The following is a 72,089-nucleotide window of genomic DNA, read 5'->3' as shown; positions in this document are numbered from 1 at the left end:
TGTCCCCAAAACACTGAGAAAACTCAGGGGGGAACGTTCCTTTTCTGTCGCGGGTCCTAAGCTATGGAATGATCTGCCGTTGCATCTTAGACAAATTGAATCTTTTATGGTTTTTAAGTCATCACTTAAAACACACCTTTTTACGCTTGCCTTCAACTCAGTTTGATTTGTTGACTAATATTCTTGTTTATTTAAACTGACACTTATTTCATCTGTGATGTAACCTATTCTTGTTAGGCGGTGTACAGCACTTTGGCCGACCTTGTTGTTTTTAAAGTGCTTTATAAATAAAGTTTGATTGATTGATTGATTGATTGATTATCTATTTAGACTTCTTCCACGATCATGTAAATCATGTCCGGTCAGTCCTTCAACGTCTCATACAGTATCGACTATATGCAAAGCTTGAGAAGTGTGAGTTTCACCAGACCAAGATGTCATTCCTGGGCTACATCATCAGTCCGGGGGGAGCCACCATGGATGACTCCAAGGTACGCGCTGTTGTTAACTGGCCCCAAGGGGCATTGGCGCAGTACTCTCACAAAGACAGGGCAACCTCCTTAAATGTATCCCTGTGCGTTCTTTTCTCACAAACTCACCCCCACTGAACAGAACTATGATGTCGGCAATCGAGAGTTACTCGCCATGAAGGCCACCTTTGAGGAATGGCACCATTGATTGGAGGGAGCAAAACATCCATTCACTGTTCTCACGGATCAACGCAACCTGGAGTACCTTCCATCAGCCAATCAACTCAACCACAGGCAGGCCAGAAGGGCTCTGTTTTTCACTTGATTCAATTTTTCACCATCCGGGCTCCCAGAACATCTGGTTATCATCCGCAATCCAACGGCCAGGCGGAAAGGTTAAACCAAGAACTTATTTGCCACCTCAGATCATACTGCCAACAGAACCAGACAGATTGGAACTATTTTTTTTTTTCTTCCTCCTCTTGGCTCTTGACGAAGGCGGTCGCATCTGCTCTCCCTCCCTTATCTCTCCCCGTTTGCTTCTCTTGTCTGTCTTGTGAATACTATTCAGAGACTCTCCTCGCCTTGCTCTTGAAAATAAAAAGGAATATGGATTTGATCAAGTGGTCTCTGAATGCAATTGACACGATCTTCTCGACGAGAAGTGTGGGTTCTGGGGAACCTACTTGCTGGGACGTTTGCTGCTGGATACACGATGGACGGTTGGGAGAAGTGGCGCATTGTGTGCCTGGCCGCACTGTCTCTGGAGGACGTTGAAGATATCTACCTATTCGGAACTTTGATAACAGGGATTCTGCTGATTGGATTAGGTGGGATACTTGGATATCGAAAAATCTTAAAAGCAGTCAGTCTCAACCCCAAGAGACTGGCTGGCTGGGAAATAGTGGTGACGAGAGCTGTCAGTAATCAGACTGTAGTTCTGGACCGCAAATTGGATAACATCTTGGTGAGACTAGCAGCTATGCAACGTGATTTGGACAGACCTGGAGACCAGTGATGGACATTAAATATCTGTGAAATTGGCAGATATTGACCGAAACCTGGAAAATATGATTTTCTTTTCGGCTGCCCCTTTTCTTTCCAGCTACTGCATTTCAAGGCCGTGGCTGGAGACATAACTAACTCCCCGAAGACCAAGATAACGAGACGCTCTGGAATCTTACCCCCCCCCCCCTTCAAGGACACCTGGCGCAGAATATTACGGGATGTTACAGGCTTACAAACTGATACGCACGCACTCACGCACACACATAACACCTACAGATAGACACTCTACCTTCCCCATATCCAACGCCTTCGTGTGCTTATTCCCTTCAGTGTGGGTAGGCGGAATCGGGACCAGCGCTCTCTAGCTGCAGGGACTGGAGCTGTTTGCCTACATTGGACATTTCCTATCCCCTGTACCCTAATCGTTGCAATGTTTATGTCTTGTGTTTACATGTTTTTATGTGCTTGATGCTGAGGTATTTTTGTACCCCTGATCGCACACTGCCCTTTTCGAAGGACAGTCTGGGAGGGGATTTTTTACCCTCGTTATCCTAATGTATCTATTTCTTATCTTCTATGATGGCGCCGGTTAGGTGGCTGCCGTCGCGACCCTGTGGTCGCACAAAATCATTTCACTGCATATTGTACTCTGTATGATTGTGTATGTGACAAATAAAATTTGAATTTGGATTTGAATTTGGAGCCGTTAACTTCTTTGGGCTGAATACAATCAGAACTCTCTTTGTAAGCCCTCGACCAATCTCACCCCATTCCAATGCATACTGGGATTTCAGCCACCGCTCTTCCCCTGGTCTGGCGAGCCCTCTGAACTCCCGGCTGTTGACTCCTGGCTCCGCCTGAGTAAGGAGACTTGGGAACAGGCTCATGTACACCTCCAGAGAGCCGTTCATCGCACCAGGGAGCAGGCTGACCGCAATCGACGTCCCAACCCAGCCTACCGCCCTGGTCACTGGGTATGACCGTCTACCCGAGATATTCGCCTCCGGCTCCCATGCAAAAAGCTCAGTCCCAGGTACGTGGGTCCATTCAAAATAAATTAAAGAAATAACCCTGGTTTCATTTAAATTGGCTTTGCCTAAAAAATTACCGTATCTCACCCACGTTTCATGTCTCTCTGCTCAAGCCCGCTGGTGGACCGCAAGGAGTGGAGGACCAGGAGGTGGCTGGTGACCAGAGACCCCTCCAGTCATCATAGACGTTGAGAAGGCCTACCGAGTCCACGAAATCCTGGATTCACGGTCTTCAGTATCTGGTGGACTGGGAGGGGTATGGACTGGAGGAACGTCTGGTACCAGTCTGGTAAATGACTTCCATAACTCCCATCCGAACCGACCTGCCTCCTCGGGTCAGGAGCCGCTCGCAGATCAAAGACCGCTTTTGTCTGTTGACATTTCCTTTCTCATGCTGTCATGCTCTTCACCACGCTGGTTTGTTTTCCAATGCTGTCATCTCTCCTCACACGCCCCCGGACCGCCCCGCTGGCACACCGGTTTCTCATCCGGCGCTGATTTCTTCCAGATTATAAGGAGGCGCAGCGCGCGAGCTTGCCGCTGAATTATTGTGTGTTTCTGCCGCAGTTTTCTCGCAATTGGTCCATGCTACCGACCTCGCTTTGTTTCTCGTTTTTTGCCTCTCATCTCACGTTTTGGATTTATTACTGCACTCAGATTTAACGGAACTTTTTAAACGTTTGCTTTCGTTTTTTCGACTACGGCTCTGCTTCGTGTTTGTTTTGGCTCGTCGCCCCCCGCTGATGGATTACACGCCTTTGGACTTCTGCTTTCGTCCCTCGACTACGACCCTGCTTCGCCCCTGTTTTGGCTCGACGCCCCCCCCACTGACGGATCGCACGGTTTTGAACTCTCCCTTTCGTCCTTCAACTTCGACACTGCTTCTCATCTCTTCTCATCGCACAGCTCGCCCAATGCCTCACATAACGACCTGCTTCTCTGCACCTGGATCCATCACTCCGCCTGCTCGTTTCGTCCTCCGTGACACTCTCTCACGGAGGACGTGTGTGTAAAGCACCCCCTTTCTATGAGGCGCCGTATAGGGCACACACACACACACATACATACTCTCCGCACACACAGACATACATACTCTCCGCGCACACACACATACATACTCTCCGCGCACACACACATACATACTCTCCGCGCAAACACACATACATACTTTCCGCTCACACACATACATACTTTCCACACACGCACACACACACACACACACACACACACACAAAGACGTACTTTGTCATTACATATCACTGGAGTGTGAAAAAATTTAACTCAAAAATTTTTTTATATTTTTATTATAATTATTATCGAGAGACATTATATAAATAGGACACAATAATTTACATTTTAATTTAATTAAGAAACCATTCGTATTATATAGGCTAATAATCTGTAAAAATAAATAAATAAATAGATCTGTGTACATCATGTAACTTAATCGAATAATTTATTCTTAAGTTATAAATGTTTCAATTCGTTATATATTTTTTAATGGTATCCATTTTTTTTTCAAGAAATGTTCTATATTTAATGCCCATAGCGTGAAATTTCCACAGCAGCAGCAACAGGTATCCGAGGTGTTTGTGTTACCATGGTAACGCAAGGAGGAAGTGACGTTGCATGGTGTTCTATATGGTGGAATTTTGTAGAGTGAAGTTCCCTTATCAGACATTTCCTGCGCAGGGAGAAGGGTGTAGGGTGTAGGGAGTAGTAATTTCAATGTATATGAACTTTATTTTCCCTGATTAGTAGCGTTTCTTAAATAGACCGTTAATGGACAGTTTGGAGGACAACAAGTGATTTATTTATCACCACAAAAGTGGGTGATATGGAGGGTCAGAGCAATGTTTGAATTTCTGATTCAGAGTTCGTGGGATTCCCTTGAGTTAGTTATTGTTCATATTAGCGAAGGCAAGGAAACACATTTTACAAAACAGTAATTGTTTCTGTTGTAGGATCCGACATATTAGCCACAGATTCCGTGCTTCAATTTTCTTTTTGCAAATCATCACCTGCGTTTTCTGCCGCTGCAATATTCAGACATTATCTGGACAGTTCTGAATACGCCATGTGATTGAGCAGTGATGATCATTATACTGTCCTACTCCGTCTTCTAAACTGTCCAACAGCGGGCTGTTTACAAACAAGTACTACCATTCAGGGAGAATAAAGCGAGAAGTCCGTCTACACTGAAATGACTTCCTTTTAAACTGAAATGCCTTCCAGTTACACTAAAATGCCTTCCGGATTACACTGAGAGTCTCATATGTAAATGTGCGTTAAGAGTTTGTATGTGTGTGCATGCGCGCAAAGTTCAGTATGTATGTGTGTGCGTGCACGGAAAGTATGTATGTGTGTGTGCGTGCGCAGAAAGTATGTATGTGTGTGTGCGTGCGCAGAAAGTATGTATGTGTGTGTGCGTGCGCAGAAAGTATGTATGTGTGTGTGCGTGCGCGGAAAGTATGTGTGTGTGCGTGCGCGGAAAGTATGTATGCGTGTGTGTGCGCGGAGAATATGTATGTGTGTGTGTGTGTGCACACATTTCATATGTAGTTGTTTGAGCAGTTAGTAGTATATATGTATGTGTGAGTGTTTCATATATGTGTATGCAAGTGTTTATGTGTGTGCATGAGTGAAGTTTGATTTATACGGCGCCTCGTACCTCTCTGCTTCACACACACACACACACACACACACACACACACTGTGCTCTTCACAGAATCACTGCTCCGTCGCGATTCTTTTTAAAGGTAAAGTGCAGGGTCATTTGTTTGTTTGTTTTACTTTGCAGCAGTAATTCTGTTAGTGTGTCGCTCAATCAAGTGTCATTAGCGATGTTTCCTGCTTATTTTTCTGACGAAACAGTCTTTCCTTTAGTGTGTGTGTGTGTGTTTGTGTGAAATTCAAATAAGAGAGGAGAAAGAGGTACTGTGTAAGATGAGGAGGGGGAGACAGGAGGGGCTGCGAGTAAGACTCTTCTCTTACTTTAGCTTCACACACATACACAAACACACACACACACACAGAGCGCATGCGCACATAAACAGAAACACTTATTCATCTGGATTTATTTGTACTTTTTTTTACTTTAAAGGTAAAGTGCAGATGAATTTGTTTTATTTTTACTTTATGTTTTGTATTAATAATTTTTATGTATTGATTTTTTGGGGCTGTGAAATTAATAATTTAAGTTTCTATTATTTGTTATGGGAAAATAAAAAAAAAATTTATGAGTGTTTTTGGAGTACGAGCCTGCTTCCGGAACGAATTATGGTCGTAATCCAAGGTTTCACTGTACACACCAATACACAACAACTTATAATGATTGTGTAGTACATTATGTGGCCACTAGATGGAGACCAAAACCATGGTTTAATTTCCTCATAAACTTGTATTTAAAACTACAAACAAAAGACACCCTGTGCCTACCTGACTTGTAGGGTCTCCTAATAGACATATGTTAATAGTATATGATGCAAAATTTTGTTGGGGTAACCCTGGGCTCTATATCTAGAAGAAAAAAAATATTAGATGTACATTTAAATAATAATTTTCATTTATTCACATAAATGATGACAAGTGATTTGCACATATCTGGTGTGGAAAAAAGTCAAAAACAGGCAACCTCCCTACAGTAGTCCTGTTGTTTTTGTGTTTGAATCCCCCAAACAATAAGTCCCATTTGTACTGCAAACAAGTTGCTTTATGCAAGTTCACATGGTTTACAGCATTAAGCAACAAGAATTCTATAAGAATAATACCTTTCTTACTGAACCACCTATAATCATTTGCTCATTTGCAATCGTGTCCGACTATACTGTATGCATGCCAATATACACCAACAGATACTAATTATGTAGTATATTATTCGGCCACTAGATGGCTATCAAAACCATGGTATCATAACAAATCAACAAACAATGCCGCTGCACTGAAAGTGTCTGGACCCCAGGGTTGTGTAGCGTGTGCGCACAATCATCAAAGAGGTCTAGACCTGATTCTGGGATGCTGACTCGAGGATCTGTGAGCCTGGAGTAGCATGGATGTCCAAACTATAAAATCTGACAAATGTGTGCAGAGAGGACCAACCTGCCGCATCACACACTTGTTGCAAGGGAACACCTCTTGCCAAAGCCACTGACGATGCAACCCCCCTAGTTGAATGGGCCCTAACTCCTAGAGGTGAAGTGTGACCACGCACCTCATAGGCTAGGGCAATAGCATCCCTCACCCAATGTGACATAGTTTGTCTAGTGACAGCCGCCCCCCCGGTTACGGCCCCTATAACATATAAAAAGCTGCTTTGATTTGCGCCACTGACTAGTGCGATGGACGTAAATCTGTAGAGCACGTACTGGACACAGTAAGTGAAGTCTTTCCTGCTCCGAAGCATTAAATGGTGGAGAACAGAAGGCTTTGAGAACAACTGGGTGCATGGTTGAGAATGGAACTTTTCGGAAGATAATTCGGGTGAGGATGCAGAATAGCTTTGACCAGCCCAGGGGCAAAGTCTAGGCAGGATGACGAGACTGACAGAGACTGCAAATCCCCAATTTTTTTCAGAGAAGTAATGGCTATTAGAAAGACCATCTTAAGGGTCAGAAACCTACAGGCACTGACTCTAGAGGTTCGAAAGGGTTCTCAGCCAAACCTCTAGGTCTGCTAGGTCCCATGAAGGGACTATCATTCTGGTTGGCGGCCTTAACCGTTTAGCTCCACGAATAAAGCGGACAACTAACGGGTGCTTTCCCACAAAAAAAAAACATCAATCAGAACATATTTAGCCGAAACAGCAGCCACATACGTTCTTAGAGTGCCAGGACATATGTCTGAGGACAGTTTCTCCTGCAGAAACTCCAGCACTGAAACTATTTGGCAGTGGACCAGGTCTACACCAATTTTCAAAACCATTCCATTTGAGGGCATAAGTTCTTAAAGTAGAGGGAGCCCTAGCACAAAGAATAGTTTTTATTACATTGGCTGGAAGACCAGCATCTCTTAATTTAAGATTCAAGATTCAAATAACTTTATTAATCCCAGAGGGAATTTGCTTATGCTCGGTTACAGGTGCTCACAGTTGTTGTTTAAGAAAAGGTAATAAAGGTCATAAATAATAATAATAATAATAATAATAATCTTTAAAAAAGTTCCTAAAACAGTAAGTACCAACAGAATATGACTTAAGACCACTTGTAAGTATTGCACAGTAATTTAGTATACAGTATGTATGTAATATTGTATTATTATATGTAATCTTGTATTACATATTTTATTGGGAAGTAGTATTGCAGTTATCATATTATTAATATGGGTAAGTATTAATGTCCTGTTGTGTAACAGTTAGTGAAAAATCCACATACATGTGTGTATGACTTTTATGGCCGTTGGGAGAAAGGATCTCCTGTGGCGCTCTGTGGAACACTTGATAGTAATTGGCCTCCCTCAGATTCCTCCTGACCGGAATTGCTCATGGTAAGCCATCGGGGAGAGATATTAGATCTGAGAACCATACTCTGGTCAGCCTAAGGGGTGCTATCAATAAGAGGCGAAGTCCCTGTTGACGGACCTTCGCTAGGACTCCGGGGAGCACAGCTATCGGAGAAAATGCGTAAAGACACGTGTGGGCCATGGCGTTCAGACCTAGGGGAGCTGAGGAATCAGAGAGTAGTGAAGCGGACATTGTGTCGTGTCCTGCGAAGCAAAGAGGTCCACCTCTGCTACCTTAAATCTCTCCCAGATTTGACTGACCACTGGTCAGTGGAGTTCCATTCCCCATGTGTAACAATTTGTCTGGATGGCAAGTCTGCTCCCACATTCATATGCCATATGCCGGAATGTAAATCGCTCTAAGGGACAAGAACTTTTCAATTCAATTCAATTCAATTCAATTTTATTTGTATAGCGCTTTTAACGATTTACATCATCACAAAGCAGCTTTACACAATCAAACGAATTAAGTTTGTATGAAATGTGAATGTGTATGAATCAAAATTATATGATTGTCCCTGATGAGCAAGCCTAGGACGACGGCGACAGTGGCAAGGAAAAACTCCCTGAGATGGTAATAGGAAGAAACCTTGAGAGGAACCAGACTCAACAGGGAACCCATCCTCATCTGGGTGAAAACAGATAGCAGGGATTGATGTGCATAATAATATGCGAGGCTGGAAGTTCAGTATAAGAGGAGATGTGTAAGATTAAAGTCCAGTTTGTTCCTGGAGGCTCAGGTAGACTGTGAGAAATTCCAGTCCTGAACTATTGAGCGACTGAAGTCACAGGTCCTCAGAGAACAGCTGTTTGCATCAGTCGAGGACAGGACCACCTTCATGGAAAAGTGGAACCAACCCCAGTCACCAGACGCATTCCAGGCAGACCACATGGGGGCATCCATGTGATGAGATCTCCAACCAGAAGCAGGACTCCAGAATGAGTTAGAGAGGTCCAGCGGGCAGAGGGGGTCTGGATCACTGGCAGCTCAGGAGCAACATGTATAGCTCAACAGAGAGATAGGTAAAGGAAAAAGGAGAGAGGGAGAGAGAGAGAGGAGAGAGCAGAAAAGGAGTGCAAGCAGAGACTCCGGCAGGACTAACTATGACAGCATAACTAAAAAGGGAGAGCCAGAAGGAAACACAAACATGAGGGCTTCCAGAGATGTAAGGCAACCAATCATCTCACCGTCAACAAACCTGAGTGATCAATGAGAGTGGGGAAGACAGCATCCAAACATACCAGTTCACCTAATACTCTACGTCCATGAGTCCCCCAGATCTGCTCCTTTACGTAAGGCAAATCTATTTATAAAAATGCTTGGCTAAATAAATAGGTTTTTAGCCTGGACTTAAACACTGAGACTGTGTCTGAGTCCCGAACACTATTTGGAAGACTATTTCATAACTTTGGGGCTTTGTAAGAAAAAGCTCATTAGTTTTTCTGCATCATTTGGTGACAATATATTTCTTATCTTGGCAATATTTCTGAGGTGAAAGAATGCTATCCTGGTAATATTATCTACATGTGCTTCAAATGAAAGGCTTGAATCTATAATCACACCGAGGTCTTTTACTGTTGCACTTGATGGAACAGAAGGGCCATTTAAAATCACAGTGTGATCAAAAAGCTTACTTCTAGCTGCTTGTGGTCCTATGACTAAAACTTCTGTTTTATCAGGATTAAGCAGAAGGAAATTAAATAACATCCAATCTCTTATGTCCTGCACACATTGCTCAACTTCAGTAAACTGGTTTTTCTCATCTGGTTTTGCTGAAACGTATACTTGTGTGTCATCAGCATAACAATGAAAACTAATACCATGTTTACGAATTATGTTGCCTAGAGGAAGCATGTAAAGGGAAAAAAGCAGTGGGCCTAAAACAGAACCCTGTGGAACACCAAACTCAACTTGAGAACATGAGGAATGGTCACCATCTAAATCTACAAACTGATAACGATCAGTCAAATAGGATCTGAGCCATAAGAGGGCCGTTTCCTCAATTCCTACTACATTTTCTAATCTGTGAAGGAGAATACTGTGATCAATAGTGTCAAAAGCTGCACTGAGGTCGAGTAACACAAGTATAGTGACACAACCCTGATCAGAGGCCACTAGGAGGTCATTTACTACTATAACGAGTGCTGTCTCTGTGCTGTGATGAGGTCTAAATCCTGACTGATACAGTTCATGTATGCTATTCCTATGTAGATATGAACATAGCTGTTGTGATACTACCTTTTCCAGAATTTTAGAGATAAACGGGAGGTTTGATATCGGCCTGTAATTGGAAAGCTGACAGGGGTCAAGGTCATTTTTTCTTGATTAGTGGTTTAATAACTGCTAATTTAAGGGATTTAAGAACATACCCACTGATGAGTAAACAGTTAATTACTTTTAACAGGGGTTCTGTTATTGCTGGAACTATCTGCTTGAGAAAATGTGTCGGTATAGGATCTAATTCACAGGTTGACGATTTTGAAGAGGAGATGAGTGAAATTAGTTCACTCGCTTCAAGGGGAGTAAAGTATTCTAGGTTCTGATGTGATGTGATTAATTTATTATCTGTATTACTTGAATTGTCTGGTTTTAAAGCCTAAATTTTTTGCCTAATATTTATGATTTTGTTATTGAAAAAGTAATGAAATCCTCACTACTGTATGTTGTTGTTGTGGAGATTTCTGCAGTGGTCTTGTTTTTAGTTAATTTAGCTATGGTATTAAATAAAAATCTAGGATTATTTTTGTTATTTTCTATAAGAGTGGAGAGATACATTGACCTAGCAGCACTGAGAGCTCTTCTATAGTTCAGGATGCTCTCCTTCCATGCTATTTGGAAAACTAACAATTTAGTTTGACGCCATTTGCGTTCTAATTTCCGAGCGGTTTGTTTTAGAGTGCGTGTGTGATCGTTATACCAGGGAGCGAGTTTCTTATCTCTAATCATTTTTCTTTTAACTGGAGCTACATTATCTAAGCTATGAAGAAGTGTTGACTCTAGATATTCAGTCGCTTGATCAAGTTCTGTGGAATCAAATGGCGATCCAATCAAAGTTGATAACTCTGGAAGATTATCGATAAAGCTCTGTGTGGTATTTGATGTGAATGTTTGTTTAAGGCGGTAGCGCGGTGCTGTTCGTACATTATTACTATGAGACACTTTAATCGAGACAAGACATTGATCTGATATAACTTTAGACTCTGGAATTGTAATTATGTTTCTTATATTTAATTCGAAGGATAATATTAAGTCCAAAGTGTGGCCTGCTTTATGAGTGGGTCCTACTACACACTGATTTACTCCTACTGAGTCCTGTATGGACATAAATGCTGTTCTCAGAGGGTCTTCTGGATTCTCAAAATGAATATTAAAATTTCCAGCAATTAACGCTTTGTCTACGGAAACGACAAGGTTTGAAAGGAAATCTGCAAATTCACAGAGAAATTCAGAGTACGGCCCTGGAGGTCTGTAAATGATGATTAGCAGAATTGTCTGAGCTGACTTTGTTATTATAGAGAATTTCAAATGCATTAAATTTAAATCTGTGTTTTTGTATGATAGCCAGATTATCGTTGTAAATAACTGTGACGCCTCCTCCTCTACCAGTTAACCGAGGCTGGTGTATGTAGCTGTATCCAGGAGGACTAGCTTCATTTAGAGCTACATACTCGTCCTGTTTAATCCAGGTTTCAGTTAAACATAATATATCAAACTCCCGGTCTGTGATAGTTTCGTTAATAATAACTGCTTTAGATGCGAGAGATCTAATATTTAACAGTCCTAGCTTCAGATCAGAGGTTCCGGCTGCGCATTCAGTGTGATCTGAGTTTGTAATATCTATGTTAATTAAATTATTAAAACAGACTTTCTGAGTCTTTCTAAATTTGTTTTTAGCTCGGGGAACAGACACAGTCTCAATACAGTGAACCCTGGGTGATGACTCTATGGAGCAAGCAGACGGTTGGTTTAGCCTGTCTGTCTGCTCCCTGGCCTGGGCTCTGGATTGTGACCGATTAACTAGGCCTCTTCTGAGACTATGAGCTATACTACAGGAAATGAGAGCAGCACCTTCCCGAGTGGGATGGACACCGTCCCGCCCTAACAGGCCAGTTTTGCCCTCAAAGGTCTTCCAATAATCTATGAAGCCCACGTTGTTTTCGGAGCACCACCTGGACATCCAGCGGTTCAGCGACCATAACCTGGTCGCTGAACCGCTGTAAGTTATGTCACCACGTCTCATTGGGATGGGACCAGAGCATATTACGTCATCGGACATCGCCTTCGCTAATTTAAACACCTCTATAAAGTTATTCTTACTAATCTCTGACTGACGAACGCGTATATCATTAGCTCCAGCATGTACCACTATCTTGGAGAACCTGTGCTGTCCTAGAGCCCTAAGATTACCTGCTATGTCCGGTGCTCTCGCTCCCGGGATACACCTAACCACTGCCGCTGGTGCCCCTAAAGGCCTAGCTAATTTCACGTGTCTCAGTATAGAGTCTTCTATAACCAGAGCTCTTTCAGGTTTCTCAGCGGGTGCATCACTAAGGAGAGCAAACATGTTGGACACGTGAAGCGCAGAAGAGGTGTGCTCCGGTGGGCTAGCCTTAGCGTTAGCTTTGGCTGAACGAAAATGCCGCCGAGTCGTCACCCACTCGCCCCGCTGTGAAGGCTCTAATGCCGGAGTCGGGGGCTGGTTATCTCCGCCTGTGGCACCCAGACTGTCCGCTACGGGAATAACACTGCTCTTACACTCTCCAACCCTCTCTAAAGTCTGGATGCGCTCCTCTAACGCTGAGTGCTCACTAACACACACCTATCACAAATAAAATTACCACTAACGACGGAGGAAGAATGTCTAAACATCCTGCACTCTACACACTGAACGAGCTGAATATTAGACATGATATCGTACCTGAGTAGTTATTTAGCAATGGATTCCGCTTGTTGTTTTCAGATGATACGCGTGTTCTCCGAAAAAGCGCAAAAAAAAAAAAAAACAGAAAAAGGCAAAAATCCAGTAGTATTAAAGCCTGAAAATTAGTTAATGTTATTATTTAGAATAAACAAGAAAAGGTAATGTAATTTAAACCCTGATACAAACAAACGAGGAACTTTCGCAGGAACAATACGAAAAACAGGAAGCTACCATGTGCCCTTTGGCACATGTCAGCTATTCCTGTGCCCAAAGCAGAATCTGCTGCGCTAGCTTGTTCAAGTAGCGCGAACGCAATCCGCCCTGGCAATTTTTGTAAGATGTTACATCCCAGGACGTATTTCTTATGTTTAAGACCCAGTTTACATCTGTGATCTATATGGTCCTGATTTATTTATTTTGCTTGTTCATTCTGTGCAATGTGATTGTACTTTGTTTCTTTTGGTTCTGCATTCTTTTGTTTTGTTTTGTTCTCTCTCTCTCTCATTCCTTCAACCAGGTATAGACATCAGCTGTGCCTAATTAGGAGAGGCCTGATTGGAAGAGACCTGATTGGTGTGGAACAAAAGTTATCAAGTGCATACCACCCAGAGTCGCAGGGGACCCTTCATAGGGGTTCCATCATACCCTTAAGTCAATGATGCGTGCCTACTGTGTAGAGAGTGGTAAGGACTAGGCAGAAGGATTACCTTTTGTTGTTGTTCGCTGTAAGAGAAACCAAGTAGGAATCCCTGGGCTTCAGCCCAGCTGAGTTTGTGTTTGGTCACACGGTGCGAGGGCCATTGAAACTACTAAGTGAACACCCCACCTATGTCTACTTTTAATTATGTGAGTTCCTTTCGTGAGAAGCTTCACAAGGCTTGGGATGTTGCTAAGGCCCATCTTGCTGGAGCCCAGTCCAAGATCAAAACCCACTATGACCAGAAGAGTGTGGTACGCCATTTTCAACCAGGTGACTCTGTGCTGGTACTACTCCCTGTTCCTGACTCAGCCTTGCAGACGAAATTCTCTGGTCCATATGTGATTGACAAAAGACTGAGTGAAACAAACTATGTTCTCCGTACCCCTGATCGACGTCGTAAAAGTAGGATGTGTCACGTAAATATGCTAAAGGCTTATGTATCTAGAGATGAGGCAAAGCCAGTTGTTCCTGTTAACCCAGTGTCAGTGGATGCTGTCGTTAACTGCCCATATACTTCAGGGGCTGATGACTTAGTGGACAGAAATGCTCAAGTCTCTTGTGGCAGGTTGTCAAATTGTGATTTCTTATCCAATTTGAAGTTGTACCTCTCCTATTTGCCTAATGATCAGCGTGGTAGTATTGTTGCATCCATACCGTGTAAACCCGCACAAACGAAACCTAATGAAAAATAAAGTTGATTATTTGTTGCAACATGGATTTGCTGTGCCCAGTCAAAGTCCATAGAGTCCAAAGTCCAAAGTCCAAATCAGATATCTCTTTGCGATTCTGTACGGACTACCGTAAAGTGAACAATGTGACAAAACCAGACTCCTTTCCGCTTCCTAGAATGGAAGATTGTGTAGACAGGGTAGGTTCTTCACATTATGTCACCAAGTTAGACCTCTTAAAAGGTTACTGGCAAGTGCCTTTAACACCCCGTGCCAGCGAGATATCTGCAATCGTTAACCCTGGCAACTTTCTTAACTACACTGTCATGGCCTTCAGGATGCGAAATGCTTCTGCCACCTTTCAAAGTTTAATGCAGATAGTCTTGTCAGGAGTACAAAACTGTGAAGTTTACCTAGATGACATTGTAATCCATTTAATGACATGGGAGGATCATCTAGGAAACCTAGAAGCAGTGTTAAAGCGACTGAATGAAGCTTCTTTAACATTAAACCTTGCTAAGTGTAAGTTTGCAAGGGCAGTTGTCACATACCTTGGCAAATTAGTTGGGCAGGGCCAGGTAAAGCCAGTTGAAGCCAAAGTTTCTGCTATTATTGAGTTTCCCTTCCCCACAAACAAACGTGAATTACGTCGTTTTCTTGGGATGGCTGGGTACTACCGAGGGTTTTGCAAAAACTTTGCGTCAGTAGTTTCCCCTCTATCAGACCTTTTGAGTTCAGAACATAAGTTTGTGTGGAGCCCTGAGTGTAACTCTGCCTATCAGGTAGCCAAGGATCTTTTGTGTAATGCACCAGTCCTGTCTGCCCCTACCTTTAGCCTCCCCTTTAAGCTACAGGTAGATGCTAGTGCTCATGGAGCTGGTGCAGTGCTCCTACAGGATGATAGCTTTGGTATTGAGCACCCAATATGCTATTTCTCTAAGAAGTTCTTAAAATGCCAGAAACACTACAGTATCATCAAGAAAGAGGTCCTTGCATTATTGCTGGCTCTGCAGCATTTTGAGGTCTACCTAGGCTCTGGCAGTAGTAATCCAATAGTGGTTTACACCAATCTAAACCTTTGGTCTTTCTTTCACGTATCTAATTCCAACCAGAGGTTAATGAGGTGGTTCCTCATTGTTCAAGAATCTAATCTGGACATACAGTATAAAAAGGGGTTAGAAAATGTAGTAGCAAATGCACTTTCTCGAGCTCATGTTAATGAAAACTAGTGCGAATTGAGTGTAACATGAAAAAAAATTTGAATTTTTTTTTTACAAGGTGGTATACCTTGTAATTAAGGGTGGGTGTGTTACGTCCAAGGACGTATTTCTTATGTTTAAGACCCAGTTTACATCTGTGATCTATATGGTCCTGATTTATTTATTTTGCTTGTTCATTCTGTGCAATGTGATTGTACTTTGTTTTTTTGTGGTTCTGCATTGTTTTGTTTTGTTTTCTCTCTCTCTCTCTTTCTCTCTTATTTCTACAACCAGGTATCGACATCAGCTGTGCCTAATTAGGAGAGGCCTGATTGGAAGAGACCTGATTGGTTGATGAGATGGGAGCTGGTGTATAAAGCTGAGGTGGAAAGCAGGACGCAGTGAGAATCATTCCTTCTGCCCTAGCATGTGGTTGTTCAGTGTGTTTGTAGACTGTTGTGAGTCTAAATCCTTGACCTTGTGTTGTTAAGTGCTTATTCTGGAGTTTGATTTGGTTACTTTTACTTTATCGCCCACGTTAGACAAATTTGATAGTTGTAGAAAGGATCTTATTTTAATTAAACTGAAAGAATTGTATCTTGCTTTAAAGCGTCAGGAGTCTGACACTCAGCTTCTTCATTTAAAAGCTCTTGAAATACAGGCGGACAGAGATATTTAACTTCGCAAGTTAGATCTTGAAGCACAAGCCTTGCAAAATAAACCAGAGCTGGTGTATAAAGCTGAGGTGGAAAGCAGGAAGCAGTGAGAATCATTCCTCCTGCCCCAGCATGTGGTTGTTCAGCCTGTGTTATTAGCATGACCAGCAGCTCCCTCCATAAATTTTCTGTAGGATTAAGGTTTTGAGACTGGCTAGGCCATTTCATGACCTTAATATGCTTCTTCTTTAGTCACTCCTTTGTTGCCTTTGCAGTTTTGGATCATTGTCATTGTGGAAGACCCATCTGCAACCCGTCTTCAGGATGTTTTCATCCAAGATTTTACAATACATGGCCCTGTCCATTGCCCCCTTAGTGCGGCAAAGTCGGCCTGTACCCTTTAGCAGAAAAACAGTCCCAAAGCATGATGTTTCACCTCCATGCTTGAATGTAGGGATGGTGTCCTTAGCGTCATGGTCAGCATTTTTTATCCTCCAAATACAGTGTCAAGTTGATGCCAAAGTGCAATTTTGGTCTCATCTGAACACACAACTTTCTCAGAATCCTTCTATGTTCACAAAGTTGTGAAGAAGTTTAGAGCAGGAAAAGGTAGGGCACAACTGCAAAACTTTCAATACATAGCCATTCACCAAAACTGACAGGTTGGGCAAGGACTGCATCATTTAGAAAAGCAGCCAAATGGCCTACAGTAACTCAGATGCAGAGATCTTCAGTTTAGGTGGGAGTTCCACATGATTAGTACTAGACTCTGCAGACATTTTAGCCAGTTTTAAAAAAAAAAAAAATGCTGTAAAGTAACAATGCTTTTAAAAATAGAAATGTTCATTGTTATTTTTATCAATTAACAAAATGGAAAGTTAATGAACAGAAGAGAAAATTAAAATAAACAAATATTTGATATGACCAACCTTTGCCTGCAAACTAGAACTACCATAAATTCTTCTAGGTACACTTGTGCATAGTTGATAATGGACATTGCCATGTAGGTCATTTCAAACATCTTGAAGATTAACTGTTAGATCGTTTGTGGATGTAGGCTGTCTCAAAACCCCTCAAACTGGGGTCATTGCCCAGCATAAATCAGACAACTCCCTGATGACAGTCCCTGTTTCTGTCAGCACTGAGGACACGATTAATTCCTAACAATTTTCTAACTTCATTTGCAGAATTTGCAAACTTGCAAGAAATCTGCCGCAACAACTTATACAGTAAGTAGTGTTAGGAAAGGGCTAACCATAATGAAGTTGGATAAAAGATTCTGGCTTGTGTTGTTCCTTGTTGCCACTGGAGCCAATACAATTTTGTGTATGAATACACAAATTTGTGGTCTTCCACTGGACAAGACACAAGTGTCAAACAGCAGTCACAGATGACCATGCATTTGCAAAGTTATTATTTCACTGCAGAGTTACCCTACTTCAGTTAACAGATCTAATTTATAAAGATGTCATGCAGTAGTACTAGCTTATGGCTAGTATGACTACTTCTCTAAAGGCCAGATTTGTGGAGTAGATGATTAATTGTTGTCCTGTGGAGGAAGCAAATCAGTTCATGCAAAAAATTACAGTAAAGACTATATACACTATATAGACTATATACATGCTATAATAACACAACAGATATGTTTTGAACTGATGGGACTGTTTAAATCAAAATAGAAGACATTCTTGTGGAGCACATATATTATATTAGGGAATGATTTGGAAAACAATAGGAAAAAAGATTTCACGGGCAAAATCATTAGTGTTTCTTCCAGTTTCTCCCAACCCTAAAAAAATGTGCCACACGGTTGACGGGTATCTCTAAATTTCTCTACAATAAAGGAGCAAGTTCAATTCAATTTATTTATATAGCTCTTTTAACAATGGTCATTGTCTCAAAGCAGCAGTGTGTGTACATGTACAGTACAGTATACATGTGTGTGTATGTGCTGGGGTGGTTGTGAGTATGCATGATACTTTGTGGTATACTGGCATCCCATACAGGATGTATTTCTACCTTATGCCCAGTGTTTCCAGGATGGTGATGTGTGGTGTACTGGCTTACCATCCAAAGTATATGCCTACCCTAGGTATAAAAATTAGTTCTAAAGATAACATAAATTTAGCCTATTCCAAGCTGAATCAGGAATTATTTAATATTGTGTTATGGCAAAAGGTAAAGTCTTTTTAACTTTTTAAACCATCTTCTCAAATGACATTTAACTTTAGTTCCAACCACATATTTCCTTTGCTGATTAGGTAAGCAGCCCATAGTTTTAGGAAGGGGCTAACCATAATGAATTTAAATAAAAGATTCTGGCTTGTGTTGTTCCTAGGAGGCACTGGAGCTAATACAATATGAATACACAAATGTGTGGTCTTCCACTGGACAAGAGACGAGTGTCAAACAGCAGTCACAGATGACGATACAATTGCAAAGTTATTATTTCATTACAGAATTACCCTACCTTGGTTTACAGATTTAATTTAACTAAACATCAGATAAATATTAAGTTGTTCAGGTTATCACATTGATAAATAGAAATATGGGCAATGGATGGATTTTACACACTTACCATTGTTGGCATCTCTTACAATTGTTGTCTAATGTACCATGTTCCTCTCAGTTTAAAAACCTGCTATTTTGAACAGTACACTCTCTTTTAGTGCTCATGTAAATAAAATGTCCCGCATAGACTTTATCTGCGCATAATCTGTGCTATATTGCCAGGCTATGCTTTTCTTTTTCTCTTTCAGGAAAAAACTGAATTTGTCAGCCAGGGTAATTCTGCCTTCTAAATTATCAGACTACATTACAGTACACACATGGTCACACTGTTATATAGCAAACAGTACATGCGGATATTGCATATAAGTAATCCACACGGCCTGAGACCAAGCATGGGAGACGATTACCACAATTCCACAGTGGGAGAAAGAGAAGAACCATTGAAACTCCATGATACTTGGTACTTGTATATCAAGACTCGCTCGGTTATCAAGCCAAAATGAAATAAATATTTTTGTATGTCTTGCGGAACATCAAATCGGGTTACTCGCAATCCAGGTTACTTGCAATCCGAAGTTTCACTGTATGTGCAAACGTACTTGGCAATAAAGCTATTTCTAATTCTGCTTTGTGACAATGACAATTGTTAAGCTTCTTTGTCTTTCAGCTGTTCCCTTTCAGGGGTCGCCACAGTGAATCATCTGCCTCCATCTAACTTTATCCTCTGCATCCTCTTCTCTCACACCAACTAACTTCATGTCTTCTCTCACTGCATCCATAAATCTCCTCTTTGGTCTTCCTCTAGACCTCCTGCCTGGCAGTTCAAACCTCAGCATCCTTCTACCAATATATTCACCATCTCTCCTCTGAACATGTCCAAACCACCTCAATCTGGCCTCTCTGACTTTATCTCCAAAACACCTAACATGGGTTGTCCCTCTGATGAACCTATCTATCCTTGTCACTCCCAAGGAGAACCTCAACATCTTCAGCTCTGCTACCTCCAACTCTGTTTCCTTCTTTTCTTTAGTGCCATGGTCTCTAAGCTGTAGAGCATCGGGACAACTGTTAAAAGCGGTATACAAATAAAATGTATCTATTTTTTTTTCTAATTCTAATTCTGAGTCAGGTACTGGGAAGTGGTGAAGAGATGCTGGATGACAGGTCAGCTACTGCAGAAGTGGTAAGGAATATGGCTAGAAAGGTGTTTGTGATGACATCTGGCAAGAAAAAGTAAGACAAAGAAACCTTGTTAGTGGAATGAGAAAGTATAAACTGTAAAAGCATCAAAATAAAGAGGCTTGAAAAAAATAATTAGGATAGTAAAAGACATAAAGATAGTAGACAGAAGAATAAGGAGATGTGATAAATGGTAAAGAGGAAAGTGGCAAAAGGCAAGGAAAAGGCATATAGTGAGTTGTATGAAAAGCTAAACTCAAAGGAAGAAGAAAGGGATTTACAGTATATCAACTGGCCAGACAGAACGGGGAAGGGTGTATTACTGGTTAGGGTGATAAATGATGCAGATGGAAATGTACTGATAGTTGAAGAAGGGTGTCAAAAATGTGGAGAGAGGATTTGGCGTAGCTGATGAAAGGAGAAAATGAGAGAGGTCAAGGTAGTGAGTAAGGTAGTACAGGGAATTAGTAAGGATGTGAGGACAGCTATGAAGAGAATAAAAAGAATAAAGAGTGGAAAGCCAGCTAGTTTAGAGGACACTCCAGTGGCAGTGGAGCTGCTTACTAGATTATTTAATAAGATCTTAGAAAGTGAGAGGATGCCTGATGAGTGGAGAAGAACACAACTCAAATGGTTTCAGAGGCAAGAAATGTACAAAGACGGTGTTTCAGCAGTAAGGTGTGCCATAGGTACGACAGATTGGTTTAAGGTGGAGGTGGGACTGCACAAGGGATCAGCTCCTAGACCCTTTCTATATGCAGTGGTGATGGACAGGTTAACGGATGAGGTTAGTCCCAATGGACTATGATGTATGCTGAAGAGATTAAGAGGTTAAGATAAGAGCAGGTTAAGATAAGTGTAAAGAGGGGGGAGAATGCACTGTATGTAAATGAGAGAGGGTGGGGAAGGTAGAGGAGGTTAAATATTTAGGGTCAGCTGTCTGAAGCAGCGATGGTATGGGTGGAAGAGAAGCAGCAGTGATCTGTGACAGAAAGGTATCAGCAAAAATGAAAGGGAAGATTTACAGGATGGTAGTAAGACCAGCAATGTTGTACGGTTTGTTGATGTTGCTGAAAAAAGACAGAAAGCAGAGCTGAAGGTGACAGAGTTGAAGATGCAGCAATTTGCTTTTGGAGTGACAAAAATGGACAGGATTAGGAATTAATATATTATCATGCACGTACATGCACGTACTGTGGGACGGTTTGGGGACAAAGTTAGAGAGGCTAGATTAAGATGGTTTGTACATGTGCAGAGAAGGAATGAGGGGTATATCGGGAAGAGAATGTTAAAGATGGAGCTGCCAGACAGGAGGAAAAGAGGAAGGCCCAAGAGAAGGTTTATGAATGGGAGGCCATGCAAGAGGTTGGAGTGAAAAACGAAGTTGTGGTAGACAGAGTTAGATGAAGAGTGCGGATGGAGAAGTACAACATTAATTGTATCGAATATTCCAGATATTAGTTTCTATCTGTTTTATAAAAGTTGATCAAGGTTTATCAGTTGAGTTAACAACCCTTTCTTCTGTTATATAAAAACTAGTAAATAATAGTACTGTATGATATTTTACTATGACATGCAGTGGTTCAAAAATAAAGGAAAAAAGAAAATACTTTTGTACAGAATGTGCTTACAAATTAGTACATGTACTTACAAATTATTACAAGTACAGTAACAAATTACATTTTCTTTATTTACTGTTCATCTGAGATGAAAGAAATTTATTCTTGCTGGTAATATGTCGCCAAAAGGCAAGGAGAATTAAGTGGATAGTTCTGTAAATCTCTGTCTTCAGAATATCCTCTCTTCCACTTCAGAATAGCCTCAGCTATAGCCAACTCTTCAGTTTAAAATCCCAAGTAGTATAAAGTACTACCCTTGCCTGCACTTTTGCCTGTAGTTGGCTTTGTAATTCACTTTTGCCATCAACAAAGTGATGAGATGAGTCATGAACTGTTAGTACATAAGCAGAAGCTTGCACTCAATAACAAGTAGTATTGAAGGATTGAAACACAACTCAAATGGTTCAAAGGCAGTTTCAGAATGACTTACAACCAATTAATTAGGGGTCAAAGTGTTGTTAACATAATGTTAACAGATTTCTTGCTAAAAGTGCTACCATGATTGGTTTTAAATGTGGGGTTCTGGTAGGCAGCTGCTCACATTTCTTTACAGTACAACCCACTGAATCTTTTAGTAGTATACAGAATTGGACCATAACAGCTTACTTTTACCCATGTGTCCATTTCTGACATGTTATTGTAATGTGGGCATGAACCTTTCTTATATTCTCAACATTAGTTCCATGTCTAATCCACGGGATCCTAAAATCAGGACAAATGCAAACCACTACAGTATATGTACTGTATTTATGTTTTTTATGTGAGAAGCACTTTCCCCAAAGAAAGTGTTTTATGCCACAGTGTATAGTAGTGTTCTCATAATCATCTATATATTATGATGTGGGTTCAGGGTGGCAAGCAAGTTGACTTTTGCTCACCCAGTAATTTCCCTATGGTCGATGAATAAAAAGGCAGCATGGGGTTAAGACTTCCTTAGTTCATTTGCATCAGTACTGCCAACATGTCCTTGGTTTGTTGTGCGTTTTGAGTAGCCCCACCTGAAACCGAGTCGCGGCTGTGGGTGGTTCATTGGTGCTTTGCTGCTTGGTCCAGTACTTGAGGGCCAATTTCAACTTCATGGGGTTTTTGCGATACCTTCTGTTGCATCCTGCTCTTTCATCTATCAGCCACTAGCATCTTCTTCTTCACCACTGTGGATATGGATTGCTATCTGAAGGCCGCACAATTGTAATAAATCTGAACCAAGTGGGTCTCTTTAAGCCTATGGGCAATTAGTATAGATATGACAGGACACTTGCTGGGCTCAACGCACGCTTTTGAAACAATTGCAGCCACACCCACTGCGAGAGCTTCAACATATGCTTGGACAACAGTCTCCTTTAAATCTAAAATACTGTAGTGTCTTCTAAATGATCCACTTCTGCATGTCTTGTGGTATCATAATGATGATATATGCATGTCTGGCAGTATATTTATGCAGAATATGTTAAAAATGCTGTTACCTGATGGAATCATTTTTGATGTGTATTTGTCAGCTTCTAATAATTTTTAACAGTTTTTAAAAAGGCAGAAAAATTCTAACCAAGGGTTGTAATTCTGTAACACAAACTAATTTTGGAGTTTGTATAACTTGTCATTTATGAAAATTTTATTATTGACCTAAATATTATTAAACCATGAATTTGAAAATAGTGACTTTCCTCCTGGGCAGGATGCTTTTTCCCAGAGTAAAAAGCTGTGATGTGACTTAGAGCACTGATTGTAAAACACTAGTCATTTTATATGAAGCTTATTAACTATTATTTTTTTACTTATTTTTATTTAATGTACACTGCCTGGCAAAGAAAATGTCATTTCAGAAAAGTTAGATTATTGGTCTGCAACAAATGAAAAAACATTACAATTTTTTTAGAATTGGGTTGAACCCGCTGACCTCTAATTAAAACCTGGAAGGACAGTGCTGAACCAGCAACTTCACAGAAAGAAATATAGTTGGAAATGATTGAAGATCTATATACTAAATCTATATACAGTATGTCTGTTTGGGCCTGCTCTCAGCCTTCCCCCTGTCAATGCTCTGTGTTAGATCAGTAATTATAGATCTGCCTGTTTGGGCCTGCTCTCAGCTATCCCCTTGTTCAGTAAATATTCTGTCTCTATCCTGTCAGCCCTGCAACATACAATACTGTGCAAAAGCCTTAAGTCACCTCTCTTTTCTTCATGAGATTTGAGTTTTTTTATAACATCATACATTGCTATTTACTTGAGAAACAAAGATGAAAGCTGAAAGATTGCATTTTAAACTCACACAAACTCAAATACTGCATCCTCACTACTCAAGATTGCAATATTGCTAGTGTAAATTTTTAGCATTTCCCTTTTTTTAAAGATTGTCTTAGTTTACAAATGAGAACACAGACTGCATAGTGTTTTTTGAAGCATGAAAAACTACAGTATATGCCTCTACTTAATAGCCTAAATAGAGAAGAGGTGATTCTCATATTCAATATCTCCTTACAGTCTGCTACCAGTTAATTTTATGTGTGGGATGAAAAAAACAAATCCATTGTTTATACACAGACCTGGCTCTGTAAGTGGAAACGTAGACCATTCCAATTTTAGTGCTGATGTTCATTTTTAGGCTCTTTTTTTTCTCATTGTGGGCTGGCAACCCTCAAGGGGAATTAGAAAGTGGGAGCAGAGATCAATCTAACCCATCCTAACATGTCTTAACCATCTCTACAAAAAGTAAAGGTGGTTGTGGAACAGTCAAAATAGTCTGCCAAATTTTGGCTGCTTTGTGATGTTAGCCATAGTAGCACGAAAGTCGGGAATATTGCTGCCTACAGTAGAACTGGTACACTAGCTATAGAAAACTGTCCTCTAACATCTTAACATGTTAGCTTTGCAGCAGCTGTAGCTATTTACATATTTTATGTGTTAGACATAACCTACCTACAGTAACATTGGTTGTATTTCTTGCTGTGTTGTTATTTACTCTATATTGTATGATATTTATTGTGGTAGAGTTTTATAGACAGAAAGACCTAAAGTGTCTGTTGGCATAATTGGATTAGTAAGACTGATGCACAATTTGAAATGCTATGCTAGGTAACATTACATTTATTATTATAATCTAAACAAATAACTCTTTCTACAGTAGGTTTCATTTCATTGTGAGATGACCTGTGTTTTGTTACTTGCATGTTGATCATTTAATGATGTTGTACTTGAATATACAACATCGTCAAAAGATTTGGCAAATAAATTTGTGATCGAAATATCTAAAGGGAGGGATGTATTTGTTTGGACATGGATTGAAAATAGCAACAGTCTTTTTCCAGAAAGTACTACCCTTGCTTTAACTACATGTTACAAGGAATAGATGGAGCCTCAATAGCATCAGTGAAAGCTTGTTAGGGAAACAAAGCAAAGGGGTTGTCAGGAGCTATCTCCAATTATACAGTAAAATAGTTAAGTTGCACTGGTCATTCATAGGATTACACATTACACATAGGACTAACACTCTTGGAATGTTTTGTGTAAATGTTATAAAAGAGTAATAAGCTGTTGTTTTAAAAAGATGAAGAAAGTTGCATATACAATAGCCAGAGGAGGACGCCAAATCTCAAACTTCAAATTCAGATTTTATTCGTCATATAGGCCTACCCAGTCATTCACCGTATGATATGAAGTGACATGCTTACACGACCGCTGATAACCTAAAAATTTTAAATAAGAAAAGAGTTTAATTATTTGTACTTTTTTATAAATAAAAAAAATCAGGACAACTGAACAGGGTCAAAATGGAAACAAATTAAAATTCTTAAGAAGGATGAAGTAAATACTCACTTGGAGAGCTGTTATTATCTTGAAGTTATTTTGATAATTTAGGAAGCTTAATGCAAAAAAAATCACCTGTTCTTGACGAAGATTAAGAGGAAGATTAGAGTTACAAGTGAATGTCCAAATGTGTGGCATTCGAGGACTTAAGTAACAGTGATAATGATGTGCAGCCAAGTGATACCAACTCAGAGGTGATCAGTCGCATACTGTACACCAAAGCCAGGAAAAGTGCATAGTGACTTCTCACAAATGTCTAATGCTAAATCTGTTTGTTTGAAGCATGAGGGAAAGTATGAAGAGCTGTTATCATTTGTAAAGAAAAACAAGTCAGTGATATTACCGGTCCCACCATCTTTCAGGGATCAAGGAAGACTTAAGCACCTAGGTGGTGGAATGAACTTTCTCTAGATTTTCGTACAGCCATTTTACTGGCAATCTTCAAGCAATGACTAAAGACCTATTTGTTTATTAGATATTTGGGGGAATCCTCCAAAAAAAAAAAATAAAAAATTCAAATTTTATTTGTCACATACACAAACATACACAGTACGAAATGTGGTGAAATGCATTATACGACTGCCATTGACCCTAGAAGAGAATTAAAGTTTACAAATAAGAAATAAATATGAATAAAAGAAATACGATAGAAATTAAATAAAAATTTAAATTAAACTAGGAAAAATAGAACTAAAAATAAAAATAGAAATAGAAATAGAAATGTGCATAGGACTTTAAAGCACTTTTTGTAAGTCGCTGTGAATAAGAGCATCTTCCAAATGTCTAAATGTACCTTAAATGAAAGAGGCCTACCTAGAGTCATATAAAGTGAAGTTGGAGCTATAAGCCAAGATTGCTACATTAGAAGCACAGATAAAAGTTTGTGCAGATTATGCATATGCTTATGATAGGCTTAGCATATGCGTAGGACTAGAAGTACCGTTATTCAAACGCTGTTGGGAACTGTTTTCATTTTTTTATGAATTTATTTATTCAATTATTAATTTTTATTATTTATACTTATACCAAATACCCAAGGAACTAAATATCGGTCTTTTCGTCATCGCTTAAACGAATTTCTTCACCAGTGTGTGGCCTGGAACGTGTAATGATGGTGTAATGAAAAATAATGTGAATAAGGTGAATTTTTCAGTTTTAAATATAAAGACACATTGAAGATGGCACAAGGATGTGGGTTTCATTCTGGTTCGCTAGTTTTTTCCCCATTGACAAAAAACATGATTTTGTATACATGTATACAGAAGGATAATTCTTGTACAGGTATGTGTATGTTTTGTATTGAATTCTCATTGCCTTGCCCAAAGTTTCCTCACCAGTACAATGCCATTACTAAAAACTGCTGAATAAATGAAATAGAATATAAAAGTTGGTGGCTTTAAAGATCACATTTAAGATTTGCATTTTCTAACCCAGATATAACTTTTAATGACAGCTTGCAGTTACGATTCACTTCTGTTATTTTAGATTCTCAGAAGACATTTAACACCAGTTTAACCAAATAATTTCCTTTGCTAATTAGGTAAGTAGACCATAGCCGTAAGGAAGGTGTTCACCACACTATATTATGAATAATTCAAATAAAAACCTTCAGAAGTTTAGGCTTGAGTTGTCACTTATAATCAGTGGGACCATTAATTTATGAATATGCAAATATGCCCAGATCTTATTCCACTGGATAGTACATGAGTGTCAAACTGCATTAAGCACCTACCTCTATCATCAACAAATAAAATGATCAGCTACATGTATTATTGTTTATTTATTTAACAGGATCTGTAGACGTAAACTTTATATAATTAATGTATAATTTTGTGTGGTTGAATCTGACCAGATAATGTAACCCTACACACTTTAGAAATCATTCCGCCTTTGTCAGGAGTCATATCATCAGCTAAAAAAAAGAAATTAGTTTTATTTGCTGGTGTATCTGCCCATGCCGTTGAACTTGGTTTGTCAAAAGAAGCAGGAGTGACCCACAGCTCAGTTAATTTTATTAAATCAAAACTCTTTTTGCTCATTAAGCTGAAATGCTAAGTCCTCATAAAATAAACTTGTAATAAAATAGGGGTGAAGAAAATAACATGGATCATCATATAAACTAATTAAAAAATTTGGTGGAAATAGTATTAGGTTGAGCACTATTCTTGTCCTTTGAAGTGATTTCTTTTTACAATTACTGTCTTGTGGGCATTCATTTAATAATGATGGCTGACTACAGCTGGTAGTTTTTCTGGACCAACTTATAAGGGGTTTGTTTGACAGCACCGATTACCTAACACACAGTATAATAGGGAAACCAAGGAGCCCCATACAGGCCTAAAAAAAATCAGGATGGTGAGTTTACAAGTTAGTAGTGTCTCTTAGAAATATTCCCAAACATCTGCTGATTTCAATTCATATCTCAATTCAATTCAATCTGCTGATCAGTTCATATAATTGTACAAAAAGTAAAGGTTATTGTTGCTACTTTGATGTAGCCACTTTTACAAGATATGGAGCAATATTTGACAGTCACCCTCAAATGGGAGAAAATTGGTTCGAATTATGAGGAACAAGCCAGGTATGACGAAGACACAAGCTGCAATTCAAAAAAGACGCCTTTGCTCCAAAATCCACACATCATTCTCAACTAAACACTGTAACTGATACACATGGGCAAATGAAAGCCTGGATGATCAAATGTGAGGTATTCAAAACCAAGAACAATGTTTTTGCTCTGTTTTACTGCCAATGAAACTGGTGCATTGTAAAAACTGGATGGAATAATAAATAAGAGGGACAACCACAAGGTACTTTAACATAATCTTAAACAATATAAACAAATAAATAAATGGTTGAAATTCCAAATGCACAGCAAAGCCAAGAAACCAACAAAATGTAACTAAAACACTACCAATCTTCCAAAGATCGAATATGCAACCCAAATTCTGTAAGAAGCCTTGTTGATGACAATCCAGTAGGAGACAGGGAAAAATTGTCCCCATACAAAAATATGTATTAACAAAGCAAATACATTTTGTACAAATATGCAATAATTTATGGACATGTCATAGTTAAATAGTACTAGTCATTTTAAAATTGTCAGAATGATGGGAGATGCAAAATTAGTAAAGAGAAGAATGGTTGAAAATCTGAATGTATTTATGTTGAAAATGTATATGGATGAATAAATCCTTGAAGAATGAAATGCACTATATCTATCTTTTTTACTGCCATTCCAAATAAATTTGCATTTTGGCTATTATAATTTTATGTATGAAATTATATTTAATTTACCACAACCTAGAGGCATTTTGTTTAGCCTTGGCATTTTGTTGACATAGACACTCATTCTTTATTAGGTCACAGTTGAAATTAATCAAGCATGGTGGTGAATTTTAAAACAGGTTGGACCACATTGTTTGTCCTTAGTCTGTGTTTCACTAATGGTACTTTACCTCAAGGAAGAGTGTTGCCATGCCACAGTGCATTGTCTCTTTTCATAATCCTTTTTACATTATAATATGGGTGGTGGGTGGTCAGCACTCTGACGTTTTGTTCACCTAGTTATTTGCCTATGGCTGTAGAATAAAAAAGCATTGTGGAGTAAAGGGTTCCTAAGTCCATTTGCATCAGTACTGCCAACATGTCCAACTCCTCAGCTTGTTGTGCTTTTCAGTCCCCTGTTTTAATCCAAGTCTTACCCCCTATACTTTATATAGAGTTTGCTTTTGGCCTCACAGGGAATGTTCTAGCCCTCAGCATGTTTGCTTTTCACGTGGAGAGCTGGAAGCCGAACTCCATCTACTTGGCTAACCTGGCTATGGCCGACTTAGTGGTGCTTGTCTGCCTGCTCTTCAGAGCCGACTACTACATGAGAGGCCAGAATTGGATATTCGGTGATATCTTCTGCCGCATCCTTCTATTCCTCTTGGCAGCCAACAGGGCTGCCGGTATCTTCTTCCTTACTGCTGTGGCTGTGGACCGCTACCTGAAGATTGTGCACCCACTGCATCGTATAAATAGGATGAACCTGAGTTACGCATTGTGGGTCTCTGCAGGCCTATGGGCTTTGGTTGTTGTTTTTACAGGACAGTTGCTGGGTTCGCCGCACTTTTTTAAGGTTGGCAACCACACCCAGTGTGAGAGCTTCAACATATGCTTGAGCGTCAGTCCACTTTCCATCTGGCAAAATGCCTTCTATGTGATCCAGTTCTGTGTGCCAGGTGCTATCATCATTTTCTGCACAGTCTGCATTACATGGCAGCTGAAAACGAAAACAATGGACACCACGGGGAAAATCAAGAGGGCTGTCCAGTTCATTTTCGTGGTCGCCATGGTTTTCCTCATCTGCTTCTTCCCAAGCACTGCCTCACGAGTCGCTGTTTGGATCCTGCAGATCTGGTACAATGAGTGTTCACACTTTAGTGAGGCAAATCTGGCGTTTTATACTTCAGTCTGCTTCACTTATTTCAATAGTGTGCTAAACCCACTGGTTTACTACTTTTCCACTCCAGCATTCAGTGGTGTCATAGACAATTTTTTTAGGAGACTTATGGGGAAAAAAGAAAAGGCAGCCCCATTGAACAACACTGTGTCTACAGCAAGCGAATAAACATAAATTTAAGCAGAATATGTGAAAAGTTCTACTACTGTATCTTTTATGTGAATTTTCTTATAGTAAATATTACAATTATTATGATGTGTATGTGCCAGCTTTACATAGTGTTGTTTGCCTAAATGGGAAAAAAAAACGTAAGTAAGAGCTTAAGCAATTCAATATTTACCCTTCTGGTGGGGCAGAACAAATGGTAGATTTAATAGCTCTATAAATTACTACAGTAATACTATTATGAAATACTCAATAAGTTCATCATCTGATACCTGAATTCATATTGACTTGCAAAGTGTGTGACTGCATGCCAAGCTTAGCTTCAATGAGATACTTTACATATCTTGTCATTTTATGTAAATCTTATTTTTGAACAAAATATTGTTACTGAAAGAAGAACTCATAAATAGTGACTTTCACTTTCAGAAAAGGGTTTCAAAGTAAGAAGCCATGAGGTGACTTGTGAAAGGCAGATCATTTTATACCTAAAAACACCAGATAAATTATCTCTTATTAACTGTGTGTGAGCTGTGTATTGCACTCCAACAACTCTGTTACAAAATTGATTTAAATTTCCACAAAGATTTGTACCTATTTTACTGTCAGCAGCAAAATCATACAACTTGTACTATCATTGTTCAGGTAATATGCCAAATGGTGCTACTCAGAAATGGGTACATGAATATGCAATTTACTGTTTACTATCTATGATTGTGCATCAACACTACAGTGTAGTTGTGCAGGGCAATACTCTGATTTTGTAAAAGATCTTAAATAATAAATTATAAAAATCAGTCCTAACTGAGAAAGAAATCTGTTTAAAGACTTCAACAGTAGACTATTATATTGCATGGGTCATATTACGTATACATACTATACAGTACCTTAAACAAAAATAGTTTTGAAATTAATTATTTGCTGTCAAAGATCATCTGCTAAAATGCCGTGTTAAACCTTCAATGACCCCAGTCTCTCTTGTGAAGGTCATGTCTGGTTGGTAAACAAAACACAGTCTAAACCATTAACCCAAAAGTAAAAAGAAATGGTGTGTGTGCGTGTGCGTGTGCGTGTGTGTGTGTGTGTGTGTGTGTGTGTGTGTGTGTGTGTGTGTGAGCGTGCATGTGTGTTTTTTGAGAATAGTAGACTTCTTATTTTGGGCCATTTATTGACCTTAATAACAAAAAATATAGGATATAATATAAGAAATACATACATACTACTTTAAATTTGCTACCTTTTGGAATTAAATATATTTTTATTGTTTTGTTTATTATTGGAAAGCTATCAAAAATTTAATATAAAAATAAGTATTATACAAATTGTCTTGAGTACTTGGATATGATATTAGATTATTATATTATATTGCACTTTTATTATATAAGGTATTAAATAAAAAAATATATGTAAGCAAATTTATGCAAAGTGTGTAAAATTCATATGATCACCCCTTTCAAACTCTTTGAATAAAGTGTTCGATGTCACTTAAAGTCTCTTGCAGAATCTGTAACATTTTTTAAACTTAAATATTATAATGATTATTAATTATGTGACTAAGTACAACATCATTTGAGCAATAAACCATTAAAAATGATTACACATTTATTGTGATTATTTGAGATAAAATACCTGGCTAAATACTTTTTTAAATCAAATGATTTGATTGTTAGATATTTAATATGCAATGTTGTTATTGACTGTGTTAACTTCTTTGTACAAAAAGTCAGATTTTCCTCATGTCTTTTCTCTTCTGCTGAAGCACATGTTCAGACAACACTCCAATGGATTCGATCGAAAAATGAAGCATAAAGTTTTGCACAAACTTGTGGAGTCCATGCCAGCCCAAATGCACACTGTCCTTTAAGAAATAAAGGGACAAATCAAATACTACAAACCTCAGAAATTCATGTAAATATTCTACTTTAGATTAGATTGTTGTTAACATTATTTGTTAATAAAATTGCTTTATTAGAAAACAATGCAAAATAGAAGCATATTCACTAGTTGACTATTAGACCCCATTGTAGGTGCTGAACTTAGAACTGTAAATATATATATATATATATATATATATATATATATATATATACTGTATATATATATATATACTGTATATATATATATATATATAAACATATTGCATGTCTGTTTAGGCCACAGTAGTTTTTGGATTGTCATTGCAATGAATGAAAAACATTTTAATTGTGGCACAAGGGAGTAGGTTTCTCTGGGTTCTCTAGTTTCCTCCCACTTCCTAAAAACATGTCAATAGCTACGTATATTGATGACTTTAAATTGTCCCTGGTGTTGTGTTTGGGCATGGTGCCCTGTGCCGCTTCTTGCCCAGTATTTGCAGGCTTTAAATGGCCCATGATCTTTACAGGATAAAGCAGTTACTGAAGATTTAAAATGTGCCATTTCAGACCTGGATATGACTCTTAATGACAGTTTGCAGAAAACTTCGACTCTGACATGTCACCTTCTTACAAGACATTTAACACCAGTTCAAACCAAATAATTTCCTTTGCTGATTAGTTAAGTAGACCATAGCAGTAAAAAGGGCACTCGCCACAGAAAAATTCAAATGAAAATGTGAAAATATTTAAGCTTGAGTTGTTACTTATATGCAGTGGGCATATTCTATTATGAATACACAAATATGCTCAGATCTTCTTTCCCTGGAAAAGACATGAGTTCAAACTGCAGAGATTAGCACCCTACCTCCACCATCAACAAATAAAATAATCAGCCACATGTATTTTTGTATATTGTTCATTTATTTAACAGGGACAGTAGAGGGGAACCCTTTATAATAGAAGGTCTTGACTGGAGCTGAGCGAAATATAATCCTAAACACTTTAGAATTCATTATACTTCATTCTACTGTCAGCAGTTACATCATCACACAGACAGAGGAACCATATCACCATACCAGAGGTCATATTGCTGCTGGATATGTCAAGGCACAGACCAGCAGAAGTGTGTGATTAAAGCGGTCTGTGCCCTGACATATACTGTCAGCCCTAACAATAACATAGTTGGCCCTCCTAATTAGGTTGTACGATTTTTTTAGCCTTTGCAGTGATGCCATTTCTCCCACAAAATGATAGTTCCCTGTAGAGGCTGTTTTTGGCCTTTCTTGTCACAGCATCTGTATGGATAATTCAATCCAGTTTGCTACCTAGTGGCTGCAATTGGTACACTTAGCATCAGTCAGCAAAGTTCTCCACCATGGCCCTTTATACTACTGTAGTGCATTCCATGATTGCTGTGTTGTCAGATAAAACTCTGTTCTTTTGGTCAAGAAGAGTTTTTAAGCAGCATACAGATTTAGTCTTGCTTGATTTAGATTGCAGTAGAGCACATGCTCTAGGGATTCACCAGGGATTTGGTGACCTCCAGAGACGAGTTCCTCACATTGGTTGCCATTGCACCTTGAGCTTCTACAGTGGTATGAAATTATTTGACCTCCCTGAAATTGCTTTGAAGCAGTAAGGATCTTTGACATTTGCATAAAGCAGATTCAGTATTCTTTTCTCGCTCACAAACTGGATGTTGTGGAGTTTGGTTTACCTTTTAGAAGGGATGTGAGCAGTGCTGCCACAGACCTGACACCCCAATGACCCAACAGTTAAGCCCCATATCGGTCATCGCTTTACCACGTTCACACAGGACTATCACCAGGAACTTTGTTGGCCTTGTTTGAGACTTATTATGGGTATAATTTTGGTCTCAACATTACATTTAATTTAAAACTATGGTTAATCAAGCATGGTGGCAAATTTAAGCCAGATTGGATTGGTACAAATGGAAACCAATGTCATTGTTTATCCTTACTCTGTGTTTCTCTAATGGCACTTTCTCGAAATGAAGAAGGTTGCCATGCCACAGTGCATTGTGTCTTTTTCATAATCTTTTTTACATTATAATTTGGGTGGTGGGTGGCGAGTAGTTTGACGTTTTGCTCACCTAGTTATTTGCCTACGGCTGTAGAATAAAACATTAGAGTGGGGTAATGAGTTTCTCAGTCCATCTGCATCAGTACTGCCGATATGTCTAACTCCTCAGCTTGTTGTGCTTTTCAGTCCCCTATTTTAATCCAAATCATACCTCCTATACTTCTCATGGAGGCCGTCTGTGGCATCACGGGGAACGTTGTGGCCCTTGTCATGTTTGCCTTTGACGTGAAGACCTGGAAGCCAAACTCCATCTACCTGGCAAACATGGCTGTAGCCGACATAGTGGTTCTCTTCTTCATGCCATTCCGAGCCGACTACTACATCAGGGGCCAGCACTGGATATTCGGAGACGTTTTCTGTCGCATCCTGCTCTGCTTTATTGCAACCAACAGGGCTGCCAGCATCTTTTTCCTCACTGCCGTGGCTGTGGACCGCTACCTGAAGATTGTGCACCCACTACATCGTCTAAATAGGATGGACCTGAGTTACGCCATGTGGGTCTCTGCAGGCCTTTGGGCTTTGGTTATAATGTGTACAGGTCAGCTGCTGGGCTCTCCGCACTTTTTTAACGTTGGTAACCACACCCAGTGTGAGAGCTTCAATATATGCTTGGACAACAATCCATTTTATAACTGGCAAAATACCTTCTATCTGATCCAGTTCTGTGTGCCAGGTAGCATCATCGTTTTCTGCACAGCCTGCATTACATGGCAACTAAAAACAAAAACAATAGATACAACAGGCAAGATCAAGAGGGCCGTCCAGTTCATTTTAATTGTTGATGTGGCCTTTTTTTTCTGCTTCTTCCCAAGCACTGCCTCAAAGGTTACTGTTTGGATTCTGCATATCTGGCACCATGAGTGTTCATACTACACTGAGGCAAATATAGTTTTTTATATAACACTTTGCTTCACCTATTTCAATAGCGTACTAAATCCTCTGATTTATTACTTCTCTAGTCCTGCACATAGTATGACACCGCAGAAAATTTTAAATAGACTCACAGGGCAAAAAGAAGAGATGGCGGGAAACAGAGGTGTACCTACAGTAATAACTGATTAAAGTCTATTCACACAAAACTTAAAAAGTCAGCGTATAAATGCACTTTGTTATACTGTAGTAATAATACAAATGGTCATGATAGTTTAGTTCACATAATTAATTGCTTTAAGCTTTCTTGTCAAATGGTAGATATACTAATTGCATAAAACTGTACTGTAAAGCACTATTAGGCTATTTCAGCAATGTGTGACATGTAAACTTTTAATATGTTTTTAAGTATATTATTACATGTCAAACATAACTTTCTGTAAGTGACACAATCTTTATATTTGTCATGCATGCAAATCAATATATGTTATTATAGAGCCATGCCTTTTGTAATAGCAACTGTTAACTAGTAACCAATTTAACACTACTTGTGAAGGCTAATTATGTTATATGTAGTTTATTATCATTTTATGGACATCTAAGTGCTTAAAAAAAGCTTAATCTTGAAGAGAAAGAATAGATTCTACAGTATATTCATGCAGGATTAAAAAATACTTTTTTGGGTTTTTTTTTATTTTTGCAAAATTATTTATTTATTTTTAAAACACCCTTCATTCGTTTAAGTGTGATGTACTATACTTAAACATTAAACATCAAATTTGAATTTTCATTTTTTAAAAATAGCAAGTTTGTTTTCTTTCACATAAGTGGTTAGCACTGTGGCCTCGCACCTTTAGGGTCCGGTTTCGATTCCGGCTCAGGTCTGTGGGTGTGTTTTTTTACATGTTTTTCCTATGTTTGGTTGGTTTCCTTTGGGTACTCTGGTTTCCTCCCACAATGTAAAGACATTTAGATTGGGTTAATTAGCATTCTCAAATTGCCTGGTAGATTCTTTGTGTGTGTGTGTGTGTGTGTGTGGGCATGCACCCTGCGATGCATTGACATCCTGTCCAGCATGTACCCCACCATGTGCCCTAAGTGTCTTGGGATACAGTAGGTTCCATGCCCCTGCAACCCTGTGCACAGGTTAACTGGTGTGATCATGAAAGAATGAACGAATGTCTTTGACTGGTGTTTTAAAAAGGAACCCATTACATTTGGTGTTTAGACTTTCTACTGTAACACATTAAGGACTTTAATAACATCTGTGTGATGTGAAGTCTGTGGGTGATTGGAAGTGTTTATTCATGTGGGCAGGGTATTTCCTCATACACATGTCAGTTCTTGCACCAAAATCATTTAACTTGTACCAGTGTTCACACATAAATGCAAAATTTTTCTTATATATTGTGACAAAGTACAGCAATTATAACCATGGCATGGATACCATTTGTGCTCACATCTTCACAGATTTTAAGCTCAACAGGGGTCAGGATAGCATTTATGGCTGATGTGCACCTTGATCTGAGGTCTGGGTCAGTTTCAGCAGGGATTCTATACAAATATTTCTTTTTTCTTTGTTCATCTGGGACATCAGTATGCAAAAATTCTTCTCTAGCATAAGTCTATGAAGAGCCTTAGTCATCCAGGTGAGATTATCTGGAAATTGAATAATGTCAATTTGACTTCTTTCTTGTTAGGATGAATAATAAGAAAGAAGTGCCGATTGACATGACTCAACCTCAGGCATTTGGTTAGCTTACAGATCTCCAGCATAAAGCGCAAAGTTAGTGATAAGATTAAATGAATCAAATGGCAGTGGATCTGAAAACAGACTGCTGGAAGTCGATAATGATCATCACCAATAAAATAATATTCTATATAAGTTGGACACATTTAATTTGACCTTGATGATTTAAGATTAATATTTTTTTCTTTGTGACAAAATCTCCCATTAAATATTCAATGATCTTAATAAATTCATAAGTTATACAAACAAAAAACATCTCATCCAAATGTCAAAGTCATCCCTTGCAGATGAGGAAACATTTAAGAATAAAACTTACCATGTGTTTTTTTTTTTTCTTTTGCTAAAAAGTTGATTCATTTAAAAAAATAATTAAAATCATGCTCTATCCAGCTTTCTGTTACCAGGACAAAAAGTACACACATACTGTGCATATTGCATCATTTATTTGCATCCAGAGTTGAATAAATTTTTGTGTTCTATTGTGTTCTATACACAATAGAACACGATAATGTTCTATTGATGATGCACTGATCTGGTGTTTTATTGAACATGTATTAATTTCTCTTTGCATTGCACATGTGGAACTGCTTTTACTTTTACTATTAAACTATGCTATGACTATGACATGTACTCTCGTTTTGTTTTTTGTTTTTTTTTACAAGGCAGTTTAATCAAAAGCTAAATTGATCTCTGATCATATTTAAATTCCTCTGTGAAGTTGATGGGTCAGCACTATCCTTTCAGGTTTTAGTAATCTTGGATAGTTCTTAACCCAACTGTAGTCATTTTAGAAATTTCTTTAGTTGTTTCTCTGCTTGATTCAGGGCAATAATCTGACCATTCTGAAACACAGAAACAGTGTTTCCACAACCACAGGATAAATCATCAAAGTTGTTTCAGACATGAGGAGTTACTGTATCATTTACCAATGATGCAACTTACCAGCACACTATCTTCACTTTATTGGCCAACCGGATTATTGCTGGTAATTTCATTTACTTACTCACTTATTATTTTTCTATACTGCTTAATATGTATAGGGTAGCAAGAGGCCTTAAGCCTAACCCACAGGACTCAGGCACTAGGCAGGGTACACCATGTTCACCCAGGACTATTCCAGGAACTATTCTTTGTTGACCTTGTAGATGATTCATACATTTACATTTAGGCATTTGGCAGATGCCCTTATTTAGAGCGACTTGTATTTTTATTTCATTACACGTCTGAGCAGTTTAGGGTTAAGGGCCTTGCTCAAGGGCCCAACAGTGACAACTTGGTGATCGTGGGGTTTGAACCTGGGATCTTGAACCTGGTGAGGAAGGAGCAGAGTAAATCTGTCTGTGTGCTGAAACGAATTTATTTAAATGGCAAAATTACTTAATGAATGACTGAATAACTGGATAAATAAAGGTTTCTAGGTTGGCGACTAACCAATAATTTAACCTTATCTAGCCTTTTTTTATTGCTCATAGGAGACATTTATTTGTAAGTATTTATAATAGCCATTAAGAGAATGTTTCTGATTTTGTGCATAGTATTAAAATGAATTTAGCTTAATTAAAAAAAAAATTTTACTTGGCAATTAACAATTAACAAGAACACACGTTTTTAATATACGTTTAATTTGTGACTGCCATCCATCCTCAACATTATCTTTGATTTAAATGCCCAGTTAATCAAGCATGGTGGCAAATTTAAGCCAGATTGGGACAAATGGAAAATACAGTCATTGTTTATCCTTACTCTGTGTTTCTCTAATGGCACTTTCTTGAAATGAAGAAGGTTCCCATGCCACAGTGCATTGTGTCTTTGCATAATCTTTTTTACATTATAATTTGGTTGTTGGGAGGCGAGTAGTTTGACGTTTTTCTCACCTAGTTATTTGCCTACGGCTGTAGAATAAAACATTAGCATGGGGTAAGGAGTTTCTCAGTCCATCTGCATCAGTACTGCCGATAAGTCTAACTCCTCAGCTTGTTGTGCTTTTCAGTCCCTTATCTTAAAAAGAGTCATACCCCCTATACTTCTTATGGAGGCCGTCTGTGACATCAAAGGGAACATTGTGGCCTTCGTCATGTTTGCCTTTGAATCGAAGACCTGGAAGCCAAACTCCATCTACCTGGCAAATATGGCTATGGCTGACTTATTGGTTCTCTTTTTCATGCCATTCCGAGCCGACTACTACAAGAGGGGCCAGCACTGGATATTCAGAGATGTTTTCTGTCGCATCCTGCTCTGCCTTGTTTCAGCCAGCAGGGCAGCCAGCATTTTTTTCCTCACTGCCGTGGCTGTGGATTGCTACCTGAAGATCATGCACCCATTACATCGTCTAAATAGAATGAACCTAAATTACGCCATGTGGGTCTGTGCAGGCCTATGGGCTTTGGTTATAATTTTTACAATTGATTTGCTGGGATTTCCAAACTTTTTTAATGTAGGTAACCACATTGAGAGCTTCAATATATGCTTGGACAACAGCCCGCTTTATATCTGGCAAAATACCTTCTATGTGATCCAGTTCTGTGTGCCAGGTAGCATCATCGTTTTCTGCACAGCCTGCATTACATGGCAGCTGAAAACAAAAACAATGGACACCACGGGGAAGATCGAGAGGGCCGTCCAGTTCATTTATATTGTTGCTGTGGCCTTTTTCTTCTGCTTCTTCCCAAGCACTGCCTCAAGGGTTGCTATTTGGATCCTGAATATCTGGTACCATGACTCTTCATTCTACAGTGAGGCAAATATAGTTTTTTATATATCACTTTGCTTCACCTATTTCAATAGCGTACTAAATCCTCTGATTTATTACTTCTTTAGTCCTGCATATAGTGGAACACTGTTATATTGGGACAATTTTTAAATAGACTCAAAGGAAAAAGAAGAGATTGTGGCAATTAAGTAATAAAGACAGCAATAAGCACAAAACGTAAAAATTTACCTCAAGAGATGTACTTTGTTATAGTGATAATTCAATTGGTCATGATTTTTAAGTTGCCATAAATGTATTGCTTTTAGGATTTTTGATAGAAACACAATGACCAACAAATGATAGATAAGCAATATTAGTCTATTCCCGCAATGTATGGCATTTAAACTTATAATGTTTTGTTACATACAGTATATCATCACAACTCTTTGTAAAACCAATCATTTTAGAGGTAACTTATCTTTTTATGGACATGTTAGTAAATTTTAAAAAGTGAAGATCGTAAAGAGAAAAAAAACTTTTCACATTCATGCAGGATTAAAAAAAAATCCGTTTAATTGTGCAAAAGTATTCCCACTATTTATTTATTCATTTTAGAACACTTTTAAATACCACTTTGAGTGTGATGTACTTAAACATTAAACCTCAAAGCAGATCTGATCTGTTCCATATATACATGTAGTTAGCCTATATAGTATAATTGAAGTCATTAACAGTTTTGATGTCTTTATATATTTTAATATCCATGTTTGTACCTGGAGTATTAAAAAAGGACCCATTAAATAAGGACAACATATTTGGGTCTAGTCTTTCCCCTGTTACACATTTAGGAACTTAATGACATATAAGTGACATAATGTCTGTCTGCCATGTGGCTGAATGGAAGAATTTATTCATGTGGGCAGGGCATTTTCTCACACCCATGTCGGTTTTTGCAGGAAAATCGAAATTACAAACCACCAAGTTCTGCTTAGAGACACGGATCCAAAATTATCAGATCTAAAGTCACCTGATATTGTGCCAGATTTTTTTTCTCAGTTATGTATTCGGTTATTAAATAGTAAAATTCGAGATACCATTAGCTCTATGATGAATATAAAATGTAACTTTGCTTGTGGTATTTATAAAATTGTGATTGCACTATAATTTGTTTTTGAGACCGTGTAAAATACTACATTGTTCAATAATAACAATTGTACTGTATATTGTACAGAAATTGTAATCATACTGTAGTATGAATAAACTGTGTATAATGATTGTGAAACATTCACAACTCAAATAAATGTTTGTTGGAAATCTGAGTGTGTTCTCACATCATCATAGATTTATCATTCAAAAGGAGGTCAGGATGGCATTTATGGCTGCTATGCCTCTGGATCTAAGGTCTGGGCCAGATTCAGCAGGTATTCTATAAAAATATATGTATTTTTCTTTGTCCATCTGCTGGGACATCAGCATGCAAAATACTTTTCCATCACAGACCCAAAATTAGCGATAAGACTGAATGAATGCAATTGCAGTGGACCTTAAAACAGACTGCTGGAAAGTGACCATGGCCATCACCAATAAAATATTATTACTTTATCATTACAAGAACACACATTTTTATTATAAAAATCTACCATCTACCTAAGTGTAAGTGTAATTTTACCTTTGATTTAAAACCATGGTTAATAAAACATGGTGGCAAACCAGCAGATTGGGACAAATGAAAACCACAGTCACTGTTTATACTTAATCTAAAATTTTCACTAATTGCACTTATTTAAATAATAAAAGTTGCCATGCCACAGTGCATTGTGTCTTTTCAATAATCTTTTTTTACATTATAATTTGGGTGGTGGGTGGTGAGTAGTTTGACGTTTTGCTCACCTAGTTATTTGCCTACGGCTGTAGAATAAAACATTAGTGTGGGGTAATGTGTTTCTCACTCCATGTGCATCAGTACTGCGAACATGTCTAACTCCACAGCTTGTTGTGCTTTTCAGTCCCCTATTTTAATAAGAGTCATACCCCCTATACTTCTCATGGAATTTATCTGCGGTATCACAGGGAACATTCTGGCCCTCGTCATGTTTGCCTTTGAGGTGAAGACCTGGAAGCCAAACTCCATCTACCTGGCAAATATGGCTACTGCTGACTTAGTGGTCCTCATCTTCATGCCGTTCAGAGCCGACTACTACATCAGGGGCCAGCACTGGATATTCGGAGATGCTTTGTGTCGCATCATGCTTTGTCTTGTTTCAGCCAACAGGGCTGCCAGCATCTTCTTCCTCACTGCTGTGGCTGTGGACCGCTACCTGAAGATTGTGCACCCACTACATCCTATAAATAAGATGAATGTGAGGTACGCAGTGTGGGTCTCTGTAGGCATATGGGCTATGGTTATAATTTTTACAGGTGATTTGCTGGGCTCTCCACACTTTTTTAGTGGCGACAACCACACTCAGTGTGAGAGCTTCAACATTTGCTTTGACCATGGTCTGCTTTATATCCGACAAAATACTTTCTATGTGATCCAATTCTGTGTGCCAGGTAGCATCATTATTTTCTGCACAGCCTGCATTACATGGCAGCTAAAAACGAAAACGGTGGACACCACAGGCAAGGTCAACCGGGCCATCCACTTCATTTTTATCGTTGTTGTGGTCTTTTTCTTTTGCTTTTTTCCAAGCACTGCCTTACGAGTTGGTGTTTGGATCCTGCAGATTTGGCACCATGAGTGTTCATACTACAGTGAGACAAATACAGTTTTTTATGTATTACTTTGCTTCACCTATTTCAATAGTGTGCTCAATCCTCTGATTTACTACTTCTCTAGTCCTGCATATAGTGGGACCCTGCAGAGAGTTTTAAAGAGACTTACAGGGCAAAAAGAAGAGATAGTGGCAGAGAACAGAAGTGTACCCACAGTAATAAGCAATTGAAGTCTATTAGCACAAAACATGAAAAATTCTGTTACCGCAAAGATTAAGTTTGTTATAGTAATAATTTTAATGGTCATGATAGATCAGTTGGGATAAATAATTAATTTAAGCATTTTTCTTAGAAACACAATAAACAAACAAATGGTACGTTAATTTATTAATTGTGTAAAAAACGGTGTGATAGTTTAACTAATATTGTTTTGTAACATATATTCTCACATGCCAAGCATAGAATAAGTGACATAGTTTTTATGTTTTTCATGTATTCAAATTAGTAAATGTTATTATAGCTCTATTCCTTTTAAAGGAATAGATCTATAACTAGTTATAACTTGTTAACTAGTAAACAACTTACAGTCCTTGTGATTGCTATTATTTTATAGGTAGCTTATCTTCTTATGTACATTTTTTAAGAAAAATAAAGAAAAAATCTTGAAGTGAAAAAAAAAATTATTCAACATTTATGCAGGATTTGAAAAATACTAATTCAGTTGTTTCTTTTTTGTTTGTTTGCATGTGCAAAATGATTCCCACTATTTATTTTTAGAACACCTTATTATGATTGACATATTTAAACATTATTAAACATCAGATCTGTCTGCCATGCGGCTAAAAAGGACTGTTTATTCAGGTGGACAGAACATTTCCTTTAACTCATTTTAGTTTATGCACCAAAATCATTTACCTTCTGTCAGTATTAAAATGATAATGTTTAATTTTTCTACTGAAACTTGTTCACTTATTAAATAGTAAAAAAGTAAATATAATTAGCTCTATGATGTACAGTATATAAAATGTAGCTTTGCTTGTTGTGTTTATAAAAGTAGGGGATGCACCATTATTTTTTCACAGCATGTTCAATATTGCATTATTTAATAATAACAATTGTATTGTATATTGTATGTTGTACCGACAATAATAGCGTATAATGATTGGGAAATACAGTACATGATTTGGAATGAATTCAAATTTGCAGCAAATTTGGATGTTCTTACCTCTGTTTTCTCACCTCACATCAGACTTTAAGTTTAACAGGAGTCAGGAAAGCATTTATGGCTGCAATGCATCTGGATCTGCGAGGTTTGGGTCAGACTCAGGAGGCTTTCTATCCAAATATATGTAGTGTTTTCTTTGTCTATCTGCTTGGACATTCATATGCAAAATAGTTCTCTAGAAAAAGACACTACATTAGCAATAATATTGAATAAACTAAATGGCAATAAACCTAAAAACAGACTGATGGAGGTGAATCATGGCCATTACCTTTAAAATATTATTCTGTGAGTTAGACACATTTGTTTAATTTGAACTTTCCAAGTTAATATCTATCTTTTTCTGTTTGACAAAACCTCTTAAACCTTAAGTAAACTTAAATAGTTCATAAGTTATAAAACATATTACTGTAAGTCATCCCCAGTAAGTGAGGACACATTTAAATATAAACCTTATCATATCTTTTTTTTTTTTTTACCAAAAGATTAAGATTCACTTATTTGTCCCATGTACCTTAGAGCATAGTGAAATATTTTTTTTGCACATCCCAGGAAGGTCTGATCAGAGAGCAGGGTCAGCCAGGATATAGCACCCCTTGAGCAGAGAGGGTTAAGGGCCTTGCTTAATGGCTTAACAGGGGCAATTGGGCTGAAACCTCTAACCTCCTGATCAGTAACCTAGAGTAAACTAACTGTTTGAAAAAACAAACAAAACAAAAAATGCTTAGATTACACCCACTTCACACCCATCATGAAGTGCTTTGAGAGGATCGACATTATGAACAACTATAATCTGCTTTGACCAGTGAGTGGATCCCTCTGCAGTTTGCATATAATTCAAACTACTCAATGGATGACACCATCTCCACCTCATTTCATCTGGCTTTCAGCCACCAGGACAAAAATGACACGTACCACACCATTTATTTCCACTCAAAGTTGCATTCATTTTTGCCCCAGATCTTCTGTTGATTATGTACTGATCTTGTGTTTTATTGAACTTGTATTGAGCTCTCTTTGCATTGTGCATGTGGAAATGCTCTTACTTTCACTAACATAGCTGTGATTTGTACTGTTGATTTTCTTACAAGGTTATTTCACCATTTGAAATGAATCTCTGATCACAATTTTTTTTTAACCACATGTTTTCTGTGAAGTTAACAGTTCTTCAGTCTTCAGGCAAGGTTGTTTAATATAAGAGTTACTTACTGTATCAGTTAGGGTTAGAATTATTGTCGCCAGCCATTATTGATACGTATTAATCACTGCAGTAATTGTCCAATGTGTTTGCTAATTTACAGTATATCCAATGGCCAGGGAATGTATATTTGAGTGCTATTTGAAGACTCTAGTTTAGCATTCAACACCATCACTCCTCAGCACCTGATTAAAAAGCTGAGCCTTCTGGGACTAAACACCTTTCTCTGCAGCTGGATTAAGCTAGATTTCCAGATTAAGGCACCATAGTCAGTTCAGATTCTCAGCAGCTTCTTCAGCACGACCTGACTGAGTACTAGGTATCCCCAGGGCTGTGTTCTTAGTCCACTGCTGTTCACTCTGCTGTCTTACAAATTAGCAATACATCTGATGTTTACCAATGACACAACTTATCTGTGGGTCTCATCAGCAAGAATGACAAGTGCAAAAAGAGGAGGTGCACCAGCTAATGAACTGGTGCAGAGCCTACAACCTGGGAATGAATTTGTAATAACTGAAGTGCTAAGCCTTCCCACTGGAGCTTCTTCAGTTTGCCTCTGAAAAATAGCAGTGCTACCACAGAGCAGAAACCCATAGTTAACTGACAGAACATTTCTGCAACTACTTTGTTGTGTTGAAGTTGGGTGGCCAAGATGTCACTTCTTTCACATTGGTTCAAACCATCTCCACACTATGTTCACCTTGGAAGCTGACTCACTATTTATAAAATAAAGCAAAATAGGCTGTATCTTTTCTCCACAAAGACGAAATCTGCAGCAGTTGAAGTTGGAGGCTTCATGTTTTACAGGTTAAAAGTTATCTATTCTTTTATTGCTTTGGCTTCTGGGCCAGATAAAGGATACATTTTGGAATGGAAGTAAAGAACCTGGGAGAATATTAATGAAAGAGACACAGGGATGATAGGGAGTTGGCTCAAAGGTCTTTCATTTGCCGAATACTTATAACTAGGGGTGTAATAGCACAGAACATTTGGTATGGAAAACGCTGTAAAACAAGAAAGAATAAAGTTTAACTTTAACTAGAGGACCAAATATTCATAAAACTGGACAACCTAGTACATATCTGTAAGAAAGATAAATGCAAACTGTCTTTAATGCTACCTCTGGCCTCTATAAATAAATATTAAGTAATTTGGTATGGGTTATCATCTGCATCTGCTGAGCATCAATGTTTAATCAACAACATGCTTTGTGAAATACTGGGAAAGTTAGCATTATACATTTTCATGTACAGTATTGATGACATCTTAATCCATCCCCCTCAATCTTCCTATGCATATCAAAAAAGTTAAACATTTTCTAGGATGTCAACCAGACAGCTCTACACTCAGACAGGGTAGGTGAGGTGTAAATTCCATGTTAAGAAAGTTGCATTCCTTGGGTATATTACTGGGCCAGAGTGCTCACGAACACAGATAAAGTCATTGTAGTCAATGAAATAAAAATTTCTATTCGTGTTTCATTGGGGAATTGGATATGATTGCAGATCAATTACTTCCTAGTTTAAAATGAAAGTAAATGCCTTGAGTGGAATCTTTCCAATACCCATGCTCTTGAATAAGTAAGTAAACCTTTATTTCTGCACTCTTTCTTAAACACCACAATCCATTAAAACCTTTTGTGGTGGAAGTTGATGCCTCTGATAATAGAGTATATGATGGAAAATCAAAGTTTCACCGTGTGGCTACCTACTACCACAGGTGGAAAATAACCAACTCAGAATGCAACCATGACATACAGTAATAACAAGCCCCCAAGTTTGGATCAATGCCAGACTTTAAAAACATTAAAGTTGTTTCTATGTCTCATACCTCAACAGATCCCTCAGCATCCCTGGTCACATATACAATAGCAGTAGATTTCATGACAGCCCTCCCTCCATCTGACAAATTTTCCAAGTCACTTCTGACTTGGTTGCCTGGCCTACCCATAGCATAGCAAAAATATTTTTTTTACAGTATATTTAGGTACTTTGGCATCCTCTGAGATTTAGTGAGTGACTGAAATTCAGAGTTTACCTGCAGTGTATGGAGAGCATAATGGAGAAATGGGAATGACCACGACTGTGACATCAGGCTAACAAACAAAATAAAAGATCTAACCATCTAAGTTTCCTATGGTTGTTATACACATGCAACCAAAGAGCATAGTTACTTTCATGTTCTGAATGTGGCAAAAAAAAAATCACTCCAGAACTTAAAAAAAAGCTAATGCCTTTTCAATGGCTAATGCTTTCCCACGGAACACCAACCCCACTGACTTACATGCCAGGAATAGGTGTTTTTTAAGGAGTGAGCAAGTATGGGAACAAGAACATCAACATCTTGAATGGGCCACCCAAGCAATGACACATTTGTGGATGGATAAAGAAGAGGTAACCCCATGTATGAACCCAGTGACTGAGCATGGCTCTTCACAAAGGACATGCACATAGTCAGGGTGTGCAAAAATGTACCTCTTCAGTTCATTAGATCAAGACATAAGATCATGTCACATACAAGCTGGACATGTCATGTCAAAGGATGTGTGTTAATGGAGCCCTACACCAATGCCATTCTCTTAGAAGTTGATAAGTTCTGCCTAATACCAAACCTCATAACCAATAAGTTCTGTACCTGGGTATAGCACTATGTGCCATCATGATGAGTTTAAAAGAGTTGAGTGCATAAGCATTAGAGTTATGGTGAAAGCTCCCTTGAGTTTGTTGAAAGCTTTCTTGGTTGTGTTGTTCTATATGAGATATTTAGATACTTTTTGGGAGAGATGATAGATGTTGTGCAATGGTAATAATTTGATGTGGAACACTGTAAATCCTTTAAAGTCCTGAGAGTAGATACCTTGGCTTGGTCTATAAGCACTTCTTTGGAGCTGATATACCCTGGGAAGACATTTTCATAGACACACAATTCTCATTTGTCCCCCATTACAAATAGTTGATTCTAGAGCACACTCATGGAGACGTGACAAACGTCTCCGGAGTTTCATAGGAAGGCGATTAATAAGACACTGAAACACTAAGGACATGGACCAGTTTATACTGTATATGCTGTGCAGATTATGTTTAAAGAATATCTTAGCTGAACACTACTAATTGAATGCTGAGGTGACAAGTGGTAGGAATAACGGTACTTGATAGTTAGTCCTCATTCATCATTAATGGACATAATTATATATTTTTTAATACAAAAGCCTACTTCTATATCAGGTGGGAGATGTTGGGAACAAATGGTAAAAACACAACGTATCTCTGCAAGGTTTCTTATGTTCATCAGCTCCCAGACTGGTACAGGCAGGTTACTTGGGTTCACGGTTGGTAATAGTGTTTGTGTATTGGCAAATGATCGCTTGAGGATTTCTTGGTTGAGACCCTGACAAATCGTGGCCTTCAGTCTACCCCTTCAGTCTCTAAAATCAGGTTTCATTTGCATCCAATTTAGGCAGCTGCTGCTGTTGTTTGTATGCCACCAGTTGTCCATATGAGTGAGGCATATAAACAACTGGTGCTGATTCTGCTCTAATCACACCACGCACTGCACCACGTTCCCTCCAATCCTCCAGCACTGCTCCACCATCTCTCAGGGATCAAGGGCGGCATTCATCCAGGCTTTTTTCTGTTCTGGCACCTAGGTGGTGGAATGAACTTCCTTTAGATGTCCGTACAGCAGAGACTTTGACTATCTTTAAACGACGACTCAAGACGCATCTGTTTCTCCAGTACTTGGACTAACCCCCCCACACACACACACACACCAAAAACAAATCCTCTTCCCAGTTGTGTTGGACTAATGGCACTTAGTTATTAACCTAGTTAACCCAGGGTAAGTATTTATCCAGTGATGTAAACTTTAAAGCACTTTTTGTAAGTCGCTCTGGCTAAGAGCATCTGCCAAATGCCTAAGTGTAAATGTAATGTGTTATGCTAATCAGATTCTGCTGCTTATCTATGGAAGAGATAAAACAACATGTCATGTAATGTTTAATTTTATTGTTCAGGGAAACAAAGTTCAATAATCAGGGTTGAAACACAGTGGTGTTTTATTCAACATCTTAGATGCTATGTCTTCGTCATCAGCACCTTTTCAAGCAGTGCTTTAGGGCTCACTGTTTGGGGCTTGAAGTCCTGGGACAACAAGTGTTCACACGTAAGTGAAGGAAATCTGGCATTTTAAACTTAGTTTGCTATACTGTAATAATTTCAACAAAATGTAAAGTACTCTGGCTTACAATTTTTCCACTCCTGCATTCAGTTGTATCATACAGAATTGTCAGAATACTTACAGAGCCACAAGAAGAAGTGGCTTCATTAACAGTAGCACTGCAACAGTAACAAGTAATTCAAATTTTTTTAATGCTGTTATTACATATTAATAAAAAGTGTGTTTTCTGTCAATACTGGAGAATTCTGACATTATGTGACATCTGGACTCATATTGAGTTGCAAATTGTTGCATCGCATGCTAAGGTTGGCATCAATGAGACAGTTTGCATATGTCAGGTGCTCTTTCCAGGAGAATGCAGACCAATATTCAAAAATAATAAATTGATTTACATTTTACAGATGATAGCAAATTAAAAGTAAGCTAAAGTAAAAACCCCTTCAAGCCCTCACACATTGGTATTTAAACATGAAAGTATGATCTAATAAATTTTTCATTCAAGGTTATTATACAAGTTCAATAAACTGTGGGTTGATTTGCACATAGACTCATTAATGATGTATGTTTTAATTGTATTGCATTTGCTGAATATGCATCCAAAGTCAGTATGTTTCTTAAAAATTATTAGAGTATATTAATTAAAACATGTACACTGTTGATATATTGAACACGAGGGGCCGCAGTGTAACTTTTTTGGGCAAAAGGTTGGTGTTAAAACTCAATTAAATTTTATTTTATTTGTATAGCGCTTTTAACAATTGTTGCAAGGAGCTTTACACAATCAAAAGAATTATTTAAGTTTGTATGAAATGTGAATGTGTATGAATTAAAATGGTCAAATAGTCCCTGACGAGCAAGCCGAGGACGACAGTGGCAAGGGAAAAACTCCCTGAGATGGTAATAGGAAGAAACCTTATGGAACAATAAGACCCAATAGGAAGTACACCCCTAAACGTGGAAATTGGATGAGATTCTAAAGCAGAATAAGTAATGTAAATCACATGTCCACTACCTCCCTGGTTTATTCTCCTTAGCTGCATAGTACCAGTAAGAATTTAAAACTAGTTTAACCTCATTCATTACACTAACATTAAGTTTGTAAATATACTTAAAATATGTACATTTAGTTAGAAAACTAATGAGTTTACCATAATAACATGCCAATTTTAACCATTAATAATAATAATAATATTTTTTATTTATATAGCACCTTTCCAAAACTTAAGGACACTTTACAATGAGTAAAAAACAGTCAACAAACAGACAAAAGAAGAAAAAAAAACCAGACATGCAGAGAACAGGTGGATTCAAGTGTAACATTCGGAAAACAAGTGGGTTTTAAGTAAAGATTTAAATATGGAAATGTTGTTAACAAAAAGGAGAAAGTGTGGTAGAGAGTTCCAAAGTTTGGGAGCAATAACATTGAATGATCTGCCGCCCATTGAAGAGAGGCGGTACCAAGGGACAACAAACAAAAAAAACAGAATCGGGGGGACCTAGTGAATGAGTCAGAATGTAGGGGGCAAGCAGATTAAAAAGATAAGTGGAAGCTAAGCCATTTATAGATTTGAAAACAAGGAGAAGAATTTTTAATTTAATACGGTAGACAACTGGGAGCCAATGGAGATCAGACAAGATTGGAGTTACAGTATATGAGCAGAGCGTTTGGTATGAGTGAGTATTCTAGCCGCAGAGTTTTGAATACAGTATATATTGTAATCTGGAGATCGAGCTGGCAGGTAGACCAATTAAAAGGGCATTACAGAAATCAATGCGTGATGAGATGAATGCATGGATGAGAGTTTCAGCATCTTTGGTACTGATGAAGGGACGCAGTTGGGCAATGCGGTGTAAATGAAAGAATGCAGATTTAGTGACAGATTTAATGTGAGGCTGAAAGGAGAGTGTGGAGTCAAAGATTACTCCTAAATTTTTGACAGAAGTGGATGTTTTGATGTGAGAGCCAGCAATCTCACAGGTGAAATTGGTGGAAATGTTGCTGGTGAGTGCTGGGGTTCCGATGAAAATTATTTCAGTTTTGTCCATGTTAAGTTTCAGAAAGTTTAAATTAAGCCAATCTCTAATGTCCTTCACACAAGCAGAGATTTTTTTAATTTGGGCAGATGGAGTAGGTGTACAGATAGATAGAGTAAAGTTGAATGTCGTCGACATAAAAGTGATAGTTAAGACCATGACGTTGAAGGATCAGACCGAGTGGGATTATGTAAATTGTGAATAATAGTGGGCCAAGAACAGATCCCTGGGGAACACCTCGCTTCAGGGGGACGGTGGGCGATCGAAAATCCTTAACAGAAATATAAAATTGTCTATCTGAGAGATAGGAAAAAAAACAAGAAAGAGCAGTACCAGAGATACCCAGACCAGAGAGATGAGAAATAAGCAAATTATGGGAGACAGTATTGAAGGCAGAGCTGAGATCAAGTAGCAGCAAGAAACCAGAATTACAAGAAAGCAGTAGATCGTTTACTACCTTTACAAGTGCAGTTTCAGTATTATGGAGGGGGCTAAAACCAGACTGAAAATTACTTACCATTATTTATTTTACTTGAATGGAAATTATGCCCTTAGTTAAAATATGTTAATACATGATTAATTCAATTTATGCTCTTAAAGTGTGCCAAAATTCCAAATTTTTGAGTTAATTGTATGCCAAACGACGCTCTATCAAAAGAGACCACAGATACCACAGTTACCATTTCACATGCTACTCAATACAGTTGTACAAGCCATGGGTTCCATGACATTCTTTATAAAGCCCCACCCACAGTGGGCCTATAGGACAGCCTACAGTACTACTGTATATAAAGCCCAAATGATCACACACACACACACAATAAATACACTGGTGCTGTAACCATTCACCCATGCTTAAGTAAGTTTATGATAATTTATTTACTTTTTACATTTTTTTATTGTTAAACTTCTTTTGGGGGTTAAACTTCTTCTGGGTGTTTTTTAACAAACTATTTAGCACCAGCATAATTTATCATTATATTATATGTATATATATATAATGCACTATTTTGTTATGTTATTACTTTATAAATATGCACTAGTTAAATGTATTTTTATCTGTAAATTATAATTGAGGAAAGCAGAACCACCTTTGGTTATTCCAGTCAACCACTTACTAAATTACTTAAAATTATGTCCATTGAGTAATTAAAAATGCACTAATATGCATTAGCACACTTAAAAAATTAACATAATCTTTTTAAAAACTGTTTCGCAGATGTAAGTAATGATAAAGATAGATACGACATTACATAGAGAAGGCTCGGATGTGGGTTTTTTTGTTTTGTTTTTTTTCTTGCAATGTCTGCACAAAAACTAACTTCCAGCAAAAGACCTATTTTGCAGTCCTTAATAATTCTAGCATGTAAGGACTTGTGCCTCGTTCTATCGTATGCAAAGGCCTAGTTTTTTAACCTATTGCATGCAGAGTCTGGCCTCTTTCTTGTACCACAAAACCTGGGTTTGTGACAGATTTCACGTGTGACCTCAGTTTTTTTTTTTTTTTTTTTGCACTACTTCTAAACTGTAAAGGTGAGCAAAGAACAAAAACAACAAATGTCAGTGTCAGCAACTTTTTTTTACTGCATTCGTAAGCAGTGGTGTCAAAAGTGTTCACATTAATTACTTGAGTAGAAGTATAGATACTAGGGTTTAAAAAGACTTCCTTAGAAGTTGAAGTATCAAATCAAACTTTTTACTCAAGTAAAAGTGTAAAAGTACTGGTTTCAAAACTACTTAAAGTATAAAAGTAAAAGTAATGTAAGGGGGAAAAAAAACATTAAGGATAAAAGCTTAGGCTGTGCCACGGGCCTATATACCGCACTAACACCTCATTAAAAAAGAAAAGAAAAATGTGTTGTTTTTTTGTTGTATTTTTTAACGGCCATAGTGATTTGGGATTATGTACACTGTATTGCATTTTAGTACAATGCAAATATATTAAAGACACATACATGTGTACTACTGAGCATTAACATGTTTTATGGAGAAGAAGATATGATAACTAGTTGCCGATAAATATTTTAATGTTGCAAAAAGTCAAACTTCCTAAGCATGTCATCGGTAACCTTTATTGGAATGTAAGTGTGTGACGTGACATCATGTGCAGGTGCAATGGATCGCATACCAACCAATAGGGTGTCGGAATAGTATGTTTATACTTCTCATCCAACCACAATCAAATTCGGATTTATCCGGATGTTTTTGTTTGTTTTTTTGTTTTTTGAATGACAAGCTAAAATAAAATAGGAGTAATGAGGCTATTTTTAAAATGTAAGGAGTAGAAAGTACAGATAATTGCGTGAAAATGTAAGGAGTAGAAGTAAAAAGTCAACTAAAAATTATTACCCCAGCAAAGTATAGATACCCAAAATTTCTACTTAAGTAAGATAACGAAGTATTTGTACTTCGTTACTTGACACCTTTGTTTATAGGCGGTATATACATTTGAAAGCATTATTACGCCTGTCTGTTATGGGTAATGAGTAGGGTTTGTGGTTACTACCTTCCTGTCTGATTTTGTTATTGTATACGCTTCTTTTCTTTTTTAAAAAAAAGGTGTCTTTATAGCTCATCAAAGCTAACATATATGTCTGGTAAAATCTGGTTGAAGTATGAGGCCTAAGTGAATTTCATGGCTCCATCCTGGGCCCAGGCAGAATGTTATTAGTCTTGAAGTTTCTCATATGTGGCTGCACTGTCACATAGGGCCTGCTTTTTGAAGCCAAAATTGGAGACTAAAAATTGGAGACAAAAAAAATCTGGTTTTCTACGCTTAACATATACTGGGTTTTCTCTACAAGTCAGTTGCTGTGTTCAGAAAATTGATTGATATGACTTAAATTGGGTTGATAATGGGAAACCCAGCATGCAGACCTCAAAAAGAATGCATAAGGAATATGGTTGAATAAATGATGATGAAATTTTCCAGTTGCCTGTCACACTGGTACTCATTTAATTTAATTTCCAATTTGCATTCAAAATTATATTTCTGTTAACACTACACAGGCAAACAAACCTGATAGAAAATCATGGCATAAATTAGTATTTCTATTAAGAATAGAGTAGTCTGAGTCAAAATCCATAACCCAACCTCACTCAGTTGAAACAACTAATACAGTTCAGATTGATATAATTAATATTGGAAACAAGGATGAGGTATCAAATAAATCCAATTGGGCTATGTTCATTCAAGAAGAAGTTGCTTGAACCAAACCCAATTTGTATCCAAGACCAATTTTGCAACTTGTATTTATGACCAGGAATGCTACTTGATCCAGAAAAAATTATACCTTACGTAATTGTCCTTTTTTTTGCAGCCCCTTCAGCCAAATGGCTCTTCAAGATCAACCTAAAAGATCTTTTAACTGTCCTGAGGAAAATGATGAGACACAGAGTGAGGAATTCCAGTCTGGGCATCTCCTGACCACAAACACTTCTTGCAATCACTCATTTGCCATAAGTAGGGTGGTGGAAGGACAGACATTTAGCCACCAATACAATCCTACGACACCCAGTCTTACCCAGTCCCGTGAAAAATGTATCCAGCATGACCAGCTCACCAGACCCTGCCACCAGAACTTGTTCCTGAACCAGGTTGGTACTGACAAAAGAGATCTGGGTGCTAATCGTGGCTGGCATTTCCCCTGCTATCACAGTTCTGGAGGAGGTCAAACAAGCAGTCTACCATCATACTTGCCCTCTACTGATTACCAGACATACCTGAGTGCGGGCTCTGTTTTTCCCAGTTGGCATCCTTCCCATCTGGGTACACACAGCCTCAGCCTTAACAGTCTGGAACAGCCTGGCTCTCTATACTCTTTTCTCAGAGATGGATCTTCCATCTCCACCAACCAGGCGATGCTTTTCTCTGGCTTCCACTGTGGATACAATGGCCAAGCTCCACTCCAAGTAGACCCTCAAGATCATCTCATCCTCAGTCCTAAATATCAGCTGCCCCACAAACTTAAAAGTATGTACAGTCTCTTAAAAATGGAATTCCATTAAATCTAATTGTGAATAGTGTTTAACAAATATTAATATTGCATTTCAAGTTAAGTATTATGTCTTGACTCTTTTAATATTCCCAGATTCTGACCTCTTAGGATACACACATCCAGGTGGCAATAAAAAGTGAGTAGCTGAATTACCTTTGACAATATTGCAATATTGATAATAATAGGAATATATCAAATGAATTATGAAGTTAATACCTGGGATTTGGTTGAGTTCTCTAACTATTCTAGTGGATCTCAATTTTGCTTGAACCTTTCATTAGTGAAATGAAGACATGCTATACCAACATTATAAAATAACTGGACAAAGTCTAATTAAATAATATGTGGAAAGCTTGTGGTTGTGGCTGATTGAGTTTTTTACACCACAGGGATGCCATTTCTTGCAGACCTGGGCAGAAAAATCCCTGTAACACACAGCTTTCTTGGGAACAGAGTAAGTGCTCTTAATAGTCACTAGTCTAGAAGAACCTGAGGAGATATTCATGAATGGCCAGTGTGCATAATCTGCTACAAAAGGCTAAATGTTAAATAACTCTATTAAATAACCTCCTTGGTGATGCTTCCTCTGTTATGCTCTGGAGAAACCATGCTGAAAACAGAGACTGACTTGAGTGTTCATTTTTTTTGTGTGTGGTTATGCTCTGACCTGGTTTTATAATATTTATATGCAAAGTAGGGAAATTTTGTTTCATCATATCACATTGACATTCACTACAGGAGTTCCTCAGGTTTCGGCTATTGATCTATTTTTGTTCTCTTTATACACTTAATCATTGTGCTTAGCAATCCAGTCACAGGGCTTCTCATACCGCTGCTATACCGATGACAGACAAATGATCCTAAAAGACATCCTTATCCATTGAATTGCTTTTTTTTTCTTGGAAAACTAAAGATCAGCAAAACAGAAATGCCCAGATTCCTTTATATAGCGCTTTGTATCACACCATCTTTGAATTCTGATTGACCAGATGTTTTGTTTTTTTTTTGTTTAGTTTTGTCCAGCTATGTTACTTTCTTATTTCTTTACTAACAGTTTTCACCATAGGTAAAACCATAGGTTTTTACTTTATTTTAATTCACTTCTAATGCATAATAATTTTATAAATAACATTTCAAATTGAGTGTATTATAGTAACATGACAAATTGAGTTATCTGTCTAAGTTCAGGATAAAGAAAGAAGAAAGGTCAAAGAGAACATGCTTATAGCTGCTATAACTGATAATTGGATCTAATGTACATTAACCTCCTTAATTTGCAGATAGTCCAAAACATTATTCCACAACATTAAATGTACTGTATGTTTTGTGTTACTCTACAAGGGGTGTTCAATTCAAACCAGTACTTGTGTGGGGGGAAAGTGTTTGAGATATAATGAGGGGTGTTCAAGTCAAACTGGGGATTGTGATGAAATTTCTCTTGATTGAAGAGTTAAAAACTGATTGACATTTACAGAAGACCTTAAGCATCCTACGGTTATGAGACTCTTAGCCACAGTAAAATTTAAATGATGCAAATGTATTGAAAAAAGCCATTCATGCGTGAATTACAATCCCGGCCGAGGTGGCTCGGAGCCCAGTGCAGTTGTTCTTTTGAACAATTAACTAGCGGAACACCTGATCCTTGAAAAGCGACAAATAACTTGTCTCCAACTTGCGGCTTGAAGTTAAAAACTGTACAATAATTTTATAAGCACCAGTTGCAAGTTACAGGAACATAGCTGGGAGTTATTGATACATCGCCCATACAGTACTGACCTCACTGCAAGCCATTTCCAGGTGTTTGTGCCATTAATAGAGTTACTGGGAGGCCAGCGCATGAAGTAGGTATTCAAGCATTATGAAACACTGGGATAAGTGCAATAGTGTATCAGTGTATTATATGAAGATATGAAGGTAGTTTTTACTCAGAACTGTGTTCTGTTGTTCAGGAAAATCAAAAGTCACAATTTGATTTGAACACCACTTACTGTATATTTTTAAAAAAATGTCGACTTTGCAAAAGTAATTTTAAATCCTCTCGGGGGGAAAAAACAGTTCACACCCCTTGTGTGAAAACAGTACCCTATTTTACAGGGCTTTCTGAAAAAAATGTTTTTAGAAGGCCTACAGTAAGTCAAGCAGACTGTCAGCCATTAGTCCAGAAATGAGGGCCCTTGAAAATGACTTATGTAAACAATTAGGGTCTGTTTTTTTTTTTTTTTTTGCATTGTGTTAAGAAGACAGATAAATGTATTAGCGTTAACCTGAAAAATATACATTTTGGACATGTATTGTTTGTGCACTTTTAAAAAGTTTTTTAACTACTCTATCAATTGTATGAAGCAGGATTATTTTCTAATCCTAATACTGTATGTTTGGTGTTACTTTGTCTAATTGAATACTTTGCACATTTTCAACTCACAATAAAAAGAGTCTCTGCCCAAGGACTAAATGAAAATGGAAATATGTCATGGATGTACTAGTTTATTTCTATTGTTCTTGTCGCTCTTGCATGCAAAGGAAAAGTGTTTGTCACATATGAGGTGGACAGTGAAGATCATCTTAAAGAGATCATCAAGTTTGTGGTCTTGTTGAGGAACAACGGATTTGACACACACGTAAGAGGATATGCATCATCCTTTTTGGTGTTGTTCTATAAAACATTCTGAAGTGATCATTTTTTTCCACCTGTGTGGCTTCAGATTGATGTATTTGAAGAGCAGCTGTACAGCATCAGTAAGATTGACTGCATGGAAAGATATCTCAATGAGGTAATGACTATAAAGGGTTGTTTCCTTTATTACTCATATCCTTTTACAGTGAGTGGCTATCATGTAATATCTGTAATATTATCATGTAATATTAAAATATTATTATCGATCCATTATTCTATACAGGAAGCCAACACAAAAACAAATGTTAATGTTAATGAAATCCTTAAATGTATCAGATTTTTATGTTAAAAATCTATGACTAAAAAAAAAAAAGTTAATTACAGTAACTTGTGTCAGAATAAATGCAATTAAACAAACTCTTATCAATTTACTCTGAAAACATTATTGCATCAGAAGAAGATAATTTATATAAACCTTTGCCGCAAGTAGTGAGAGAAATCAACACCTTCTGACAAATCAGAATTGGAAATTCAACAGATCGGTGGTGCAATTTGTATTATGAAATCTAGCAGCTACAAGCCATTATTTGAATACAACATAAAGTGACTTGAACGACTTAGGAGATTAGTGTCAACAGCAAAAATTATGGTCATTATAATTAATTCACTGTCTTGTTTGTCCTTCTGCAGAAAGATTACCTGATTATCATGGTTATTAGTCTGAAGTATTTTGAAACAGTAACAGGTGCTCGTGTAAGTGTGGAATGTGATGAGAGGACCTCAAATACTGTGTATATTCACAAGCAGGTATGCAATGATTAATGAGAGTTATACTTAACTAGAGACTATTATGCTCTTGCTTTTAATATTTGGAAGACTAGATTAAGATTAATTCCTGTATATGGACTTCTCGCTTTGTTTTGTTTTTTGCTACTCAGCTTCAGAGTGAATTCATTCAGAATGGCTGCAGGAACTTCAGGGTTGTTCCTGTGCTTTTTCCTGGGGCTAAAAAGGTAAATGTTTAGCTTAGTAGTTAAGCTTTACTGCTAGTAACAAGAGGGTTGTGAGGTTAAATCCACACGCTACTAAGGAGAAAAGCCTGAAACTGTGAAAACTGCTCAAAAGCACAGCTGTGTGCTTTGACTGAATGAAATGAAATAGCAAATGAATAGGTGGAAAAACAGCACCAAGATATTTACAGCATTTGAATTGAGGCACAAAGACACGACAGTGCAGTTTGTTAGAGCTGGGATTCGAACTCACAACCCAACTTATTGTAACAAAATGCCACATGGAAAGGATAGATTTTTTACTTTTCTGTCCTTGAATATGTGTGGGCAAACATACAGTATAACATTTAAAAAAAAAATTGAGATATTATGGGGTGATCAAGTCAAACTGGGGCTTGTGATGAAATTGCTCATGCACAGTAAGGTGAAGAGATGCTTAGCCGCCGTAAAACATTTGAATGTTGCAAATGTTTTAAAGCTAGTCATATGTCCATGAATGATAATGCCAGTCATGGTGGCTCAGAGCCCACTGTAGTCATTTTCATGAATATGTCTAATCTTTGAAAATCAACCTAACTTGTAGCCAACCTGAGGAAGAGACGCATCTGTCTGTAAATAATATACACACAATCATTCACAAACACCACAATCATCACATTACAGGTATTCGACATGGTGTTTCTGCCCTACAGTATGAACGCTTCTGACCTCTCCCAAGCCATTTTCACGTTTCGACCATTAAAGGAGTTCCTGGGAGGCCAGCGTTTCAGGCTTGAAGCAGAATGACTCCACCATACTAAGAAATGACATTATATAGAGAAACATAGGTAGTTTTTACTCATAGAACTGGGTTCTGTTATCCTGCGCAATCAAATGTCCCGGTTTGACTTGAACACCCTTTGTATTTACTATACTTAAAATCACTTTTTTTCACATCGTCTTTTTTTTCACTTATGTTCCTCAGAGCTATGTCCCCCCTTGGCTGCAGAACACACTTATGTACAGCTGGCCAAGGGACCGGGATGATATTCTGCGCCGACTCATGCAGGTGGAGAAGTACAACCCACCACCCGTCGGCCCGCTACCAACCATCGTCTCAATGCCTCTGTAATTGACAAAGATGCATCTTCTTTATCTATCAACAAGAGTGCAGCAGTGACTAAAAGCTAAAATTTGCCTAGAAAATGGGGCATGAACAGTCATTATACAATACAGGTGTCAAATGTAACACTTGTCATACATAAGAACAGATGTATTTAAAAGTACATACACTATTATATGTATGTACACATAGTATATGTGCATATACTGTACCTAATGTGTTTTTTTTAGCTAAGAAAAAATGTTAAGTAAGGAAATTGGTTTTCAAGAAAGACGTCCAGGAGTTGATTAAATGATTTAATAATCATTAGTTGAAGCGGTGCAGATTATATTTTTCTTCTTTATAATTATTAATTCAGTGTTTTTTTAATATATAACTGGCAAATAAAACAAACAGATTTGTACCATTTAACAGATCTCTGCTATTTTGTATTTTAGTACTGAGCAAATGCAGTAGGCCCACATAAAAATATATACAAACTTAACACAATCACAAAAAGTAACACTTGCCACTTTCGAATCAGATCTAAATAAATATTCATGTTTAAATAACAAATATAAGCAAAATGTGGTACTAATATAATCCTGAACTTTTAAAGCAGATCATGTGTAGTTCCAGATCAACACTCCTGACAATCTACCCTGTTCTATAGAGCAAAAAATGCAGACACTTAACCCTTAATCCCTATCGGTAATCATATGATGTATTATATCTTAAGTTAAATTGTGTAATTAAAGTCTGCACAAACATAAAAGACCTTTAACACAGATTGATTTTTTTAAGAGTGTAACAGACTGAAACTACTTAAAGGTCCCTTTTATGGATCTGTACCAGCATTTCCAGTTCATTACATCCCTTATAATAGGGAATATTTTATAAATTACAGAAAAAAAAAAACCTCTAATGATTTAGTTTTACAAAAAAAGGGTATGGCAGCAGCAATTAGATCAACACAAATTACAGTGACTTAAAACACTTGACCTTTTTTTTTGCACCCGATGCACAGCAACTTTGTGAGGCAATGTTCATTGACTTTTAAAAAACATAATAAAATCTGGAAGCATATTACTGTCTTGACATCAAATCGTGTTATTGTTGAGTAATATACAGAAGACCTATTGTCATTTACAACAGGATGGGGTCTTGCAACAGGCATTAAATATTATAATGATATCATTCTGTCCTTAAGAACATATCTGTGTGTATGACATTGTATCTGATCCAATGTGCCTCTAAATGTTGCCATGCACAGCTTCCAAGGTCTTCATTTCAGATTCTGATCTTTTTTGGCCCATAACACATGAGGGTTTGCAATTACACTTCTACATGAGTAAATACTTGCAGTTACAGTAGTGTTGCACTATTTACAGTTTGTAAGGTTATTGAGGCCACTGGCTTGGCACGATGAGAGGTCAGCGAAGAAAACGGGCTTTTAGTTGAACATGATTGACTCAGGGTCCTGGTTCATCATTTGGGCCATATGTCGTAGAACATCTTTCTTAGTGATGATCCCGAGTAACCGTCTAAGGAACATAAAATTATGATGTCATTATATAAAGTCACAAAAACATAATTACGACATGGATCACACAGTCAGCATCTTCTTTACTTGGAACACTTATACAACTGCATATTTTAAAAGTTGGTTTATGTAAAGGTCAATATATTGTATTTAAAAACAACCATCAATGTCATCAAAAGTGTTATATATTTTAGTATTAAGCAAATGCCAAAAAAGAATACCATACACCATCATACCAAAATAGCTGCATTGACCAACAAAACATAACTGATCCATTCGGACCGCTCTTTTGGATAAGATGGGCTGGCAAATGCCATAAATGTAAAAGTAAATCTGTATGACACGTTCATACCACTCTATAGACTTAAATATATTTGCCAGATTATTTGCTATTTCTTAGCTCGGTATAAGACAACATGACAGGCAGAGTTATTTCAGATGTAATATGACCTCTAGTGGATATTTGATTTAAATCCTCTGTAAATTCTCCAAAATTATTTTTTTAGGATTCACATCACATTAAAAGGAACACCTTAAAGACTGCACATTCATGCAGTTATCTAGTCAACCAAATATGTGGCAGCAGCTTAACACACAAAAGCACGCTGATACAAAACAAGTGCTTTAGTTAATGTTCACCTAAAACACCAGAATCGAAAATGTGTAACTTAAATAGATGCCCATGGCTCATTTCCTGCTACAGTATGTCTTCATTAGGGGTTCTTACCCGCTGCGAGTGACAAGGCACTGGCGAAGGCCGAGCTTGCGAAAGATGTCCACCACAGTCTCCATAGGTGTGTGGTCAGTGACGGTGAACGGACTGAGGTTGAGGATGCGCCTCAGCTTCAGTGGCTGTGGGTTCGAGGCTGGAAGCTGGGGTGCATCCTCAGTGAAGTACACTACTGAGTTACTCACCACACCATCCTGCTTCTGACGTGCAGTTTCTAAAGTTACAAGAAAAGAGATGTCAAAGGAAGCCTTGAAAATATGCCAGATGAAATATAATATAAATATAAAAAAAACACATAATTCGCAGATTTAAGATTTAAAATTTTTAAGTTTGTTTTAACTTTGTTATATAATTTCTTATTCACAAAATAATGCATTATTAAGAGTCACTTCTGGTCAGTAACAGTTCCTTAAAAGTGGCCAAATATGCGGAAAAAAATAGAAGTGTTCGTCAACATAAATGTTAAATATACTCTAAAACCTGGCATCATAAAAAAAAATTCAAAAACATGCATGATTATTTATTTTCTGTCTTTTTGATATTGGCTCCTGATAAATAAGGAAAATGCATTTTCAGAGAGATTAACATCCACCCAGAAGGTGATTGGTATAAAATTTAAATATTACCCTGCTCTAGCAACAAAGAGGAACCTAATATTAAATAAATAATAATTAAATTAAATTTTAGCTTTTCTGTAGAACTGTAGTGGCCATACTGTAGTGCTTACTGATAGCCACGGTCAGATCCCTGCGTTGGACAAAACCGATGAGTCGTTCGGACTCGCGCGAAACGACCACAGGAAAGCCGTTGTAGTCCGTCTCTTTGATGAGTGTCTCTACGTCTTCCACAGTGGTAGAGTCCTGTGTGAGGACAGAGAGTGGGGGCTCGTTCCTACGTGGTCGCATCACATCAGTGGCCAGCGTGCGGTGAGTGAACTCATCCTGGTCCAGGTATGGGTAACCGTTTAGACGGATGTGTGCCTCATAAATTCCCTCTTTGCTGAAGGCATCTGCCACCCACTTACTTGTAACAGCTGCAGCCATTAGCGGCACAATGTACTCTAACCCACCAGTCAACTCGAACATAATGACAACCAGAGACACAGTCATCCTAGTGACTCCACCTGAGACATGAAGGAAAAGCGTAAAGACGTAAAAAGTAAGTGGGGAGAAAAAGAGGAAAATAAAAAATCGTTAGATTGCAATGTAAGAATTGATTCTGCATGTTGCACTACACTGTAAACATCTGTATGTTCCATATTTCTTTAAAAACAAATATTTCCTTTCTGGAAAAGCTGCATCTACCTTAATGTTGTCAACAGGATTACACCACAGAAGTAACAATAAATGTTAAGTTCAGCATGGCAATAACTTGATTAAACTACACCGTCTTACCCAGACACGCTGCAGCCCCCACCATGGCATAGAGACCAGGGGTGACACAGTCTGCACCAGGACGACACCAGTTCTTAAAGATGATCCAGTCATGGTGGTGGTAGGCCATCTGCTCCACAGCAATGCCCACTATCCTTCCTGCAATGGCGCCAACGGCCATACTGGGGATGAACAATCCCGATGGGATCTGGGCAAAGCAGCAACAGAAGCACAAAGAATATTTTTCAAGTACACTTACTGTACATATATGTAACTAACATTTCTGTATGTAAGTAATGACCTACCTTCATGCCAAAAGTAAAGATGGTGATGACGATCTTAAAGATCAATGCGAGTGTCAACTGCCAGAGGGCGCTGTAGACCCCTGGTCCAGCTGGTCTGTCGGGTATATCGTCTTCTGGGCGGCTCATATTGGGGTTATTGATATAATCACAGAGTTGGGAGGACTCGAGAGCACCACAGTCATTAAATAACTCTGAGATGAGCTCACTGGTACTGCGGCGGGTGTATGGGTTGGGGAACGCCAAGATAGCTGTAATACCTGTCACAACGATTACCTCCAAGACAGGGTACTTTCCTAGGCGAGTGGTCTTCCTGCGGCGGCACCAGGCAATGTTGCACCGGATAAACAGCGTGCCCCAGAGGCCTCCGAATACCCCAAGCAGGATGAAGGGAACTAGCTCAGCCATGTACCATGGGGTGTGATATTCCACATAGAATAGTACCAGGCGGTTGTTTCCGAATGGGTTGATAGAGCGCAGCGTGAAGGCAGCAACCAGCGCAGCAAAGAAGGAGCGCCACAGAGTCTTAAGAGGAAAGTAATAACTCACCTGAAAGTAGCACATGATGCTTAAATTAGCGAGAGCTCATAACAGAAAGTTATATTTAATAACATATATGGAAGCAAGAATTAAAATAGTATCCACACTACCAGTCAAAGGTTTCTAATTTCAGGGTTTCTCATGATTTGAAAATATAAGCTGAAATATAAGAAGATACTATGTGCTGTGATGTGAGTACCTCCTCTAAGCTGAAAAGCACTCCACCTATTGGAGCACCAAAAGCCACCGAAACTCCAGCGGCCGCAGCAGCCGATAAAACCTACAGATTACACAAACACACCATGCAGTGGTTTGCGATCTCTTTTAAACAATCACAGCAATTATAAAAAGAGTAACATTGTAAACCAGCAGTGCTTTTGTACCTCTCTACGTTTGCCTTCATTCCTGCTGTATTTTGAGAACAGGCTGCAGAAGAGGTTTCCACAGCAACAGGCCACGTGAACCAGCGGCCCTTCCTTTCCTAGACTGAGACCGGATGACACGACCAGCACCAGAGTGACCGTCTTAATCAGTAGGGTCCACTTCCCCAGGTAACCTCGTATTATGAACCCACTCAGGATTGTCTTAATCTGGCAAACAAAAGGCATGAATTCAGTTTAGTTTAAATTATACTGTTTATGATATATAAAAACATTCCATGTTCTATTTTACCAAATACAGAATAAACAACCAGATTAGTGTTTAGATTTGCCGTAGGTTTACTGATACCGGGAAGATCATGACCCTGAGATATTCAATTCCCTTTCTGGAAGTTATTTTTGAGATATTATCAAAAAGGCATGTGTTTTGATTCTTGTATCACTTGGAGCAACTTACCTCTGGTATTCCTGATCCACAGGCATAGGGAGCAAACACTCGCACCAGAGACACAGCCAGAAAGGAGAAGAACAGCGCCCATAGCACGTACAGAAAGTAATTTAACACATACGCGCCAGCACCCTATGAACAATGCACAAGTTTAAAAAAAACTTAACTAAAAATAAAAACTATTTAGCGACCCGACAGAGTTTCTGTCGCATCAATTTACTGTAGTTGCACTACACTCGACTAATACAGCTAAATCAACATAAAATTAGTTGAAAGTAAGGTTCTTGATATTAAGTTTCTAGTAAGTCATTATAAGTGTGAAGAAGCCAATAATTTCCTAAAGCTTACATTAAACACTAAATAATACAATTTGGTTTGGAAAAAACATATGTTTAATGCAATGTGCATGGTGTCCTGTACAGACAATATTAAATTGTACTATATAGTGATATTAGAATTTTTTATGTATAAACATTTTATTAAACAGTAGGTGAGTGCCAGCTTGTGTCTTTCCCTACCTCAGTGTGTCCTGTCATCAACTCAGACCATTTCTGCCACTGAGGACATTTGTCCCGGTCAGCGAATGTAGTCTCGTTGGATGTCCAGCAGCACTGCTCATGGCTGTACCAGAATGCAGACAAACAAACGCCCTCTTTCAAGTCCGTCATCCAGTCTACAGCTAGATCTATCACTCCAGCCAAAGTGCCTGTGGCAGAGGGAAGGGAATCATCACACTGACCACCTACCAGTTAGTGCTGACCAATTCCACATAGCGCCACTGATCTGTGTACTTAGGCAAAGGGCAGCTCAGTAGTTAAGGTATTGGACTACTGATCAGGGCTGCGTTTCCCGATAACGATTCATCTTAGCGCTTAAGAGCGTTTTCTACGAGTCATTTTGCGAATGTGCGTTATTGTTTCACGTGCGTTTCCCAAAAACGCACGTAACAAAATTGCACATAGCCCTGCTTTAAGTGCTACGTAGGAGTCGCTATCCGTTGGTCAAGTGCTAGAATGTCACGCTGTAAAATGGCTCATTGTTGCACATGCTGTTATAGCAATCCATCTAAGTTTTGATTTCCATTTCTTATTCTACTTGTGTGAATGTATAGTTCTGTAATTTCTTCTTGAAATTACAGTTAGTTTAAAAACATAAATTAACTAAAAATGCCGTTCTGTAAAAACACTGTCTTGCTCCAATCTCACATAAAACAAAGTCTAACAGTCCTTGCCGGAGATGATATCAGCATCATTTTCGATATTTGTATGAAACCTTAATTGTTTAAGTTGAATTATTTATCAATGTATTTTATCAGCAATTGCTTATCTTACATCAAATCAATAAATAAGTAAATAAATAAATAAGCTCTTACATTTATTTTTGAAAGGTTTAGCCTAATTATCTTCACCTGATGTGCATTTGCTAATAGGAGAAAAATTCAAATAAGCACATACCTAGGGGTGAAGACACTAGCCTACTTTTCAATAAGAGGAAATTAATATTATTTTAGAGTAGGTGGAGCTCTCTTTGTGCCAGAAAAAGTCCTGTGCTGTAATAACAGTAACAGCTATGTTGCACAACATTGCAGTAAGAGCAAGAATGCGCTTGGACATCAGGGAGGAAGATGAAGAGGTGGAGGAGAAGAATGAAGTTGAGATGAGACTTCATGATGATCAACAAAGACATGTTCAAAACATGGCTGGGTTTCATGCACGCCAGCAAGTCATTGACACATTTCTTTGAGTTCCTCCTTTATCCGTGTCATCTTTAAAGCACATTAAATATCTTCTATTAAATACAACATTTGTACTACCCTCGAAATGTCCACATGCAACAGTGTACCATTATAACATTTATTATGTCATTTTTATTTTATTTCTTTATTCACTGTTATTGGTATATTGACTTGTGTAATAAGTAAAAAAATAGAAATGAATAAAAATATACGTACAAATAAAATGAAAAATGACTTTAAAGAGAAGTAAATTTTAGGTGCAATTTGCCAGTTGTCCAGCAGGTGCCCTCCTTACGATGCGCTTAAGGCTTTACGATATACTCTTTATATTCTCCTTTACGATCACTCCTAGATCTACAAAGTTTTTCAAGTGCTACTTAAGTTACGATGTTTTTAAGAAATAGACCGTAATATTAAGATCAGTCGTACTTAGGCTTAATATGCTTTTGGGAAACGCAGCCCAGAAGGTCTCATTTTTAGCTGCCACTGTTGGGCTCTTAAGCCTCAACTGCTCATATGTGTAATGAGCTAAAAATGTACATCACTCTGAATAAGGGTGTTTGCCATAAATGTAAATGCACCTGACAGTAGTCCGATTTTCAGCATGACCACCCATCCTGACCAGGCATCCAGTAGGCTCCTTACAAGATCCAAGATAGACTGCTTCCTCTTGTTTCGAATCTAAGGACAATATTACCATTGAGTCAGTTAAACTATATGACCAAAAGTTTGTGGACACCAGACCATCACACTAATATTTTGTTATTCCCCAAACTGTTGCAATAGAGTTGGATGCTCTACATAGAAAGACACAGATGAAGTGATGATTTGGAGGAACTTAAGTGAACTGCACAAAGCCATGTCCTCAGACATGCACCCTATGCCTCTTCAATTCACATTAGTGCTGGACCTTTCTAATGTTCCTCTGACTGACTGAATAAGCGCAGTCCTCGCAATAGTAAGGATTATTATACCAGAATAGTTGTTTAAATTCTGAGAAAACTTTTTAAATGTGAAATTCAAAACGCATTTACAGGTGTGATGTTCAGATGTCCACAAATACTTGTGGATACTAAATGCAAGAGTTCGTGTATGATCATAATAAACATTTGCACATTGCACAGGACTAAAATACACAAAACACATATGTTGCACATTTCTGGTTACATATAAAAGAGACTACTATTGCACAGAACTGCACATTTCATTTCACACTCCATGGCCAACCCACACTGTCATCCTGCACATTGCACATTCCACATAAATAATACAGTTAATTTTACAGTTCTAAATGTTTTACATTATTAGATTTTTATATACTTTACATATTTCTACTTTCTACTTTTTATTACAATATATATTTTATTTAAACTAAATTGTACCACAAAACCGCATTTCACCAGTTATACAACAAGTTTTAGCTTCATTAGTTCTTACATTTCTGTAATTCCCTTTTACAGTGTTGTAAAACTTCTGTAGCTCTCATACCTTCCTGTGGCGGTCTGTGTCTCTGGATTTCTCCCTGAGCCAGTCGATGGTGTGGAAATCTTCATACGTGCCCACGTCAGGAACGGGCTCGTCTAGGAAGTCCATCAGATTCCCAGCTCCATTCACCTCATCCGTGGGAGTGGCATTGCTGATCACTTAAGAAAAAAAACACACAGTCAGCTAAAAACTAACTCAACCACTTAGCCTACAAAACAAGAATAACCAGGACTAACAAGTTTTTTAACCACGTCATACCTAACCCTACCCAGAGTAAAGGGTTCGTTAAAGTAATCCATACAAAATCCATACAAATCTAGACATGAATGATGCAAAAATATGTCTACATAAAAGGAGCTTCCTAAATGTCATACCAAGCTCCTCTGTTCAGAGATGTATAACTATCAATGGAGATATTTGATATTTGAAAGATCTGTAGAGAATTTTGAAACTGTGAAACTTTAACTGCAATGCTGCAAAAAAGTAATTCTTTTTTTTACCACACATGTATTAAAGCTTGGCATTTAATACAAAAAATACTGTACTATTGTTGCTTATTTGTGATGTTTAAGAATTTTAAACTACTTTTACCACAGTGTTAATTACACTAAATACACCAACTGTTGGTTACCAGTGGTTGGTTAGTTCCGCAAGTCACAAAGATGTGTGTTGGAGGAGGTAAAAGAAAAAAGTTAAATAAAGCAACAAATCATAATTTGTTGGGAGAAAAAATGGTTTTGCAGAACTGTTTTATAAAAGCATTATCACACTGTTGTGTTGGATATTGTGAAAAATTGTATTGAATTTCAATTATATATTATATATCAGTAAATTGGCACTGCAAGCAAACCAATGTTTAACGTCTAATACCCAGAAGGCCTCTGTGAAAGGGCAGGCCCTCTGTTTTTCTGTTACATCAGAGAAAAACACATGCCGTGCAAGGACTCAATTTGGGGAAGTAAAAAATAAACAGACAGGAAAAGACAGATTTAAAACCATAATGTTAACTAAAAACAGCTTTGATCATTTAGAGAATTTACATAGTAAATATAATGTAGTACCAGTTATGAATATACAGAGTTAGCCAAAAAAATACAGGAAAGAAATGTATTGTATCAATAGGTAATACTAAATTTATTGACCTATGTTATATATTAATAATAAGATTACGATTATAATAATAATATAATATTATAATATTATATTGCTATAATATATATCATACTATTTTTCTTTTTCTAAAATGTGTATAAATTTTTGGCTAACATCCTCTCTCTCTGTTTCTTTATTAATTGTTTGGTAAAAAATATCACTCACTCACTCACTCATCTTCTATACCGCTTTATGCTGTATTCAGGGTCACAGGGACCTGGAGCCTATCCCAGGAGGCTTAGGGCACGAGGTACATCCTGGACAGGGTGCCAATCCATCGCAGGGCACACACACATACACACACTCACACACCCATTCACACTACTACTAATATTAATTAATATCATTATTAATGGTAGTAATAGTATTAGTGGTAATAATAATACTTATTAACTTTCAGGGGGACCAGACTATAAAATCCAACAAATAAAAGATACAATGTTTTCACATATACTCCCCTTCCTTTATTAATGACTTATTCATATGTATCTTTTTGTTTTTGTTTAGTTATATTGGAAATAAATTACAAAATTGTGCTGAAAATTAAAAATGAATTTTAAAAAATACATTGAATAGACATGAATAACACCCTATTTTATGTAATAGCTCAGGAATAGGGCAGATGTATGGACACCTAATAAACTAGCTGTGTGCCATCATTAACATAACATTTGCAAAACAGCGAGACGCTAACAAAAACTCAAAGCAAGCGAGACGTTACACTACTAGTAGTAAAAGAGAATACCGTTATAACATAAACGAGATGATTGCTGTAAATCATAACATATATCATGTTAATTATGAGACGTGAAACAGGTGCAGTTTCATTTCCCGGAGCAGAAATGCACACTACAAAGTCACGCTTGTACATTAAGGTCCTGCTTACCTTCTGCCTCCGCCATTATTAAATATATAAAATGTTTTTTTTATTCGTTCTCTTAGATCCTTTTATGTAGCCTAACCATTATTACAAAAAGACGCCACTTAATAAAGGGCTAAATAATAATACCGAGCTAGTAAATAGAATAGCCGTCACTTTCCCAGCATGCAACGGGGTGCGTCTTAAATCGGCAACAAAAAAAAAAGCCTTACTGAAAAAAAAAATCCATCTTGTTCTGACACGCTATCAGCTGAATGTTGTGCTTTAGCTTACTTATTAATGGCGAAAATAATTAATAAACTTTTTTTAAATAATTTTTTTTTTTATAAAATTCCCATGATTGAGCTTTTATAGCAGAGTCAGCATTTACTGGCAAACATGTATGTGTCTACCAGCTTGGCCTGTGTTTTGGGAGCTGGTAGATGGCAGTGGTGAGGTAGCTCGGGTTTTCACATGATACAATACCATTTCAGGTCGTAATAATATATGATTTAATTAATGTAGTCTCCAATTGCTATATAACCAAGTTTGTTTACCAGTTTGTTTTAGGTAATCCAGACCTACCTGCCTGAGGTACATCGACCTCCCAATGACGTAGAAAGGAATTCAAATGTTGCTAGCCTATTACATTTATTTGATTAAAGTTTAACACGTCTGTTTAAACTTTAAGTTTTTTTACCCAGTGATTGGTTGTCCTTTTTTTATCATAACTAATTTATAATCAGAATCAGTTTTATTGGCTATGGTAACAAACACAAGATATTTGGTTATGGCTTTTGGTGACTCTCAAGAAGTCTAGAAATAAATACAAAGTATATATTAACAGACAATATTCACATCATTGTAAATTTGTGTAACATATTGTATTGTACAAACATACAAAGACATATTAAAGAGAAGAAAATACAGATTAAGTAAACAAATCAACAATATGCATAAAGTGCATAGTGTCCATGATAGTGCTATAATGAGCATATGATATACTGTACAATATAGGGTGCAAAAAGAATGAGTAGTGGTAGTGCAATGATAGTACTGTATGTATCAAATACATGCAGTAATTGGAAATATGAATGTGCAATTAGTGTGTGAACAGCATTTTGATATTTCTACAGCAGATAGCGGGCATATAGTGGACTGCTGATCAAATTGTTTCTGGTTTAAGCACCCACAGGCCTGACATAAGAAACTGCCACTGAAACAATGGATATATCCAAGGATGTATGCTGGTCAGCTGTTTCCTAAGGAAATAATCTGCTTATGGAACATCTGCCAGAAGGGGGCGTTGTGTGAAGATTCTGCAATTTCCTGGTACCTGTGGAGTATATGGGTGAACACAAGAGCAATGATCTTGTTTTTCCCACTGTTTTCCTAACTGCTCCAAAACAGACAGCAATGCATATTTAGAGGACAGATTCTTTATGTTTGTTGCATCACTTAAATTTTGATCACTGCCTTTTAAATTCTTATTTTTAAGTCCTGCATTTGTCATTTTTATGATAAAAAATAAAATACATTAAAATGGCTATTTTTCAGTGTCACAATTCAAACAATAATTTTTTTAAATGCAAATTATTCATATTTCTTTAACGGGGTCATACGGGCCTACATGCACTTTTTCAAGCTGTTTGGACTGAAATGTTTGTTAGGAGAGTGTGTACACAACCACTCTACAATGATAAAGAGCTGCCCAGTGATTTTCTTGTCATTTATTAAAATAACATGCCCCTTCTGAAATCAGGCCAATCTCAAATGCCTGTCGATGTAACGCCACACCGCATGAGGCCGCTCCTACTATAGTTGATTGACACCGATGTTTTAGCAAAGACCCGCCCCGAGTGAGAAGAAGCTGTCGGCCATTGTTTTTCGCCGCTGGAGCAAAATGTCGCCTAAGCGAGTGTGGTGTACAGTTGTTGGGTGTAATAGCAAACACAGCAGTCGTCATTCACTACCGACATCTGAGTCGCTGAGAACGCAGTGGCTGAATTTAGTTTTTAAAGCTAACGTTCCCGCTGATCTACCTAAATGCGTTCATGTTTGCACTAATCATTTTACACCAGACTGCTTTATAAACGCGGGTCAATATAAAGCAGGTTTCGCTAGGAAGCAGCTCCTAAAAAATGGATCTGTACCAACGCTTCGTGTTCCTGCTTCATCTTCACCAGGCTCGGTGAGTGTAATTTCTTTTTCTACGAATCTTTGGAGATCGCCTTTTCTAATAATCACGATGATTGCGGTGTGTAAGTTAACTTACACTCTCATAGAACATGGTTATGTAGTCTTCTCTATGTACAGCCGTCTCTATATAATCCCTAATCGCCCGTTTATAATAA

General features: G+C 37.9%; 6 protein-coding genes across 6 annotated transcripts; 5 read left to right on the top strand and 1 right to left on the bottom strand.

Annotated features, from left to right (window-relative positions):
• The first annotated feature begins 28,909 nt into the window (after positions 1–28,909).
• LOC128543407 (hydroxycarboxylic acid receptor 2-like) lies at positions 28,910–29,878 on the top strand. The gene has a single exon (XM_053513824.1). It carries the CDS (start codon positions 28,910–28,912, stop codon positions 29,876–29,878), a length of 969 nt encoding a protein of 322 aa, XP_053369799.1.
• A 4,046-nt stretch (positions 29,879–33,924) lies between these two features.
• Positions 33,925–34,893, top strand: LOC128543444 (hydroxycarboxylic acid receptor 2-like). Its single transcript, XM_053513871.1, has one exon. It carries the CDS (start codon positions 33,925–33,927, stop codon positions 34,891–34,893), a length of 969 nt encoding a protein of 322 aa, XP_053369846.1.
• Positions 34,894–36,135: 1,242 nt separating this feature from the next.
• LOC128542718 (hydroxycarboxylic acid receptor 2-like) lies at positions 36,136–39,311 on the top strand. The gene is made up of 2 exons (XM_053512692.1): positions 36,136–36,236; positions 38,399–39,311. The coding sequence occupies exons 1-2, from the start codon at positions 36,136–36,138 to the stop codon at positions 39,309–39,311; spliced, it is 1,014 nt and encodes a 337-aa protein (XP_053368667.1).
• Positions 39,312–41,113: 1,802 nt separating this feature from the next.
• Positions 41,114–42,085, top strand: LOC128543447 (hydroxycarboxylic acid receptor 2-like). The gene has a single exon (XM_053513875.1). It carries the CDS (start codon positions 41,114–41,116, stop codon positions 42,083–42,085), a length of 972 nt encoding a protein of 323 aa, XP_053369850.1.
• Positions 42,086–51,328: 9,243 nt separating this feature from the next.
• On the top strand, positions 51,329–59,387 carry traf3ip2b (TRAF3 interacting protein 2b). Its single transcript, XM_053513757.1, has 9 exons — positions 51,329–51,344; positions 53,806–54,458; positions 54,577–54,619; positions 54,873–54,937; positions 57,004–57,101; positions 57,186–57,254; positions 57,788–57,904; positions 58,036–58,110; positions 59,072–59,387. The coding sequence occupies exons 1-9, from the start codon at positions 51,337–51,339 to the stop codon at positions 59,216–59,218; spliced, it is 1,275 nt and encodes a 424-aa protein (XP_053369732.1). The 5' UTR covers positions 51,329–51,336; the 3' UTR covers positions 59,219–59,387.
• Positions 59,388–59,525: 138 nt separating this feature from the next.
• clcn4 (chloride channel, voltage-sensitive 4) lies at positions 59,526–69,912 on the bottom strand. The gene is made up of 12 exons (XM_053513756.1): positions 69,763–69,912; positions 67,728–67,882; positions 66,821–66,920; positions 65,023–65,210; positions 64,514–64,636; positions 64,060–64,266; positions 63,876–63,956; positions 63,140–63,685; positions 62,856–63,042; positions 62,189–62,584; positions 61,459–61,675; positions 59,526–60,732 (listed from the first exon to the last, which is right to left on the bottom strand). Exons 1-12 carry the CDS (start codon positions 69,776–69,778, stop codon positions 60,642–60,644), a joined length of 2,307 nt encoding a protein of 768 aa, XP_053369731.1. The 5' UTR covers positions 69,779–69,912; the 3' UTR covers positions 59,526–60,641.
• Positions 69,913–72,089: the final 2,177 nt, after the last annotated feature.

This window comes from Clarias gariepinus, chromosome 15, assembly GCF_024256425.1.
Source record: "Clarias gariepinus isolate MV-2021 ecotype Netherlands chromosome 15, CGAR_prim_01v2, whole genome shotgun sequence".
Classification (NCBI taxonomy): Eukaryota; Metazoa; Chordata; class Actinopteri; order Siluriformes; family Clariidae; genus Clarias; species Clarias gariepinus.
Note: the sequence above shows the minus strand (reverse complement) of the source record. Positions and strands in the feature narration are given on the sequence as shown.

Coding starts and splice junctions, on each gene's coding strand:
- LOC128543407 (XM_053513824.1), top strand. CDS start 28,910: ATGTCCAACTCCTCAGCTTGTTGTGCTTTTCAGTCCCCTGTTTTAATC.
- LOC128543444 (XM_053513871.1), top strand. CDS start 33,925: ATGTCTAACTCCTCAGCTTGTTGTGCTTTTCAGTCCCCTATTTTAATC.
- LOC128542718 (XM_053512692.1), top strand. CDS start 36,136: ATGGCATGGATACCATTTGTGCTCACATCTTCACAGATTTTAAGCTCA. Junction 36,237..38,398: donor CACCTTGATCTGAGGTCTGG/GTCAGTTTCAGC, acceptor CATCTGCATCAG/TACTGCCGATAAGTCTAACT.
- LOC128543447 (XM_053513875.1), top strand. CDS start 41,114: ATGTCTAACTCCACAGCTTGTTGTGCTTTTCAGTCCCCTATTTTAATA.
- traf3ip2b (XM_053513757.1), top strand. Junction 57,102..57,185: donor ACAACGGATTTGACACACAC/GTAAGAGGATAT, acceptor GTGTGGCTTCAG/ATTGATGTATTTGAAGAGCA. Junction 58,111..59,071: donor TTTTTCCTGGGGCTAAAAAG/GTAAATGTTTAG, acceptor TATGTTCCTCAG/AGCTATGTCCCCCCTTGGCT.
- clcn4 (XM_053513756.1), bottom strand. Junction 64,267..64,513: donor GTGGATCAGGAATACCAGAG/GTAAGTTGCTCC, acceptor TTTGTTTGCCAG/ATTAAGACAATCCTGAGTGG. Junction 63,043..63,139: donor TCTTTACTTTTGGCATGAAG/GTAGGTCATTAC, acceptor TGCTTTGCCCAG/ATCCCATCGGGATTGTTCAT.